This window comes from Ursus americanus, chromosome 3 (assembly GCF_024610735.1).
Source record: "Ursus americanus isolate L20-20 chromosome 3, mUrsAme1.1.p, whole genome shotgun sequence".
Taxonomy (NCBI): Eukaryota; Metazoa; Chordata; class Mammalia; order Carnivora; family Ursidae; genus Ursus; species Ursus americanus.
In genome coordinates, this window is record NC_142129.1 from 98,842,807 (window position 1) to 98,914,895 (window position 72,089).

Genomic DNA, 72,089 nt, shown 5'->3' on the forward strand with positions numbered 1-72,089 from the left:
CGACTCAGGAAGCCAAGTTCTCACCATCAGAATTGTCAAAGTTAGTAGTGGGCTGATTTTTAACCAGTTTTGGGGGGCGAAGATCTTTAAAAGTATGAAGTAAAAACAAACAAACAAACAAACAAAAAAAAACAACCAACCAACCAACCAAACAAACAAAAAACAAAAGCAAAATCAACCTGTCAAGTAGGGTCTGGCTATCAGCTGATCATGTCAGCTGTTAATTAGGAACATCAGGTCTAATGTCAAAGAGCAGACATGAAAATGCATGTCTGAGTGGGAGATTCAGGGATTTGTCTGTTTCAAAGGCAATACAGAAGAGTCTCAAGAGCCTGAGCATAATTGCTATATTAATTCAGCTTGTCAAAAGCCACTGGAAACATGGTGCTTGTTTTACTAACAATTCAAAGGACTTTGGCACTTCCGTTGGTGTTAATTTGCCTGAGCTGCCCCAGTGCATCTGGCTGTCCACAAGCTATTGTGCTGCTCTTCGAATGGATCGATTTCACCATATGGACCATTGTGTGAGCTCTACGCTGGAATCGGGAGAGACCGTGTTTCTGAAGGGATAGAATATTGAGTACCGTTGTTTGTCAAAACAGCAACAAATCCAGCTGTCTGGGGAACACTAAAGCGGAGTACCGTCTTTCAAAATAAGCAAAATCACAAAAGGAAAAACATCTTTAGACCGTCGTCATTCTACGTGGTAAGAAAAGATGACAACAAATTTAAGCTGAGATCGAGAGGTAAAATTCTAAGACATATGTTTCTTTACAAAATTGAGCACTCGGTTGGCATGAACAATGATATGAATGCAGCAGTGGTCCCTTTACAGCCTTAAAAGTGATACTGTGTTAATACAACAGCCAAAGAGATTGAGAAAGAGAATGATTGAGTGAGAACGAGAGAGGAAGACTGGAGTGCCCTAAATGTGCTAAGGGATTCCGCAAAAACAAGGAATATCAGGAGAGCCTTTCTGGATAATGGTTTTTACAATAGAAAATGTTTGGTTTATGAGCATGGATGTTGTTCTGAGAGCAGATGTTACTGTTTATCTATGTTCTACGATCACAAGCCTTTAGAATCCTCTCCTGCCAAACGGTGCTCTCTTTAAGTGGGATTTAATTGTTATCAGTAATGAGAGCTGTAACCTCACTTCTTCACAGAGCGCTTTATCAAACCATCTGCTGACGACCAAGGCATTCAGCTCTTCAGTCAGGTGTTAAGGACAGGGTCACATTGTTCATGTCAAGTCAAGTGGAGAAAGGAGGGAAGGGAGGGGAACGGTCACCCCTGTGACTTTCTTAGCGGGCACATGTACTGATGTGACATATTTTCGTAATAGCATCTCGAATGCCTACAGCATGGCATGTTGGAGTATCACAGAAAGCCTTCCCTAGGGCGCCCCTGCCTGTGTGGGTGGTGTCTCCAGTGACAGGGAGCAGGAAGGAAGTCAAGTCTGCAATGGAGTTGAAAAGCAAAGCAGTATGCTGGAAGAAGTCCTGGCAATTGTCGGAAATAGGTCCAAGTTAGCCTATGCCAATGCCGTAGATACACGAATGTATGAATTATCTTGTGGGAGGTCCATAGTTTTTAGTGGACTCTCAAAGCACTCCAAGATAGTAAAAAAGGAGTAGAAGAAATGAACAACCAGCCACTGTGCTGGGTGGACGAAAGAACTGGAGGTGGCACGGTAGTGGAAGGAGGCAAGAGCAAGGAGCAGGAGCGGCAGAGGGGCATCAGCCAGAAGGGGTATCAGAGAGTTCAAGGAGTGCTGGACACAGACGTGGAGGTGGGAGGCTGACCCTTTGAGAGGTGCAGGCCTTCGGAAAGGATCAGAACTAACGTGATTGAGGACTGACTACTTGTCGGTTATTATTCTAAAGACCTTACATCTATTAGTTCATTTCATCCTCAATAGACACTCTGATGTGGGTCTTCTGAGCATCCTTGATTCTGGATGGAATGCATCTGCTGATAGCTTTGTGCCCTTCCCCCTCTCAGCTTCTGCAGTCTCCCACTCTCCCCACAAACACAGTTTCTAACTTGGCCTGCAGTCTCTGTGTCCCAGTGGCCCTCCCTCTCCTGATTGATTATCGTTATTCTTTCTCTCCCCTCTCCCACCCTGCACTCCTTGCAGGCCCCTACTGAACCATATTTACAGCCACACAAATCTGGGTGTACCTTGTGTCTTCTCTTTGTCGATTAGGTATTGCATTCCATTCCCGTGGGCCACATTCGTGGGCTGGAATTGCAAACTTCCTAAGCAGTTTCTGAGTGTCCAGGTTTTCCACTGGACCTAGGGCCTGCTCTGTTTCTCCTGGTGACTGAGTGTGAGCTGGTGCAATATCAGCTGTGCTCACAAATGTGCCCCGAAATCCACTCCTGCTCCATGCACACACCTGTCTTGGCTCCACATCTGCATACAGAGAACATAGACTTCTTGCAGCTGCAGGATGTGGTTGAGGCTGATGCTTTCTGGAGAAATTGTGTGCCCTGCCTCCTGGCACACATATGATTCACAGCCCAGCTTCTACCAGAATGGAGGCCTCCCCGGCTCCTGAGCCACTGCACCAATCTTGTTCTCACAGTCAAGCCACTAGTGTCTAAGGAACCCCACTTTGGTAGTGGAGGAGAGCTGAGCCCTTCCCGTCTCAGGGGATGCCTGGAAAGACATGGCTGGGTGGGAGACAGGGCATTACCAGGAATGCAGCTTGGAGAACCAATATGGCAAGAAAAGCTCCATGATGCCAACTGGCAGCACTGAGAGCCAGGCCCAAGCCATAGAAGACCTCTTCTGCTATGAATAACCAAAGAGTCCAGGCAGAGAGGAAGTAGAGAAGAGTGGTGATAGGTGAAGGTATGAATAAGTAAAATAGAGTCATTTGGGATTAAAACAAGTACATGCTAGCTTATTCTGCAGCACCACTCGAAGTGGGCCCTGCCTGACATACCTCCCTGGGGGGAAACAGATTTGACAAGCCACGTTGGCCACTCGAGGTCCTGCTCTCTGAGACAGAGCATGAGTGCAATAACCAAGTGATTCAGCAGGCAGGGGACAGGCCCTCCTCAGAGCTGCAAGTGCCGCCAGAGCCACCTTGGGGGTGAGGGAGAATGAGGTGGCTGCGAGCCATAAAGGGCATCTGACCCATCACCAAGTCAAATAGCTGGGCAGGCACATTGATGGAGTCAGGCATGGTGGCTTTGGAGCATAATGGAAGGATGATATCGTTGCCCCATGCTATTGTGATCAGCCTCCTTCACCATGCAAATGCCTCAAGAGAAATGAAGTCTAGCACACTAGTTAGCAAGACCTCCTTGTCCATGGGGTGCTCCCTCTGGGACAGAATTACTACTTCAGGTGGCATATGACACCCATCTCCATCATCACTGCAACTCTTTTAGCTTCGTGTTCAGGCACATAGTAACATGGTGTGGTGGGTAAACATCCCTTCATTCCTACTACATCTCCCCAAAACCACTTAAAGACCACTGTCTCCTTCACTCAGTGTGATTTCAGGGCTCTCTCTTCCCCATTGTTGGTACAGTCACAAGTACCTGTAATCACAGCGAGCTGCCGTGACCTCATCAGAGTTGGGTGTTTTTTTCTTTTTTTCTTTTCTTTTTTCCCATTTAATCGAGTATAATGGAAAATCACGATGCTAAAATCAAGTGTTGGCCAGGGCAGAGAGAAAAAGCTTTTATTCCACCTCTTCAAGTGTATTCTTAATTGTGCTGTCTAATGCTGTATAATCATCTCCTTGGTGACAGTTAGCTAACAAAGTTGTTCCATGATCTTTAAATATGTTTTTCAAGACCTGTGAACCATAAGCAGGTAATTGTCCACCCTGCATGATCAGAACCGTAGCTGGTATAGGAGAAAAGCACAGAATCACAGGACACCAGGGTTATCTGAATGTGGATTTGCTGGGGGCTAGTGCACGGTTAGAATCTCACAAGTAAATGCTTCTTGCAAAGATCTTGTACCTCAAAAAAGCATCTCTTTTTGGTATTATAAAACTTTATTGATTATTCTTGGTCTTGAGAACTGTATATGTGAGAAAATCCTTTTAGCATATGTTATTTGATTCTTGATGCAAGTGATGAGGGGGGTAGGAACCTATTATTACTGTCATTTTCTAGATAGGACACAGATTCAGAGAGGCTAAGTGCCCACCTGCTGGGAGCTGGGTGCAGGGGACTAGAATAATATCTAAAGCGTCAGACACCTAATCTGTAGGCTTCTGTACCAGATTGGGAGAATCAAAAGAAAAAGAAAAAAACATATTCCTTTACTCTTCATTTCTATTAAGAATTTCTAAAGATTCACTTATTTATTTGAGAGAGAGAAAGAGCAAGTGAGAGAAAGCAATGAGCAGAAGGACAGAGGGAGAGAGAATCTCAATTAGACTTTGCAGTGAGTGCAGAGCCTGACACGGGGGTCAATCTCCCAACCATGAGATCGCGACCTGAGCCAAAACCAAGAGCTGGAAACTTAGCTGACTGAGGTACCCAGGCACCCCAAGAATGTCTGACTTTGCCCCTCTGTTCTCTGCTCTAGGGTTTTCCTAAGTTGCAAGAACATGAGAAAGTTTAGGTCCAAGTGGTGAGGTGATCAGCACATCAAGTGGGTCCACCAGGTCTAAACATTGTGGGGCAGCTCTCCGAGCTATGGCTTGGAAAAAAACCAGAAGGGGAAGAAGCGTGCACACTAAGACCTGAGGAAAACCCCTTCATTTATAGGTTGACTTTAACGTAAGGATTAAGTCCTGCTTCTCAAAGACTTCATGGCAGCTGTTTTTAGGAATTCTGAAATATAAGAATTAGACCAAATGAGATTAATAGCTTTGAAGAAGGATTGGCTCAGACTGTACATGGCTCTTTTGTTGACAAATGATTTTATTGCCTTTCCCTTCCCCAGAAGGGATTCCTAAGAACAATATAAAGAGTGCTTGAAATTTCTCTTATATTTTTTTGAAGATTCTCACTCTGCTCAGTTTCGGCATCAGAAACCAACATTCCTGCACTCAATTTATTTACGCACGTCCAGAAACAACTGTCCCCAGTAAATTCTGTCTTCTACTCTTAGCTTTTATTGAATGCCCTTGTAAGAAACATCTGCTTGAAGAATTGGAAACTTGTAGTAGCTGAAAATATTGCCTGTGGATTCCAAAATCCTTTATATGTGAACTGAAGGGATATAATTTTCATGAATCTATACCCAGGAAAGAGCATCTCTTAATTTAAACAATTTGTTGGCTTCTCTTTAGCAGAACATAATAAATATAAAACATGAGTAACTCAGGGATGATTCATGATTGATGATTCAGGGCTGTACTGATACCAGACATTTATACATAAGTCGTGCTGAGCCCACAATAATTTACATGTCCTCATCTGGACTTACTGTCAATATTTGCAACTCAATGTACCCAAAAGAGAACATTTGCATCCTTTTCTGAATTGCCTGCAGTATTAATCAGAGTCACTGGACATTCTAAAACGGACAGAAGCAGCAACTTAAACCACGTGATTGCCTGCAGAGCATATAGAGAAGCAGAGAACCCAAGCACTGCATGATGAGGCATCCTGGGGTGTCTGGACAGCAATGAAGGAGGATGAGGGGACAGGGTGTTGCCACAGCCCAGGTACCAGGGCTGTTGAGGAGCCAGCACTATGACATAGCTCTCCTGCAGGAGCTGAAACCATGAAGCAAAGGGTGAGCATACAGCAGAAGTTAGGGCCAGAGGAAAGTCCCCCAGAAATAAAGGGGGGGGAGGTAATATCCTGATCTCTCCCTTCCTCCTACCCTCTCATCTTCCACCAGTGGCTGCCATTGGGCAAAGCTCCTCAGAGAAACTGAGGAAAAAGACTGACACAGAGCCCAGAAGAGGAAGGTGAGAAATGGGGTCTGAAAGAAATGCATACCCCATATACCTCATGCCATTTAATTCCGACCACAGACCCACAACATAAACCACTGTCACCAATCACAAAAGAAGAAACACAGCATCAAGAAAATAAAAGTCAACAAGCAGAAGAAAAAGAACCTTACCCAAGTGAGAGCAGAATTCTCTTGTTCCAACACCATATTGTCTCTTTTCCAGTCCAGGTCTCCTCCCCTGGAACTGGTGTCTGCTCCTGGCTTTGTCACTTAGAGTAGTGGCACCATCAGTGCCCACTGGTCCAGGCCCTGCCACCTGAACGCTTGATCAAACTGTGTCTTACATCCTGTCTATTCCTTGCTACGTCTCAGATCCCAAAGGATCAAAGATACAGTCTCACTTGTCATTTAAAACATCTTCTTGAACTTTTTTTTTTCCCCTCACACTATTATCCGGTCTCTGCCTTGCATTTCATCCAAATTCTGCCTTTCTAGCTGACTCTCCTTCCCTAATCATCCAGGTACATATAAATGTATTTGCCAAAGTTCTGTGTTTAGCTTCTTATTCAAACTGTGTTTTCTTGATAATTTTAAATATTTTCATGACTACTATCAGAAACTCTTAATATTAAACAATGGAATATGAAATTAATATTAATCAAATTAATAGTAAACAGAATATTAAACTATATTATTAGGAAGAACTTTTCTTCTGAATTCTAAATGGGACTTTTTTAAATGTTTTTTTATTATATTATGTTAGTCACCATACAGTACATCCCTGGTTTCTGATGTAAAGTTCGATGATTCATTAGTTGCGTATAACAACCAGTGCACCATGCAATACATGCCCTCCTTAATAGCCATCACCAGCCTATCCCATTCCCCCACCTCCCTCCCCTCTGAAGCCCTCAGTTTGTTTCTCAGAGTCCATAGTCTCTCATGCTTCATTCCCCCTTCTGATTACCCCCCTTACTTTATCCCTTTCTTCCCCTACTGATCTTCCTAGTTCTTATGTTCTATAGATGAGAGAAATCATATGATAATTGTCTTTCTCCGCTTGACTTATTTCACTTAGCATTATATCTAAATGGGACTTTTGAGTGGTTCTATGTAAATACAGGTCAAGTATCTTGAAATCAGCATGTCTGATGCTAGGGTTTCTCAAACTCAGCACTGCTGCCATTTTGGACCAGGTAATGTGTGGAACATTGTAGGATATAGATTTGTTGTGGGTGCATTGTAGGTAGCATTCTCCTATTGCCCCCAGTAGTGACAATCAAAAACATCTCCAGACATTTCTATGTGTCCCCTTAAGGGCAAAATCTCTTCTTGTGCAGAGCAACTGCCTGACTCATCTTTGAATTTATCTTTGCTTTACATGTCTGCGAACATTTCCTTTCATTCTTGATTCATGAGTTTGTTGCTTCCTAGTATTGTTAACAGCAACACTGACCTTAACATCCCTATGATTTGAAATTATAGCATGATTTTACCTTCTCCATAGTCTTTATATTTTATTTCCATCCCCTTGCCAAGTTGTTTAATACTGTCTTCACAGTGCCTCTTGAATCTATGCTTATTTTTGCACTTGGGGACCTAGGTTATGTCCTTACATGTTCTCGTTAGGGCTATTGCAATTGCATGATAATCTCGATAATCTATGTCCAGTTTCTAACCCTAGTCATCTGTTGTTTTACGTGGTCATCCAGCTTACTCTCCAGAGCATGCATGTCTGCTGACATTCTGTGTCCTATAACTTCTGGAATGGTTTCCACATGTGTCAATATCAACAGTAACTTCGCCACTCTTATTCAATACAAATACCCATCCATTTATTTCAAATGATGTTTATTGGTCATTATGCACTGTTCTTAATTCTTTGGACCCACTCATGTACAAAATTGACAGAAAACTCTTCCTTCATGGTCCTACAGTCTAGTGTGGGAGATAACTTATAGAAAATATTAAAAGTGTACTATGTGCTATGAAAATAAATAAGGTTACAAAGTAGGGCAGGGAATGTTGGCATGGGCATATATTGTGGATTTTAAATAGAGTGGTTCATGAAAATTATCATTGAGAAAGGAACATTTGAGGAAAAACTTAGAGTGAGAAAGAGGACCATGCAAATACTCAGGGAAACAGGAGCTAAAACAGCAAAGACAAAATTCCTGCAGTATTCAAGTAACAGCAAAGAGACCTTCATGGTGAGAGCAGATCTAGTGATGGCAAGATAGGTATATGACAAGGTCAGAGAGCTAAGTGACAGGGTGCATGACTTTTAAGGCTTTTAGACAACTTTGCCTGAAAAAGACAAATGTTCTTATGCTCTGAACTGAGAAACCATGCTCTGGTTATGAGCAGAGAATGACATAAACTAGTGATTTTATTTCAGGATTACATGGGTCTCTGAATTTAGGGGAATTATTTGAGCTGGGATTTATGTTATTGATGTACAGATGATTTCTAAAGCCATGAGACTACAGAGATGTGATGGATGATAGATAAATTTAACAGGAAATGATCAATCCTAGAGCCCTGGGATACTTCAACATTACGAGGTCAAAGGGAAGAAATCCACAACCTACGGGACTTAGGTGAAATACTTTACTACCTCTAACCTCAATGACCTTATGTAAAGTGTATCTTGTTGTATCTTGTTTTGTTGTGAGGATAAATGTGATTATATGTTTATAATATATTCAGCATGGTGTGTAGCACAGAGTAAATACTTAATAGGAAGGGAACGATGATGATGGTGATGATGATGATGGTGGTGGTGATGGTGATGGCAGATGGTGATGATAAGGATAGGAATAAAGGAGGATGACCCCTAGTAGAAGAAGACAACGACGACAAAGACAAAGAAGAAGAAGGGGGAGGGGAAGGGCATAAAGAGAATGGCAAAATGAAGGAGAAGTGTTATCTGCCCAAGAGACCTTTCTAAGTGCTAAGTTCTGAGTTAGGTGCTTTTAGGAATCAACCGCATCTAAACTTCACAATAACCTTGTAGGATGCACAGTACACTCATTTGACAGATGTAGGAACTAGAGCTTATAAAAATCACTCTGTGGCTCCAGAACACACACATCTATGGAAAACAAAAAAACAAAAAACCTTGTAGAATCAAATCTAGGTCTTTCTTATCAAGAGACCACTCTCTGCACTCATCTGTAATTTCAGGTTAAGTAAGGAAATTTGGTCTTGTACTTTAAGGTAATTGCAGGAAAATGGCACATTTTATGTGGAACACTGTTCAAAGTAATATAGAAGGTTGCCTCTGTGGGTCCCAGAAAACTTGAGTCATACTAAATTTTGCCTAATTTGGGGCCTACGTCTCACTTAAGTAATTGCAAAATACTGCATTAGGCTGGCAAGATATTTTCTGGGGTTACTTCCATCTGAAAAACATTTCTCCTGTAATGAGAACAAAAGTAGCTTGAGGGAAAAGAGTTATAACTGTATTTCTTTGCTAACTTTTCTGACATCAACTTAGACTCTTCAAAATACTGATTTTAAAATTCTAATGTCACTGTATCATTGGTAACGAATGCTAGAGCAGTTGACATTATTTGGGAAATATACAGTGATTAATACCTTTATGACATTGTTTCAAGTATATTAATTATTTGGAAGGAAACAAAATGTTACATGTGGTAATAATGTCTAATGTTGACAGCCAAATATAAAATTATGGATCTATCTTGTGGGATTAACATTTTTCAAAAGATTATTTAGAGTTTTTAATTTATTGTCTGCATCTTTCTGTGCACGGCAATGTATGCAATTAGCAGAATGTGGTTGTGCGGCCAGGAATATGGAGTTTGAACTTTGTCTCCACCATGTACTAGGTGTTTACACCAGTGCTGTAGATAGGAAGTTCATAACGAAAGTGTCAGGTCTTAGATACGAGGCACCTACATATGCCTGGCACAAAGGAAGCCCGCTGTTATTAGACACAGACGCTAAAGCCTATTTCCAGGGGGGCCTGGAGATGTTAATGCTGATTTCCAGGGGTGCCTGGGTGGTCTAGTCCATTGGGCAACTGACTCTTGATTTCCGCTTAGGTTATGATCTTGGGGTCATGGGATTGAGCCCCACAACAGGCTCCATGCTCAGCATGGAGTCTCCTTGCGATTCTCACTCTCCCTCACTCCCTCTGCCCTTCCCCCAGCTTGCACATGTGTGTGCTCTCTCGCTCAAATAAATAATTAATTTAAAAAATCCCATCTCCAAAATGAACTCCTGAGTAACTTTATAAAGCAAATAATTGCATGTATGTATTGTATGTTCAGAATTATTATTTCATGGGTCTTCCTCGCTCCCTCCTGGCAGTGGTAACCTCACTTGTGATGATCAGCTCACTAGGGCTTGGAAAGGTTGGAAATAGATCACAAGATCATGTACCCTCTACTTTATGGGTTAGAGGATATTTGAGAATGATTTTGACTCTGCTCTTTTTGCTTCATTCCCTGATTTTAGAACTTAATTCTCAGTATGATATGACTCTATTGTATTTCCTTCGTGAGATAGTAACCGGGCATTAAGGAAAAGTAGCAGCAGATAGCGTAAAGAATATGATGGCCAGATACAGAGGCATTAATGCGTCTGGTAGTAACAAGTTAGAAGATGAGAATTAAATATTCAAATAATTAGAAACCAATATTATTTAGAAATATATGTAATGAGAGATGAATATTACTTGTAGAGGAAAAAAACAAGACTCATTTGGTTACACTGGTTGTTTATATACAAGGAATTTTAATACATAAAGATACATACAAAGTTAGTGAAAGCATTTAATAAAAATATCATAATAAATACAAAATTAGAGGCCTATTATCCAAAAACACAAAGTAACACAAACATATGTTTGTGTAACACAAACACAACAAATATTGGTAAGGATGTGGAGAAATTGGAACCCTCATGCTCTGCTGGTGAAGGTGTAGGATGGTGCAGCCACTCTGGAAAACAGTATGGAAGTTGTTCAAAATGTAAAAGTAGAACTATCATATGATCCATTAATCTCACTTGTGGGTGTTTAAAGCAAAGAAAGTACTATCTGAAAGAGGTATTTGCACTCCCATGTTCACTGCAACATTATTCAGAATAGCCAAGATGTGGAAATAACATAAATGTTCATTAGTGGGAGAATTTATAGTATCTATATTCTGTTTACAATAGAATATTATTTGGCATTAAAAGGAAGGAAATCCTGCCATCTGCAACATCATGGATGAACTTTGAGGAAATTATGTTAAGTGAAATAAGTCATATAGAGAAGGGCAAATACTGCATGATTCTACTTACATGAGGAATTTAAAATAGTGAAACTCATAGAAGCAGATAGTAGAGGAGTGTTTGTCAGGGGTCAGGTGATGGGGGGAAAAGGGGAGTTGCTATCCAATACGTATTCAATCATGCAAGATGATTAAGTTCTTAGAGATCTACCCTATAACATTGGGCCTATAGTTAATAATACTGTATTGTACACTTAAAAATTTGTTAGAGGGCAGATCTTATGTTAATTGTTCTTAGCAAATGATACACATGGAGAGAATGATGCAATTCAACAGAATGTATTGTATAAAATGCAATATCGAGTGAAGAATATAAACAATTCATACCCTGAAAAAGAGCAGTAGGTAAATTTTCAACAGCTCTTGGCTACCTGTAGTCTGGTCTATCTTTATAATTCAATGTCATACTTCATTTCTCTGAGTCTCAGTGTTCTCATCTGCAAAATAGGGATTATAATAGTACGTTTTATAACATTGTATGGTTAAATGAAAAATTATGGACAGATCTGACTGAGGCAATATCAATATCATCCCAACTTTTAATCCTCACAGTAATTCAACCTGAATTGCATTACTTTCTCTCTTCTGGAGAACAAAAATATACACATTGAGAAAAGAGCTAGTTAAGACTCTACACTCAAGTTCTTTTTCACGAAATAGCCTCTCTCAAAGTCTCTGATAAGAAAACAACGTAAAGTAGAATAATAATCCATGATTTTTATAATTGCATCTCTTTGTCTACAACTGACCAGAAAGCCTTACATGTATGTGGCTTTAAAGGAGGATTTCAGATCCAAGTCTACTGGCTCATCAGCACTTGATGACTTGGCTGCATTCTGGCGCTCAAACAGGGTTCCCTCCAAACTCCTACTCTCCTGGACATTGCTCCGCCTAGGTGCCACTGGCTGTGTCCTAGTCTTCTGAGGCTGCTCTTGGAGACTGTGCCCAAGCCGATGTCCACGGATCCTCAGAGGATACTTCCCTGACTTGGGAGAGGGCTATGTAACACCCCCCCCCCCCATAATAGGAAGCCACTACAGCATTTTAATAAACCTCAGCGTCCAGAGCTCAGGGAGTGTCACCGAGTGAGGAAGGAAAAAGCTTGCCAAGAGAAAGCCTCTATTTCCAGGAGAGGTCCCTCCACTCCTAGACACTCAAGCTCAAGGACAGATGTTCTTCCTCAGAGCAGTATCTCCAAGAAGAAAGTTTCAAAACACAATCCCTGGGAGTGGGGACTAAGATCTGAAGGCGATTCCCCCTTCTTCCTCCTTGCTGCTGGGAAAATTACCTCCTCTCCATGAAGTTGTTAATAGAGTTGAATGTGGAGTCCATTCCGCAGAGCCAGGCAGGTGCAGGTGAGAAGTATTTTTGAAAGAAAGGTGTAGCCACATTTACTAGTGTTGCAAATACTGTAGTGAAAAAACAAAAATAGAGTCATGATAAACTGTGGGAGAATGTATAAATTATTGTATTTATAATGTAAAACATAAGAACCCTATCAATTTGTACCCCTAAATCATTTTCCTTAGAAAATTTACCCAAAGAATATCAAAGTTGGAAAACATATAGCACACATATAGATTTGCAGCATTATTTATGTATTAGAAATTAAAAATGAAAACACATGTTGAATGATAAGGGATTAGGTAAATTATGGTACATATATGGCATAATATTATGGGGTACTTAAATATTGCAAAGCTGTAGGCACTGCAAGGACTATATGCTAACATGAAGATGTGTCTGGTATAATATCAAATAGAAAAGTATAATATGAAATGAAAAATCATAAGAAAAGCTATGTCATAACTTTTATTATGGTTAAAGTGCATGCACTCATTGAAAAACTAAAATAGCTGATATATCTAGTGGCTATATTTCCTTCCTATTATTTCCCTTATTATTACAAGAATATTATTCATGCAATCAATAAAAGTCAGAAGAGAAGCACATTGATTCAGGGTGGAGGAATATTTACTCTCTTAAAATAATATATACAAACTGACAAAATGCAGGAAAACAGCAACAGCAAATCAATTATCAAGATTTCAAATATGGAAATAAATATGGAAAAACCCAAGTGACATTTAATTTTGCTTACTTCCCTAGAAAATATTTTGAAAAAATTCTCATTTTCATACTGAAATCCAGAAATGTATGGTGCCATTTGTACTCATATTATAGAGTTGTTTTTCCTGATGATATTTCTTTTTTAATCACAATTCCACTTAAAACTAAGCAGATGGTTACATTTTAGCATTTTGAATGTTCTAGGCCAATTTATTTTATTATAAAAAAATTTTTCCCAGCTTTAATGAGATACATTTGACATATAGCATTATATAAATTGAAGGTGTACAATATGATGATTTTTTATATATGTATATATACTTTGTAATATATATAATATATGAAATTTATATAATTTATATAAACATAAAATTTGTATAATTTATATATTGTATATAAATATATAATATATACCATGTATATTTTGTATTTATTATAATTGTATATATGCCAAATATATATTTTATATAGAATATCAAATATTTTGGTACACACACACACACATATATTGCAAAACAATTAGCCCAGTAAGATCAGTGAGCACATTCATCATCACCTCACATAATTACCTTAGTGTGTGTGTGTGTATGTAAGTGTGTGTGTGTGTGTGTGTGTGTGTGTGTGTGTGTATGGTGAGAACATTTAAGGCCTCCATCTTAGCAAATTTATATATATACAGTATTGTTAACTACTGGTGCCATGCTGTATATTAAATCCCTAGAAGTTATTCTTTCTTTCTATACATTTTTTCTTTACCCATTCATCAGTCAGTAGAAACTTAGGCTGTTTCCACCTCTTGGCTATTGTGCATAATGCTGCAGTGGACATCGGAGTGTAGATCTCTCTCCTGGAAATACTCTGTTTCCTTCAGATATATTCAGAACTGGGATTGCTGGATCAAATCTTAGTTTTGTTTTTAACTTTCTGAGAAAGCTTCATGCTGCTTCCCACTGTGGCTGCACTAGTTTGCATTCCAACCAGCAGAACACAAGGGTCCCTTTTCTCCCTATCTTTGCCAACACTCCTCATCTTTTGTTGTTTTGATAATAGCCTTTCTAATGGATAGGAAGTGGTATTTCATGGTGGGTTTCTTTTGCACATTTGCGTTTCCTTGATGATGAGTGATGCTGAACAGCTTTTCACATACCTGTTGGCCATTTGTATGTCTTCTTTGGAAAAATATCTATTCAGATCCTTTGTCTATTTTAAAAATCAGATTATTTGTTATTGGCTATTGAGTATTGATGTAGTCCCACTTGTTTATTTGTGTTCCTGGTTTCATATCCGAAAAACTGTTGCCAAGGCCAATGTGAAGGAGCTTTTTCTTTATGTTTTCTGCAAGAAGTTTTATAGTTTCAGGTCTCACTTTTAGGTCTTTAATCAATTTCAACTTTACTTTTGTGAGTGGTTTAAGAGAGAGGTCCAATTTCTCTCTTTTTCATGTGAATATCCAGTTTTTCCAACACTATTTAAAAAGACTGCTCTCTCCCTGTTGAGTATTCTTTGTATGCTTTGATTCCATTTTCTTTATCTTCTGTGTATCTACTGTAGGTGTTTGCTTTATGGTTACGATGAGGTTGACATAAAATATTTGATAGCTCTAACAGTCTACTTGAAGCTGATTACAACCTAACTTTGATCACATAGAAACATTGCCCTTTCACTCATCCCCTCAAACTTTATGTTTTGATATAACAATTAACCTCTTTTTATATTGTGTATTCATTAGCTTATTATTGTAGATATAGTTATATTCAATACTTTTGTCCTTTAACCTGTATAATAGAATTAAGTGGTTAACGCACGGCCATATTACAGTATTACATATTCTGAATTTGACTGCATATTTGCCTTTACTGATGTGTTTTATATTTTCACGTTCCTAATTAGCGTCCCTTTATTTCAGCTGAAAGAACTTCCCACATTTCTCGTAAGGCAGGCCTAGTGTTGGTAAAATTCCTCAGCTCTTAAGTATCAGAGAAAGTCTTTAACCCATCTTCATTTCTGATGGACACTTTTGCCAGGTAAGGTCTCCTGGGTGCCAGCTTGTCTTTCAGCAATTGAATACATGATTTCATTATCTCCTGGCTTGTAAGGTTTCTGCTGAGAAACCACTGATCGCCTTATGCGAAGTTTCTTGTACATGGGGGTATTTTTTCTCCTGCTTCTTTTAAAATTATTCATTTGTCTTTGATTTTGGACAGTTTTATTATAATGTGTCTGGGAAAAGATTGCATTGGGTCAAAAATTTGGGGGAACCCATAAGCTTCATGAACTTGGATGTTCAAACGTCTCCTCATATTTGTGGGGCTCTGAGCAGTGATTTCTTTAGATAAGCTTTTTGCCCCCTTTTCTGCCTCTTCTCCTTCTGGGACTCCAGTAATTTGCAGGTTGCTTCTCTTGATGGTTTCCTGCAGGGCAAGTAGGCTTTTTTTTTTTTTTGGTAACTTTTTTCATTCTTGTTTCTTTGTTTTCCTCTGACTAGATAATTTCAAATGATCTGTCTTCCCCTTCACAGATTCCTTCTGTTGATCAAACCCGTTCTTAATACTGTCTACTGCATTTAAGAAAAAAAATTCCTTCTACTGTATTCTTCAGCTCCAGAATTAAAAAAAAAAAAATTCTCTCTAACTTCTCATTTTGTTTGTGTATTGTTTTCCTCCTTTTTGAATTGCCTTTTTAATAGTTGTTGCTATTTTCATATAGCTCACTGTTTTGAATTCTTTATTGGGCAAATCACAGAACTCCATTCTGGGGGGTCAATTATTGGACAGTGATTGTGTTTCTTTGGTTGTGTCATGTTTCCTTGATTCTTTATGTTCCTTAAGGTATTATGCTGCTGTCTTTGCATTTGAAGGAGCAGTCACCACCTCTAGTCTTTATGGAGTGGGTTCAGGAGAGAAATACCTTCCAGCAGCCCTGTTAGGGATTCTGAGACTTTCTCAGAACTTTCCTTTCTTTCTTTCTTTCTTTCTTTCTTTCTTTCAGATTTTTATAATTAATTAATTAATTAATTAATTAATTAGAGAGCAACAGCAGGGAGAGGGGCAAAGGGAGAGAGAGAGATCTCCAGCAGACTCCTCACTCAGTGTGGAGCCCCAGGTGGAGGTCCATCTCACAACCCTGAGATCATGACCTGAGCTGAAATCAAGAGTTGGACGTTTAACCAACTGAGGCACCCAGATGCCCCTCTAAGAACTTTTTGATGTGCATGCCTGCCCTATTCATTGTGTTATCTTTTGGGGGTGATTTTTTGCTATTGTATGCCTTCACTCAATCCAGGTGCTGCCAGCTTTCTGCCTGCTTTCCCTAGGGTCATTCTAAATTCTCAGGTTTGGATCCTTTCTCCCAGTCCTGCAGTCCAGGCCTGCTTTTTACACATGCTCACTAGCTATCTGCAAAGGCTCACTCTCACTACCCCCCCACCCCTGCCCTGGAGCCTATACAGGGAACTGGCCACTCTGCACAAAGTGTGTGTATCAGTGAGGCATGTGGACTGTTGAGGCTGCCTGTGGGCCAGTTGTGGGGAGAGAGATATACAGGGAGGGAATTCCTATGGCTCATGAGCAAGCTTCCTGATGTAGTCCACTAAGAAGTTATTATGATCCCTGTCCCTTTTATGCCCTGTGAGAGACTTGGCTGGTGTTCTCCCAGCTGCTCCTCACCCTTCAGTCATGCAGGTCACCTCAGATTTCTGGACAGGGTGAAAGTGAAGTGAGCCTTTTCCACTGCATCCGTATACCTGGGAAAGCTGTGTGCTTACCCACCTCCTCTTGCTTTATGGAAGGAATCCTAATTCAAGAAGGTCTCTTTTTGGCACTGAGCTGTGTTGTCTTGGAAGAAGAGGTGATGCAGATAAAGTGAAATTGCTCCTCTTACTCATGTCAGTGGATTTAATCCAAATGTGGATGGTTTTTCTCCAGCAGTGTGCTGGAATTTCTTCACTGAGGCTCTTAACTCCCACAAATGGACTCTTGTCAAAATTCGCGTCTTGGGGACAAAGAAAACAGAAAATTCCTAATTCACCATTTTGATGACACCACTCTCAATTCAATTTGAGATAATTTCTCTATTTAAGCCCTTGCAGTGTGCAGTATCTATCTATCTATCTATCATCTATCTATCTATCTATAGATAGATAGTAGCAGTATCTATATCTATATCTATCTATCTATCTATACATATATATAGCAGTATCTATATCTATATATATAGTAGCTTTGAAAAATTTGAACTTGAATTCAAAGCTGAACAAGGAAAGTTTCTCAAGACATTTACATTTCACAGAGCAAAAAGGAGTGACAAAATGTGCCCCACCAAAATACATAAGTAGAGCAAGTTGCCTAAGGTTCTAAGACTTAAACAAATAGCATCAACACGTTCCACATGCATTTGTGGTGGTGATGGTGGTGATGATGATGGTGATGAAGGTGGTGGTGATGATGCTGTTTTTATTAATATAAAAGCAAACATCCTCTATGATAAATGCAGAACAAGAAAAATATAGATCAGGTAAAGACCTATGATTAGATCGGTTCCTTTACTCCAGTCTATCTTCCAACTGCATTTGAAGAAAGACTGTTTTCCCAGAAAAGGAAAGCTGTGGATGGAGACTGGAAGGAAGGGGCGTTAAGGAGTTAGATGGCCACTCTTGGTTTGGAAATGTGGGTGCCCTGAATAATGGATTTGGTAATGAGTCTTTATTATTGCACAACTTATACCACATCTATCTATGTCTGGCTCAACAACCACCATCCTGTTTATAAGTAAGGAAAGTTCATATTGAATAATAGCCTCTTGGGACCCCTGATATCCACATTTCTTTAATTTTAATTTTAATTTTATTATTTATTATTTATTTATTTATTTTAAAGTTTTTTTTTATTTAAATTCAACTAGCTCAGGTATAGTACAGCATTAGTTTTTGTTATAATGTTCAATGATTCATTAGTTGAGTATATCACCCAGTGCTCATCATATCAAGTGCCCTGTTTAATGCCCATCAGCCAGTTACCCCATCCCTCCACCTACCTTCCTTTCTGTAACCCTTGTTTTTTTCTGAGTCAAGAGTCTCATATGCTTTGTCTCCCTTTCTGACTTCTTCTCACTCAGTTCCCCCCCACCCCTATTGTCCTCTGCACTATTCCTTATGTTTCACATATAAGTGAAACCATATGATGATTGTGTATCTCTGATTGACTTATGGCTACTTTTTTAATGGCAAATAAGTAAACACCATTCTTATTTCTGTAGTCTGGGTCTTGATATTGGTTACTGTTAGTCTGTCCCATTTGGGGAAGCTGAGGTTGTTGGCTAGCAGGAGTTGAAGCACAGTTCCTAATTCCAACTGTTTCCAGTATTGGCACCAAGAGGGTTCAATGAATATATATTGAATGAATAGACTGAGATAATGTCAGAATGGGGGATTTGGCTTCAGTTGCTAGTTAACACCTGTAAGTGGAATCTTTATTTTATCATGTTAACTGTAAGACAAACTGATGAAGGATAACAGAAGATACTGTGAGGTTCTGCTCTTGATGTTGAAAATAAAGAAGACAGCAGGTTAGCTTAGAACTTTTCTGATGAGGGCATGCCCTAGTGGAAGTAGTTAGGGAATAGACAAAATGCTGACAGTTCAAGGCTCTAGTTAGGTATTGAACACTTGTAAGGCCAGAGGGACATACTGAGAATAGAAGCTTGAGAAGACAGTTACACCATGTTGCATGGGAGAGTGCTCCTGAATAGTATTAGCTAAGCTGTGTGGTCCTTGCATTGGTGCATTGAAGGGCAGATATTCCTGGCAGACAATAGAATGTTGCAAGTGATTGTTAAAACATAAACACACCGAGCACTGCCTACAAGACTGAATGATGTCTTTTATACATATGGATTTACATTTTCGTAATGTCCAAAAATGTATTTAATGTGCATATATAAGCCATTTTGAATTAAAACTTTGTGATGCATGTCTAAATTCATATTAGGATTTTTTCATCATTTATTTTCTCAATAAATGAATATGAAAAGCACATCTTCCACCATCTAGGCCTCCTCAGAATATTTTGTTGTTCAAACGGGTCATTATACATAAAAGGATTGGGTGCTATAATTCTGAAGTATACAAGGAGAGATGAACAGGAATTTATACCTCTGCTGTTTCTTGACTATTTGTTGCTTGTCCAATTCTTTTTTTATCTCACTAAATAAACTATTCTCACTCACTCATGCTCTCACTATTACTTTCTCACTTTTGTGTGTATGTCATCACATAAGTATATGCATCAGTCAGAACAGGATAGATTATGCTGTGGTAACAACAACTCCAAATAGCAGTGGCTCAAAACAACTAAGAATTCTTCTTCTTTTTCTTCTTCTTCTTTTTCTTCTTCTGCTTCTTCTTCATTTTCAGAATTTTTTTCTTTTTTCTTTTAGTGAGAGAGAGAGTGTGTGTGTGTGTGCACACAAGTGGGGGAGGGACAATGGGAAAGGAGAGAGAAAGAGAGAATCCCAAGCAGGCTCCATGTTCAGCCAGGAGCCTGATGGGGATTTGATCTCATGACCCTGAGTTCATGTCCTGAGCCGAAATCAAGAGTCAGACACTTAACTCACCGAACCACCCAGGTGCTGCAAAACAACTAAGAATTCTCTTCTCTTCATAGTCCATTTCTCTTCTCTTGACAGCCAAAGGGATTCTGTTCATTGGGCCACTTTGATCTTCTGATTGATGGATCAGGCATCATCTTGAACATGACCAGTCACCATACTCTAGGGAAAGAGCCCTCATGCCAGAAGCTTACTCAGAAATTATTGACTAGAACTTGGGACAGGAACCTTCAGGATCCTCCAGGGGTTTCTGAAGTGCATTCCCAGCATAAACCCAGGAGGTAGAGAACTAGGAACTCCCGGTGACCTGATGCATCAATGCCTAAGTCAACATTTTGTATCATTGCTTTCATTCATGTGAAACCCTAGGAAAACTTTTCTGTGGTCAAGGTCATTAGAGTAAAATGGTCATTATGTTAGGACAAGGGACAAAATCCATGGAAAGCGAGTGAGGTCACAGCATGGCTAGATGACCCTGATCATGTACTGCAGTGGCCTTAGTAGGCAGATCTTTTTATTCACTAAGATAATGATCTAATCAGAATTTGAGCAGGGACATCAGTGATATCTAATCAATTCCTCCAGGATGTGGAAGAGCAGCCACTGATTTTAAGGGAAAAAAGTAATCAGCTATTGAACTCATATCCACCCTTGAAAGATCTCTGACTGAGCAAGTGTTAAGTCAGGTATTTTCAAGACCTTAAACTTTTGCAGTGTGTGATTAGTGGAGACTCTGGCAGAGAGGCAATGCAAGGGAGGTGAGAGCAGCTCTGGGGTCATGGGTTTTAGAACTACACCCAGTGTGGTTACGGTTTTGTTATCATGGTTCTTGTATTCTCTGTTTCACTACAGTTTCAAACAAACTGTATGCCTTTAAAATAAATATAAAATAAAATATAAAATAAAATAAAATAAAATAAAATAAAATAAAATAAAATCCCAGATCACTTTCTGAACTGAATTCAGTGTATATCAACAGAGACTCAATTTCACAGAGAAAGAAATGAATCTGGGGCACCTGGGTGGCACAGCGGTTAAGCGTCTGCCCTCGGCTCAGGGCGTGATCCTGGCGTTCTGGGATCGAGCCCCACATCAGGCTCCTCCGCTATGAGCCTGCTTCTTCCTCTCCCACTCCCCCTGCTTGTGTTCCCTCTCTCGCTGGCTGTCTCTCTCTGTCAAATAAATAAATAAAATCTTAAAAAAAAAAAAAGAAATGAATTTAAGACTCCTTTATCAGATCATGTTAATTTCTAGTTTTTGAAATGTTTTTAGTGTGTTTATAACATGCAGTGAACTATGCAGCTGAGAGCAGAAGAGGGGGGACCACGAATACCAAGTTGGGGTGTTTATCCCCTCTTCTGTATGAAAAATATTTTTTGGTTGGTTTTCAATATCTGTGATAAAATTGAAAACAAGGGAGGACATTAAAAATTATCACCTTAATGCCTGTCAACAAAATTTTTGCTGACTATCCCAACAAGAATGAGTCTCTCCTTTCTCCTAAGGCCTGAATGCTCAGACCACCGAACTCTCCTGAAAACAGCAAAATGCCAAATACCCTGAGATACTCACCCAGTAATTATTTAAAGAAGGTAATTGAGGGAAAAAAATGGGGCGCCTATGTGGCTCAGCCAATTAAATGTCTGACTCTTAATTTTGTCTCAGGTCATGATTTCAGGGTCCTGGGATGGAGCCCTACCTGGGGCTCCACAGTCAGTGGGGAGTTGGCTTGAGGATTCTCTCTCTCCCTCTCCCTCTGCCCCTTCCCCCATTCACATGCATATGCACTCTCTCCCTAAAAATAAATAAATAAAACTTTACAAAAATTTTTAAGATTAAAAAAAATAAAGAAGGTAATAGAGGAAGATCATGGTGATGTTCTGATTAAAAAGGAATTTTTTGAGATGCAAAGTGAAAACATTTAGATGAATAACAACATACAAGAATTGATTGTAGATGCAATGTGAGTGGTATTATTAGTTTTCTATTGCTATTATAACAAATTGCTATATATTTAGTGGCTTTAAACAACACAGATTTACTATCTTACAGTTCCAGAGGTCAGAAGTCTGAAATGGTCCTGACTGGGCTAAACTCAAGGTGTCTGCTGAGCTGCATTCCTCTGGAGTCTCAAAGGGAATTTCCCATTTCAAGACTCTTAATTTAATCACCTTTTGCCATGTAAGGTAACATTCACGGGTTCCAGGGATATGTACAGCTGTCCAGGGACACCTTTGGGGTAGGGCTTCTGTTCAACGTACTACATTGATGGAGAAAAAAAAAAAATAAGAGTAAGCAAATAATGGACGAGTGTAGGCTTGGATGTAGTCACTCCCCACATCTCATTTGTGTCTTATTCTCCTGCCATTTTAGACAGTTTGCTTAATTTATTTGGAACTTTGTCATTTCTTCTTGTTTGTTCAGTGCTAAACTCAGAAAACAAATGCAAAATGGACCCAACCTTCTTGAGTGGCTAGAGAAAAACATTATGCTAACCTAAGATGAAATTTGACAAGTGATACATGGCCTAGAAAGCCGCTGGGCACTGAAATTGCATATTTTGCAAATATATTCAATTCCTGACCATTCTCAAGGAAGGTTTTTTTTTTTTTTAAGATTTTTTATTTATTTATTCGACAGAGACAGCCAGCGAGAGAGGGAACACAAGCAGGGGGAGTGGGAGAGGAAGAAGCAGGCTCATAGAGGAGGAGCCTGATGTGGGGCTCGATCCCATAACGCCGGGATCACGCCCTGAGCCGAAGGCAGACGCTTAACCGCTGTGCCACCCAGGCGCCCCGTGTCAAGGAAGTTTTTACAGGTAATTATGGAAGGCTACAACAGTGGCCTTTCTACTAGGGTTTAATGTTTCCAGTGGATGCTCATGAATAGTGATATTTTACCTAGGAATAAAATCACTCACTTCCACTTAAAACACTCATTAGCAAACTTTTTAAATGGTTGCATTGTCTGAAGCCTGATTAGTCCTGTTAGACTTTGATTAATGTTGCTCATTACTGAGATTAAACGTTAGCTTTGTGCAGTCTACTCCATTGACTAATAATGTGAAACATTTTACATTGGAAGAGAGTCATGTAGACAAATGATAGTATTTTAATCAGTTGACTTAGTGGTGCTATCACAACCCTCATGAAAGGTCTAGGCACATTGGAAAATGTCACATCTTTAATAGTTTATAATTAGTACTGGACAATGAATGGCTTTCACATCAGCTTGAGAAGACCTTCCCGCAGGACTCTTCCTGCATGAGATGCACTGATAAGAATTATAGTATGCATATCTTGCTGCTTGAAAACATTACATTTAACATTATTTACAGTGGAACTGTAGGTTTAAATCTTAGTTCCCCCAATAATCGTAATACCATGAATCTAACCAGAAATATTGTCTACTTGTTTGCCAGGGGAGGTAAATCAGGTGGAACCACAGCATGCTGTGCACTCTTAATTGGACTATTAATATGATGGATGGAGACTCTCATTTAAAATTTTATGGGGTAGAACAACATGGCACACCAGTCCCCCTCTGTGTTGTGTAAGCAAATGAATGAAGACAACTAAAACCCTATAAAATCTCATACATAAGACTGTAATTGATGAAAAATCTCATTATGGTTTTCTGAGGGGAGGGGTCAAAACTTACTAATTTATTCATGAAAACAATAAGCAGTCTGGTTAGCAATCTAGGGTATAGAAATAAAGATAGAAGGCATATATATTTAAAAAAGTAGAAGACTTAAGAAAAATTGGGGTTTAAAGTTTGTAAGTTTTTCTCAATTTTTCCCTATGTTTGGTTTATTATGTAAACCATTTTGATCTAAAAACAAAAATCTGTGAATGATACAGTCTCGGACCAATTTTGTTATCCTGTATTGGTTGGTTAAATTTTCAACATTTATGTATATTATTTGTGAAAATTTCGAACTTCAAACTGTGTTCAGTCTTCAAACAAAGATAAAATTCTTTAGTTTGGAGGTTGAAAAGAAATACCTGCTTTTCTTTTCTTCTTTGTCTGAAAATATGACTCGCTATAATCTCCAGTGATAGTCAGCACTGAGACCTCATGTTCATTTAAGAATCAGAAATTTATTTTTCTGTAAAACAGATACTATATAGTTTGTCACATAGCGGCTGTTAAGCAAACATTAGAGTCCTTAGACTGCCAGGGAAATCCATAAGTGCATTATTAAAAAAAAAAACCAAAGTAGTACCCAAGAAATGTCTATTTAAACAAAACAATTTTGTTCATGAAGAAAATAGAGAGGTATACATATGAAAGAAGACCACAAATGTACCACTGGGTTGAATACTCTTATTCCATTTCACTTAGACTTCAAGCCATCTTAAGAAGTTCAGAGTTGTGTCAAAAAATGTTTTCCCATGATTTGATTAAATTATTGCTGAGGTAGTTAAAGCAGTAGAATAGTATGAGCTGGTTGGGTTTGGGCTGGATCTGCGAGGAAAGAAATGCGTGACTGGACACGTGCTAGACCAGAAAGGACAGCATACAGGGGGTGGGCCAGATGGCTCAGATGTTGCCAGGACCTGCAAGGTTCTATCTTTCTGGGGTCAAGTCTCCTTGGAGCAGAAGGAGAGAGAGGATACTCAGAAGCCATTGCACTTAAATTCTGGATCTCTACAATCTGAGATGCGAGGTGAATCTGAGTGGAATTGGCTCTGGGTTATTTCATTTTGAGCAGAAGACAAGCTGGTGAGAAATGCCTGTCAATGATCTGTTGGTGGCAAATGTAAAGAATACAAAGCAAAGTAGAAAAGACTGGAATCTAGGAGAACAGCTAAGAGTACGCTCAAAGATCTGGGTTTCTAGAAAGAAAAAGAATAGACCATGAGAGAGATTTTGAGGCAAGAATTCATGCATTAAAAGATTTACTGAATACGGATGATTTGGGAATAGTATGATTTAAATATGAGTGCCAGACTTCAATGTTCCATGGACAAATCTCCAGCAGTATTTGTCTCATTGACTAAGGAGCACATATCAGACATGAATGGAAGGTAAGATGGTTGGTTTGACAAATGTTAAATGTGAGTGTAAGTTGGTGGTAGATTTTTCAAGAGGAAAATTGGTTGTGTTTATTAGAGATATAAAATGATACTTATTCAAAAGGACAACTATTTATTTTCGTATTTCACTATTGTTAATAATATGTTGTTAAATGCATCCCAGAAAACATATAATCAAACTAGTGCAATAAATCTACTGATAGTTCAGTCTAAAAATGAAGTGTTCAGGTGAACAAGAATTTTCATGTATCACTCTTTTTTCTATGATTGACTTATATTTTCTATGAAAATGCAACTTGGAATTGCCCAAAACACCTAAGATTTTGAGAATACATTTGAAGGCAAAATTATTCAAAAACAGCAACTGGTTGTCCATTCTCCAGGACTATACACTCACTTTTCCAATGTCACATTGATCTATATGACAACAACTTGGAACATTTTAAATTGACAAGATTTACATGCAATGCTGATTATGTTTTGAGATTCTAGAATAAGAGAACTTACGTTTTATCTGACTTGCACAATATTTTAAATGATCCCATTTCTCATGTTGTATACTTTTGGTGCCCCATAACTTCTTGAACTACATGCCAAATAAAATACAAACCAAGACCCATATTAATTCCATCATAAATTCATAGAGCTGAACCACCTAAGTGGGAGCAAAATTAATGCGGTATGGAATTCAGTAATTTCTTTTGTGTTCTGAAGAACACAAAAGCTTTCTGTATACTTGACATCTAAACTACTGATGTTTTAAAAACTGATTTTACACATTCATCAAAAATGTATTAATCTGTAGAATTCTCAGAAATTGAACACAGCATTTCTGCTCTGTTATATAACCAAATGCACAAATCCACTATTACTGAAGCTTTCCTTATTATGTGTCAAAGCCTCTGGTTATTGCTTTACTTGCATTATATCTCATTTAATCCACAATATCATTTATTTAGGTAGGTATATTATTGAAAACACTTATAGCCAAGAGAACTGAAGTTTAGAGATTTAAGTGCTTTGCCCAAGTTATACAGTCCTTCTATGTAAGGGTTATGCTTCAAGCATAATATTCAGACAACAATGTTTAATCAGTTATATACCTCTGTGATATACAGAATTTGGTGTTTTTTCCATAATTAAAAGTACCCACTTAAGAACTTTTGATCAAGAAAGAAAATGTGATGTTTACTGAGATTGAAAATTCAAAATATAACCCAGCTCTTATTCATTTTTAAATATTGTAGGCACATTATCCCTTTCTCAATAAGTGATGATTAATTTGTTACTGGATCTTTTCCCTTGATGTTTGTCATTTCTATCAAAACTATCTAACGGTCCCCTCTGGAATATCTTTCTTCTTATCCTAAGTGTAAATAAATGATGAATATGTGACTGGGAATTTATTTGACAAACTTTGTTTGCAAAGTTATTAAGAGCCTATTATATGCCTAACTGGGTAGAAAGAAATGGAATATTTTCAAAGGTAAAGAGAGTGCTTGCCACATCTGAAGTTCTCAATGTATCACATAGACATACACAATAGTAAATGACTAGAAAGGTTGTTTGTTTACAAGCAACAAAAACTATCTTGAATTAGATTAGTAAAACAGCAATTATAGTACCGTAAACTCACAGATTTCAATTACAGCTGAAAAATTGGTCAGAAACCCAGACAAATTTAGGAGTTTCCTTCACTGCGATGAATCAGGTCAAACTTTGTCTTTTTTCCTGCAAGATATTGCTCTGTTTGAGATTAAAAGCCCCTTGGGAGAGGAATCCAATTGGTATGATTTGGTTCAGTTTCCCACATCTTGGCTTGCGTGGGGCAGGCCAACTTGATTGATGATTCTATCAACACTGCATATGGTGGGAAGAAATACAAAAGAGGAATTGAGGTGCTGTGGCTAGAAAAATATTCTAATAGATGCTAAGTAGCAAGAAAGTCTTCCGATGTCCACTACAATTCTGTTATATCTATCTATCTCTATCTTTGTCTCTAGGTATATATCTCTATATTCTAAAGGACCACAGTAAGGGGAAAGCCTAGTAGAGTGGTATCTACTTTTTCTAATTTGTAGTTTTTTTAAGTCACTTATTAATTCTTCCATTTAAAAACATATTTAGTAAGCCAAAAACTCTTCTGTGGTGGAGCAATCACAGATAACCAAAATGAACATGAGTCCAAGTCCTGCCATGGTAGCGCTTACATTCTTGTGGGAGAGACAAACACCAACGAATAAAATATGGTGGTAATCAGAAATAAAGATAAAGGAAATGTTTAGGGAAGAAGGATTGGAAGAAGATGCTATCCCAATAGAGTGGTCAAGAGTGGTCCAGGAAGGCTTATCAGAAGAGGAGGTATTTCAAGCGAGACTAATGCAGTGAAGGAGTATATGATGGAAACAAAGCAGTGAAAAACATTTTAAAGGGGCTAGCAGTGAAGGGGTTTTGTGTTGGTGAAAGTGCATTTCTGAAAAATGTGGTTGGAGAGGCAGCCAGGGACATTTAAGGGCTCTGTAGTCTATGATAAAAATTTGGGATTGTCATTATAAGGAGGGAAAACTTTGGATTTATAGAGGAAAATGTTATTTGTGTCATGAATAAAAGGCTTACTATGAGTTTCTCTGTGGGTAAGGGCAAACGGCATTCCAGAGAAAGGAAATGTTGTGGAGGGTTATGTAAACATCAATGGAGTATTTGAACATTGATCTCTATGGCCAAACAATACAGTGTCCAGTGGGATATGGTAGAAATCTGAGAAAGTTGTGTCAAATTGTTGATGTCTACTAAATGGAATGGGCATTTTTCTGTGGGCAATGAGGAATTGGCGGATATTTTTTGTAAGGGAGATGACTGGTGGACAGATGTGAGGAAAAGGTGGGGCAGACACAGCATTTAGGACAGAGTTATTAAGGAATCCTGGGGAAACTTAGCTCCACTCCTAACTCACTGAAAAAGAAACTCAATAAAATAAGTTTGGAAAGCATATTTTTGAACACCTCTTGGAAGTCAAAACAAACATTAAAAAATCACTCAGTTAACACCCAGTGCTCCAAGCAATACGTGCCCTCCTTAATACCCATCGCAGGGCTAACCCAAACCCCCACCCCCTCTCCTTTAAAACGCTCAGTTTGTTTCCCGGAGTCCATAGTCTCTCATGGTTCATCTCTCCCCCTCTGTATCCCCCCCTTCATTTTTCCCTTCCTTCTCCTAATTTCCTCCCTGCTATTCCTTATGTTCCACAAATAAGTGAAACCATATGATAATTGTCTTTCTCTGTTCGACTTATTTCACTTAACATAATATCCTCTAGTTCTGTCCATGTTGATGCAAATGTTGGGTGATCATTCCTTCTGATGGCTCAGTAATATTCCATTGTATACATGGACCACATCTTCCTTATTCACTCATGTGTTGAAAGGCATCTCAGTTCCTTCCACAGTTTGACTATTGTAGACAATGCTGCTATGGACATTGGGTGCATATGGCCCTTCTTTTCGTTACATCTGAAACTATGAATCATGGAACACTACATCAAAAACTAATCATCTACTGTATGGTGACTAACATAACATAATAAAAAAATTACTCAGTTAATTGAGCTTAACTTCCAACTTTCCAACTTTATCTCAGCAAAGAACATTTATTCCCTTCTTTCAGTAAGGAACATTTTTCTGCACAAGAGAGTTATTGCAATACTGCCAATGAGCATTAATAGATCCTGCACTTGAAATTTGATTGGCAAAGAAAATTAAGGGAGTGTGATAAAACAAAGGTATGAAATGACTCCCTGCTTGATCAATGCTGAGCAAGACCCATAAAAAATGAGAACAGTATTAATCAAGCAGATTAATTAACAGATATTAACCAGATATTCATTTTCTCTTTTGATGGGTGAATACTGATTTGAATGAGGTAACAATAGAGAAAATCCAAAGAAGAATGATAATCTTGGATAGTTAGGGTGTGCAAGTAATTCATTGCCAGCAGACCCTCAACAATGCGACAAAAAGGATAATTTGTGCCAACTGCCAAATAATATGCACAATGCACGGGATGTTAATTTAATATCCATCCTAAAAGACTAGTTGTCTATCAAACTGCTTTTAGTTGCAGGATGACCTTCCAGAATTTAAGGATGACTGAAACGAGCAGCCAGAGTAATGAAAGGTGTGCGCTACAGGAGAATAACACATTTCTGAGTATTTTAGTGTATGTGAAATATATTATATGAAATTAAGTACAAGATGATATTATGAAATCTTAAGATGAGAAAAGATTAGTTTTATTTACATGTGTATTTGATATTCAACTTTAAGAAAGTGAATTCCCAGCCTCGATCGTCACATTTATTCGTTCCAACCATATTTCATCAAGATATCTAGTCCCTGTTCTCCATCACCAGTTGTTATTCACTAAATCACTCTCCTCTGCAGTTTCTTCCTCTTCTGACAGCTTCCGGTGGGCCACATTTTGACTCATTCTTCAGTCAATACCTGAACCCCTGGCTTCTTGTCCTTGTTTCACCGTATCCTGTAAGGTTCAGCCTGGACCAGGGCAGTGCTCTGCTCTCCCAAGGAAAGTCCTCCCAAGCAGCCAATGCTGACCTGCATACTACTACCTGGAGCCATTTCTAAGCCTGTGTCCAGTTACCACACTCTGGCTCTGACCCTCTGATCCTTTCAGTTGTTGCCTTTACTTTCAGATGAATTCTACACACATGAATACAAGGTCCTTTGTAAGCTGAACTTTGTTTCTCGATGTGTGCACTCACACTGCTCTTTTATCTTTCTGAACTATTTGCAGGTCACCGAGTGTGCCACACTTGTATGCATATAGGCCCTCACCCATGAATTTCTTAGCCTAGAATAGCTCTCTTCCTCCTTACTATGGCTAAATGCTCTTCATTCATCAAGACTTTTTTTCACGACTCCCCCCTTCAGGAAGGCTTCCGAGGGTTTGTTCCCCCAAGGAAATATTAGAGGTTTCTCTTCCCTACTCTTTTAGCACCCTATATACCCTTCTGCTATTGCCGCCTTTATCCTGGTGCTGTGATTACCCTGATTGCCCCATTTTTTCTTCCCTGGGATTATGAGCTCCTAGAGGGCTCAGGCTGGCTTGAATTCATCACTGTATTCCAGCTACCAGTACAATGCATAGCACATGGTGGATGAATTAGACACCTCTGTATTTTATGTGTACAGGTATTTCAAATGCTCCATAGTAAACCGGCCACACACTTGGGAAAGAATACATATATTGAGGTGGGGGAAGCTTTAATGTGAGACGTTGACTCATGGGATAAAGGAGGCTGAGAAGTCCCACAATCTGAGTCTGCAGATTGGACACCCAAGAAAGTGGTTGTTGTAATTCCTATTTGAATCTGAAGGCCTGAGAACCAGGATATCTGACGGTATAAATACCAGTCCAAGAGCAGGACGAGCTGAGGCCAGGTAGGAAGGACAATTGCTTCCTTCCTCTGCTATTGTTCTAGCAGGCCCTCCATTGGATGATGCCCACCTGCATCAGGGGGTGGCAATCTTCTTTACTGAGTCCTCAGATTCAAATGCCAACGTCTTCCAGAAATGCCCTCTCAGACTCACTCGGAAATGATACCTAATCCGTGCACTCCAATGGCCCACTCAAACTGACACAAAAAACTAGCCATCCCAGAAGTTAAAATGATTTCATGCCGGTTCAGTCCATGGACCCACACAGACTCTTAAAAGATGCTCTTTATTTTCCCCATAAATAGGGCCACAAGATTTCACCAGTGAGAAGACACTTGGTACTTGGCTTTTAATCCTGCTCTTCAGTAGATTTGAATTCTCAACACAACAAACTGACAAATTTGGGTAAATCTGTCATGCCTTCTTGAATCTTTGACTTTATCTGCAGAATAATGTCTCTGTGAGAGTTGTGGAAGTGAAAGTGCCTCCTCACCTGTTATCTGTGCATGTGGAGAACTGGCGTAGAGATCCTTTTGGGGCACCATATTTCTGTAGTTGAGATGCCATCTTCAGTCCCCAAAAGCCTCGTTTAAATTCATTACAGAGAGTAACAGGGGCTGAGCAGTTGTTCAAACTACACAGGATAGGAGTACACAGGGTAAAAAAACGGTTAACTAAGGTTAGCTATAACATATTTCCATTGATGTGTGGCAGGGACAGTGTGGCTTACCATTCAGTCTTTCAGAGAACTTACTTTTTCCAATTTCCTAGTATAATTCCAAGAATCAGTAAGGAGATGGAACACAATTTAGAAGTCCAGTCACATATACATGGCTGCAAGTCCCAGGTTGCTGAATCCTGAGAATCGAGTCCCTGGTCACTAAAATGGAGGTAATCAGGGTGCATGGTTGGCTCAGGGAGTTAAGTGTCTGACATGATTTCAGCTCAGGTCATGATCTCGGAGTCCTGAGATTTAGTCCTGCGTTGGGCTCTACACTCAGGGCAAAGCCTGCTTGAGATTCTCCCTCTCCCTTTGCCCCTCCCACTGCGCTCTCTCTCTTTCTCTCTAAAATAAAATAAATAGGGGTTCCTGGATGGCTCATTTGGTTAAGTATCTGCCTTAGGCTCAGGTCATGATCCTGGGGTCCTGGGATCGAGCCCTGCATCAGGCTCCCCACTCAAAAGAGAGCCTGCTTCTCCCTCTGCCTGCTACTCCCCCTGCTTATGCTCTCTCTCTCTCTGTGTCAAATAAATAAATAAAATCTTAAATAAATAAATAAGTAGATAAATAAATAAATAAAATCTTTTAAAAAGAAATAAAATAAAATGGAGGTAATACCTACCTGAAAAATATATAAGGACTAAGTGAGACTATGCTACAGAGCATAGCATGTGGAAAGCATTTATTAATGATGAAAATATAAGGGATTATAAATGGTATTTCACATAACGGAAAACAGAAATTCCTCAGGATGACACCCAGAAACACGATTCAAAAGAAATAGCACAAGTTAACTCAGAGCTAAAAAAAAAAAAAAAAAAAAAAATCAACAATAGCAGGTTAAAGTTGTTCTGGAAATAATTGGTAGCCATATAACCAGGTATGATAAATATTCAAGTTACCAAATCAAAACTTACCTTCAAAAGAAAAATAAAATCTTACCAGATGTTCTCATGAGCTCATTTTTGACAGTTGTTCATTAGTACCTACATGTGTGGCATGGAGCTTGGGGTAGTAGAAATATGGTGGTCAAGACTTTCCGTGGTACCTTCCCTCAGTGAGCGAGAACAATACGCAGACAACAAAGCATCATACATTTACAACTCAGATCACTACTTCGAATAATAAATTCAAAGTGCCATGCTATGATGTGGGGAGAGGAGAGAAGTACTATCTAGCCCGAGGGGCAGGAGGCTTCCTCAGGGGGAGTGCCATTTACTATCAGTTCCGATGAGAGTAATAGCAACTTGGAATATTAACAGAATTGCATGTTTATAGAAATTGTGGGACTCTCACTCTCAGAAAATTCAGGTTCTTGAGGAAATCTACTAGACTTACATCTGTGCTATGTATTAATGGCCTTTGGCAAACCTTTATGGTTTACTTAGAATTCCTATGTATTTCAGAGCTCCTTGTTGCTAGCAGTAGGACAGATCCCAGGTAACTCTGTTTTTTGTTTCTTCTGTTGTCTCACAAAGTGCATGGGGTAATTGAGAATTACACCATAAAAGATGGAAAAAGAGTGATTTGGAATGCAGTTGCAATAAATAAATAGGTATTTTGCAAAAAAGAAATTTAGTGGAAAATTGGATTTACTATTCTTGATTTATACTAAAATATATTTTGGCTGCATCATACCCCAGAATGACCACTGATGGTAGAAAATACCAGAAGACTAAGTTTATCATTATTCATACATGCATGATTTTTGCTATGGAGATCTTCGATCTGGTTTAGCCTGAGACTTGTAATCTAATGTCCTGAAGTATTAAAAAGCCCTAAAAAGTCATGCTTGGGCTTGCCAGAGAAATTTTCTGAAGCGTGTTTGAAGGACTGAATGGATTCTCTAAGTCTGGTTTTCTGTATGTGTCACCATCATTCCCTGTATTTAATTCTTTAGGTTTGCTGAAATGTAAGAGCTGAAATAAAAATTTATTGCTTTGTCTATTTAATAAGGCAATTTGAATAATATCAGAAGAAAATGGAAGCACAATTATATGCTCTTTTCTAAATTCAGAACTAGTCCAATGTGCTATTTTTATATGTATTGTTAGCTCAGAGCTCAGATAAAATTTAGTATTCAAATATAATCTTCTCAACACAAAAAGCAGCCATCAGAACGTGAGAATTCCGTATCTATGGCTCACAAAAAGGATTTGGATTAGAATAACAGAGAAAGGTGGAGAATGGAAATTATTTTTTAAGGCAACTTCCATTAAATTTTATCCTAGAAATAAAAGTTCAATATGTGAACAATAATGAGAGCTACGAACAAGTACTTAACAGGAAGGTAATTCTTCTATCAGCCTTAACATAAATAATCACTTTCTTTTTCTCAATCCTTTTATCCTCATTGTTCAGAAACATTTTTGTGTCATAATCACCTCCTAAAATGTAGAAAATGAAAATCAATCACCATTTCTTCTTACATTCTTAAAAAATATCACAGCATAGCTGAGATCTTTTTTAAAAAAATTTTTTGACAATAACCATAAAAAAAAAGAATATATCCATTAGAGTTCATTATTTTCTATCTCAAATCAAATTATGAAACCAAACCAGCCAAACAGTATTCTCTGAAAATAAAACTTACATTTTAGATTTGGGTATCAAATGAGAAAACAAGAAGCCACTCATAGCATTCCATAAAAGGCAAATTTTTAATACCTTTTTTTTTTCAGTACAGGAAAATATGATGTAATTGCTCAATGTCCAGGCAGATCAAAAAATACATATTTTTGTAATAACATAGTTGGCAAAACACTTGGATATGTGTTATGCATTTCTCTATGCAGGGACAATAGAATTATTGATACCTTGTTTTACTTTGTGAATTTATAAGAAAAAATTAATTACTTGTTCAAGTTCTCCTAGTTAGTGCCCTGGGTGGGAATTCTCATGAGTCCAAATTCCAACAATGGTTTTGTTTGCTTTTCAAAAAAATGTCAGTGGTTCCATTTGAACATCAACTTAAAATCTCAACATACAGTATATATTTTTTATTATTTTCAATATATTTTTTAAATGACCATGGGTTTTGGTGAATGATAAACAGTGTTTCACTTTGTATTAATTTAAATAGAAAAATAGTTTTCACAACCTCATGTAATCACTTTACCCATCTTCAAAATCCACAGGATTCCTGATGTTCACTTAAAGGCAATTGGTGAAAAATATTCCTTTGAGCAGGAAGAAATGCCTCACTAACAGGTTATTATGTATAGTCATTGTCTATTGAAAAATCGTTAACACTTACACAGGAATAATAAATATGCAAAAGTATGGAGTGCCAATTATAGAAGACAGATGATGCTTTTTATCTAATTTACCCTGATATAGTTGAGATGATGAGTCATGAAATTAACATTCCAAGAGTGCTCCCAAATAATGGACTTAAACCACAGCCCATCCCGTTAATCAAATTTGAAAAAAGCCTACTTCAAACAGTTTCCTACTTTCCTACTTTCCTACTATGAAACCAGCGTCGCATAAATTCTTTTGCTAAGAAACAGAGGACAAATGTGATTTTTAGTTCTAACAGCAATCTTTTCAAGTAAGTATTATTATGCTGTCTTCCAGATGAGGGGGCTAGGACTGATGACTGAAAAACATGTACCCTAAACCACATGACTAGACATGGCACAGCTCAAATTCAAACTCCAGATTCTCTCACCCCCAAAACCATGCTCTTTTTGTTGGGTTGACGACCAATCAGTTAATGGAATTACATATGAGCAGTTCTATATGGTCCAATCCTTCATGTGGATCATGGAGAATTTTTAATACTGGCCTTTTTAAAGATTAAAAATGGCAAACAAACCAAAAAAATTTACATTTGTTTTGATCTTTAAAGTACAGCGCCAAACTAGCTTAGATGCCTATCGACAGATGACTAGATAAAGAAGATGTGCTGTATATATACAATGGAATGTTACTCAGCGACAAAAAAGAATGAAATCATGCCATTTGCTATAATGTGGGTGGAGCTAGAGAGTATTATGCTAAGTGAAATAAGTCAGTCAGAGAAAGACAAATACCATATGATTTCACTCCTATGTGGAATTTAAGAAATAAAACAAATGATCATGGGGGAAAAAGAGAGAAGCAAACCAAGAAAGATTCTCTTAACTCCAGAGAACAAACTGATGGTCACCAGAGGAGAGGTGGGTGGGGGATGGGGAAAACAGGTGATGGGGATGAAGGAGGGCACTTCCGATGAGCACAGGGTAATGTACAGAAATGCTAAATCACTATACTGTACACCTGAAACTAATATCCCACTGTATTTTAACTAACTGGAATTTAAACAAAAACTTAAAAAAAAGTGAAGTGTGTATATGTATGTATGCCATATACTTAGAAAATACTGTCATTATCTAAAGAATAAATATTTTAAACTCCAAGCTGTTTAAAGATTTAAAAATTTAGAGAGGTGCTCTTCTGTGTATTAAGAGACCATGTTTAGAAACAAGAAAACTCCATTCAGAGGGGTTTTCTTCTATAGAAACTCCATCTGTGATTCAGTGTGTAAAATAAGAAAAAATTAATGGAATTTGAGTTTTAATTATAACTTCATCCCTTATTAACCAAGTGAACAGCATGGGTAAATCTCTCCCAGCATTGCTGTACCTGTTTCCTCATCTGTAAAATAAGGAAGTAAGAGAAAGCCTACTTCAGAGTCTGCAGTAGAATTAGTGAGATCGTGTATCTCCGTGTTCTTCCACCATTATTTCTCAATGTTTGCAAGTTTTCTTTTTTTTTAAAGATTTTATTTATGTTTTTGAGAGAGAGAGAGAGAGAACACATGTGCACAGCTGGGGGAGGGACCGAGGAAGAGGGATTAGCAGATCCCATGCTGAGCAGGGAGCCCAACACAGGGCTCAGATCCCAGGACCCTGAGATCATGACCTCAACTGAAGCCATGAGTTGGATGCTTAACTGACTGAGCCACCTAGGCACACCTGTTTGCACGTTTTCTTATCTCTCAAAGACTTTTCCTGTATTTTAGGGAAAACAGTTCTGTTATGAGGGATATGATTTAATAAATATTGAAAATATCATGTCAATCATATTTTGTTTATATTAGTAAAGATAGATTTTACTGTGCTTCAGCGACAAGCCCAAATCTATCCTCTATCTATCCCAAATCTATCTATCTATGTATCTATGTATCTATGTATCTATCTATCTATCTATCTATCTATCTATCTATCTATCATCTATCTATCTATCTATCTATCTATCTATCTATCTATCTATCATCTATCTATCATCTATCTATCTATCTATCATCTATCTATCTATCTATCATCTATCTATCTATCTATCTATCTATCTATCTATCTATCTATCTATCATCTATCTACCATCATCTATCTATCTATATCTATCATCTATCTATCATCTTTTGTGACAGATAGTCATTGAATGTTGACACAAAGGAGGCTGTATTCCACAAAATCATTTAGGAACACAGGCTATGAGAGGCACCTCTACCATGTGCCTGCACATTTGGGAACATGCTGTCTGCCGGGACATGGAAGCAAGAGAATGGATAGAACAGCAGGGTCTTACAAGATGTGTGCCTTAGTCTAGAAGTGACATATCATTTCCACTCACAGGTATTGGCTGGAATTAGTCAGTATCCACAGGAAGGTGGGAAGTGTAGTTTCTCATACCGTCCAAAGGGGAGAGGAACCCATACTGGTGACCTTCAAAGATATGTTATGCAGGTACTAGGGTCTTTGTGGTGGTTTCTGCTAACCCAGCCTTCAAATCTCCTTTGCTTTGAGAACTAGAGTCACCACTCTGGAAGATAGTAATATACGCAGAATTTGCTAACTCACTAATATTCCTCATTTTTCATTTTCGCTTTTAATATGCATCTGGGATGCTGCAATCCTTGGTAACAAGGATTTCGTACCTCACAAAGAAAGATATGCTCTGATAAAATAGATTTGATATGGTGTGGACATTTTTCTTTAGTTGCAAAATCAATCTTGAATATTTTTAGGTATCTTGTAAAGGAGGAAAAGAAAGTAAACAAAAACAAAATGAAAAACCTCTCCTTACACCTCTTTGCCGGCATGAGTGTCGATGTAGAAACGTCTCCTCTGTGGATACAGTTCCATAATAGCTACATTGATTACCTTTTCATAGTTATTTACAATCATAGGGGATTGTAACCTTTTGGACTTACTAGGTCCTGGAGAACAGTTACTATTGGGTCCCCAAGACTTTGTTGACACCATTTCCCCAGGTCCCAGTACTGTCCCCACCATGGAGCAGATGTGGAAAGGTCTCCTTAAGACCACTCGGACTTCAGTTTCAGAACAATTCTGTCCCTTGCACTATCTACGCCTTCTTCCCCTGGAATCCTTAGTGTGGAAAACCTCCTATTTAAACCTGAACTGAAATGCAGGGGCTGCAAATAGCAGATTCCCAATCAGAAAAGTCCATTGGGAACAAAGACTGTGCAGGATCAAATTTCATTTGTTCAAAGGGCCAATAACAATACCCTTCAAATCTGTTGTGCTCATGTTTAACTGAACTGGTAGATTATATCATAAAAACAGAAATATTTTTAAGAATATTTCCTCATATTGGAAAAAAAAATCTGCCCAAGTATTTTTGCACTTCCTATGCATCAGAATTCATTCACTTAATTTTTAAATTTTCTCCTTATTTGTCTTTCTATAGATTTTGTGAAACAATGTACATCTGTGGCCATGAGATTGTGTTCTATAACTAAATTTAATCTCAATAGAAGCTTAATATTGAAGACAATCATTTTACCTTGTATTCTATAAATAGGGAAATTGATTCATGACTAATTTTGGCTAAGATATGTCTTACTTAATATGGTGTGCATTTTTTTTTTAAAGATTTTATTTATTTATTTGACAGAGATAGAGACAGCCAGCGAGAGAGGGAACACAAGCAGGGGGAGTGGGAGAGGAAGAAGCAGGCTCATAGCGGAGGAGCCTGATGTGGGGCTCGATCCCATAACACCGGGATCACGCCCTGAGCCGAAGGCAGGCGCTTAACCGCTGTGCCACCCAGGCGCCCCTATGGTGTGCATTTTTGTTTTAAGATACTAGCTATTTCTAAGTTGTTATAAAGAAGTATATTTCCAAGCATTAAATTATTGAAGATGCATGTACACTAGTATCAGGAAGTCACTTTTCAGGTTGTTAATACATTCCGTTATGGTTTTTCTCAGTTAATGCCACACATTTGAGGATAATTAGTTTAACTGATTGTAATTGTGCAAAACAGCGAGATGACCTGCCCTGGTCAAGTTTGCTTCATGAAACCCATGACAAACTCCTTGAAGTTGCAGCCCTATGGCGGCACCCTGGCACATAGATCCTTAAGTATGAATGTATGCTGAATTTCTAAGTTATTTTCTTTAAATTTTTCTTTTTAAAAAGATTGTTTTCTTCTGGGTGCCAGGGTGGCTCAATTGGTTAAGGGTCTGACTCTTAATTTCGGCTCAGGTCATGATCTCAGGGTCCTGGGATCAAGCCCTGTGTCAGGCTCTGCACGGAGTCCGCTTGAGGATTCTCTCTCTCCCTCTGTCTGTTCCCCTCCCCCTGCTCGTGCTCTCTCTCTCTCAAAAATAAATAAAATCTTTAAAAAAAATTATGTGTGGGGTACCTGGGTGGCTCAGTCGTTAAGCGTCTGCCTTCGGCTCAGGGTGTGATCCCCGCGATCTGGGATCGAGCCCCGCATCAGGCTCCTCCGCTGGGAGCCTGCTTCTTCCTCTCCTACTCCCCCTGCTTATGTTCCCTCTCTCTCTGGCGGTTTCTCTCTCTGTCAAATAAATAAATAAAATCTTAAAAAAAAAAGAGATCATTTTCTTCTAATCAGTCTTTAAATGGATAATATTAAACTTCAAGTATATGCATGTGTGCTTTATGGGATTGTTCAAAGACATAAAAATTACCTCTATGGAGTCTTGCAGTGGAGCTCTCTCCACTGTTATATTTTGTGATTTCATTAGCCTCATAAAATACACTAGGAAGTATTTCCTGTTTTTCTGTTTTCTGGAGGAGGTTTTGTACTGTGGCATTAATCTTACTTAAAGATTTAGTACAATTTTCCAGTAGAACCATTTGGGCTTGGAGAATTCTTTCATGAGATTTTTAAATTTTGAATTCAAATACTTTAATGGTTATAGGGTTATTTGTTTGATTGTCTGTTTTGAATTTTGGTCGTTTGTGGTTTTTGAGAAATGGGTCCATTTCTTAAGTTCTCCGATTTATGACCATACTGTCGTTTACAGCGCCCCCTTCCCATCCTTGTTAATGGCTTCAGGATCTGCAGTCATATCCTGCTTCACTCCTGATGCTGCAGATTTCTGTCCTGTTTCATCTCTGCTGATCTTGTTCATTGATTTTGTTTTATTTATTTATTGTTTTGTGTTTCATTGGGTTCCTCTATTGTTTCCCTGTTTTTGATTTTATTTACTTCTGCTTTTATCTTTATAATATTCCTCCTTGTGCTTGCTTTGTTTCTATTTTGTGCTTCTTTTTCTACTTGCTTGAAGAAAGTAATTAGATTATTGACCCGCAAACATTTTGTGGGGCAGGTCTCCCTTTCTGCCCTGCTGCAGCCACGGTTTGCATGTTTTGATAAGTTGCATTTCGTTCCATTCAGTTCTGGGTGATTTTTATTTCCTCTGAGATTTCCTTTTTGACTCAGGGTTATTGGGAAATGCATTGTTCAATTGCCAAGTATTTGGGGACTTTTGTTGTGTTTCTGTTGCTGAGTTCTAGTTTAATTCTAATACGGTATGATTTTAATTATTTCATTTATTTTGTTAAGTTTAAAAACTTCATCAAAGTACCTTGGTGAATGTTGCATGGACTAGATCTTTTGTAATGGACTCCTAACAGGGCTTGGCATTTGCCCTGAGGGGAGATGTTACCTTTTTATACTGGGCTATACACAAACCTGCCCTCTGAAGGAAGACGCTTTATCTTCCAAGGTGGTTTCTTTCATCCTTGAACAATCTGGAACAAACCCTGTTAAATTCTTCTGGTCCCAAGATGCACAGAAACTGAGAGACCCATGGAACCATTTAGGGAAACCTTAGCCCCAAATCTATTTTGAATTCAGATCCAATCCCAACGAATTAAAATTGGTTTACTGATAACTGTCATCTTTATAATATTGAGCTCTGTTCCTATTCATTCAAGTTTTCCTCCATGCTTCTAGCGGAAATTGGGTAATTTCACTAATAAAATCCCTGCAGATTTCTTGTTAAATACTTACGTATTAAGTAATTCTTGTTGCTGGTGTTATGTGATTTTTCCTACATCAATACTTTCAATTGGTTACTGCTGATACACATCAAATTAAATAGTTTGATTATTTATTATGCTGTTAAATACTAGCTATTGTTCTGAATTCTTATTCTCCCTGGACTGTTGTTCTAATAATTGTCAATTCATTATCGAAGATTTCTGGGTTGCTTTCATAATAATCACATGGGTATAATGTTGTATCTTTATTGCCAAGATATAAATTATTTGTATTTGTATTATATAACATTTAGATAAACATCAATTAATGCCATGGGGGGGGGATCTGAGTCTACTCGGGTTTTGGTGGGAACAGATTTTGTGTTTAGGGGCAAGTGTGATTTTTAGCTGTGGAGTTAGATGAATTACCTCCCTGGGAAATACAGGAGGTCCCATGGGATGGAATGAATGAAAGTGTGAGTCATTTTGCCTCAGTCACCCTCACCAAGATTTCGTCCTGAAAGCAGGTTCTCCATTACCTTCCGGTCGCTTTAAGCTGGACACCTGTCTTGCAGGGAGCAATTAGGGTGAGGAAAGGGCTCCCTCTACTGCTGGGCCCCTGACTTCTGCCCATTGGGGGTTCCCACCCTGCTAAGCAACTCCGGTTCTTCTGAGCAAGGGGAACTTGTTTGGCTGGGAGCCAAGTCAGTGACCTGGATAAAGGGGAAAATGAGGTATCACAGCCACAAAGAAAAGTCTCCTGTCGGGTGCAGAGAAAGAAAGTATTCCCAATGCTGCCAGCCCCTGTAAGGAACTTAATGTCTGTAGAACTCAAATCCACGGTTCATTTGGGATTCAGTGGAACCAACAACCTGGTTTGGAATTGGGGATCTTTGATTTGTACTTGGTGGCAGCTATTCCCAGCCCTGCAGTGAGTGACTGATGTCAGCAGGGCTTGTCTCACTGGCTTCCTCCAATTCCAATATCCCAAAGGGTGAGCAGACTCAGGAGGGGCAGGTCTGCAGTTTAGAAGGGATCATGTTCTCCAGCACATTTGTGGTAACAAATCTCAGACAGGAGGTAGAGTCAAGAGGCATATTGGGCACTTTGTACCTCACACAGACTTGCCAATTACTATGCTCTCAATGATTGCCACAGATAGACGTTGATTTATGGCATCGGTGATAATGGGTGTGGACGTGCATTCATTGGCTTCATGTTGCTTTGCTGGTAATCCCTGTGCCAGATGCTGTGCTGTGCTGGGAGGATGCTCAGAGATCTACTGGGAAACATGGAGCTCCTGCAGCCCCCTTCAAGTTGACCCTTGTCTAGTAAAGGCACAGGGATGAGTTTGGCGATGGGCTGTGCTATTTTACCCTGTAAAATATGTGGCAATTTCAGGGAGACTCCTCCTCACTGGTGGAGGAATGGCAGGGAAAGACTATATGAGAACTTGAATCCCGTCTTCACACTGAACCTTTTATTAATCTACTTAGCAATAAATGAAAGAATATAAATCTGTGAGAAATTTAGGGTGGTGTCCTCTAGAGAATTTTTTTCTTTTTAAAAGTTACTTTGAGTAGTAATGAATCCTTTCTTGTTGATTGAATTTGCAAAAATATATTGCTTAGAAAGTAGTGAGAAGAAAACTTATCAGGTAAGGCAGATGATGGATGTTTCCCAGTCAAAAAATATATTTAAAAAGAGAAGACATAGAGACATTTTTGAAATAGTTCTGAATGGTGAAATGTTAGCTGAGGAACAAATCAAGAAGTTATGTGACCCAAACTCTGTCAGCATAATGACTGTGAACAGTCACAGAGAAAAATCGAATGTATTAATGATGCCCACACATGCGAAGGCTTGGCTGTACAAAAGAATCTATATCAGTTAAAGTAGGGAAGTTGCAATAATAGATTCACCACCAAAAAAGTAGTATCTTAAGTCACAAGAAATTTTACTCTTTTCCTTCCATACCAGCCAGGTGAATGGTCTGCTGAGTGATGGTATTGTCTTCCACGTGGGTGGCCAGAGGCCTGGGTCCTTTCATGCTGTAAGCCATCATTCCCCGGGATGCACCCATGAGATGGAAAGGAAAGAGCATGGGATATTTTCATGAGCCAGATCTAGAAGTAGCATGTGTTCCTTGTGTCCACATTCTATTGGAAAGAACTTTGCCATAAGACCATCTTTATTTGTAGGGAGGGTAGGAAATGTGCATTAGCCACGTGTCCAAAACAGTAAAAACAACAACAATGACGACAACAGCCAGAATTGGGTTTCCGCAATGTAAATTGAGCCAGGAAGAGAAAATAAATGAGGCGAAAATGAACAGAAAACACAGGTGGGACAGAATATACACAAGTGAAGATTTAAGACCTGGAAGGAGAAATCCAGAAAACAGAGGGATCCTCTAAAATCCAGATTAATATTCCTTCCTGGGAAGCCCAGGATCACCCTTTCATTCTTGAGATAAAGAAAGACCTCTTGCTGGTTAACACGGAACGCATCGCGTTAGTTAAAAGGCAGTGATGCTTCATAGCGTTACCCAAGAGATCGGGATTCCAAATCCTTCACAAAGAGAACATCAGTGACAGCGTATCTCCTCTGGGTCACCCATGGAATATGTCAGAGTCCTCAACCACCCCTTGATGATTTGTCAACATAAGATGTCTTTCTCTTATTATAGAAGAAATCTGTCTTGTGAAGGGTTTTCATGATGCCCAGGGGTCATAGGAAGCCTTCTCAGTACAAGATCGGTCTCCATTCTGGGCCCTGATGCACCTACACTGATAAATGTGGAAAATGTTTTCTCCAGTGCAAGGTGACCTGGGCCAGACCTCCAGCCTTCTCCATGAAGCATCAGGGTGAGCTCACCAATAGGAAAGCCTGCCTGCCCTCTAAATCTGCTAAAACCACCTTCTTCTCTTTCCCTTCACCTCTAATTCCTCATGTGTCTTCTGCTGAACAGAACTTACTGTGCTTTTGCCTGGAATGAGGATTATGCTTTCTGGCTTAAACAAAATAGTCATTACCAATAATGCAGGTCACCTCAAGCTATCACTTCCTACAGAATTACCTATTTGTTTTAATTTATTTCTTTAAGCTCATATAATGGTAAATAATTAAAACCAATAAAAGGATGCTATTTATTTCTTCCATATTTCTATCCATAATTTTATTCTGTCATATTATTTTAAATGTCTTGTTGTATTTTTTGAATGTTTTCTTTTCCCTGTATTGGTCTTAGAGAACAGAATGGGCAGTCCCCTCAAACAATGAAGTAAGAATAACCAACCTGTCAGGATTCATTCTGGAATAAAATCACATTTTTTACATGTGAAAATGACTATTTCTCTCCACAGTTTGGTTCTAACAACTTCTGTCAAATCTGTGAGAACAGGGAATCCGTACCACAAAATACATTTGAATTACTACGAATGTGTGTGTATATTTTTCCTTTGTGAGTCATACAGGATAGTTTCTAGTGTACCAGATGCAGGCTAGTTTTGAAGCCGAGGGTAAGGTTAAATGATTGCTTTAAGGATCCTCACTCTTAGCTAAGACAGTGGATCTGATCATTGTCCGATAAACACCAAAAGCAAATTGCTGTCAGCTGTGAGGGAGGTCCGCGGTCACACTCTGCAAGACCTTGTCTTACAGAAAGATTTTATCTCTGCCACAGTCAAAACCAGTGGAGTGTGGGCAGAGCAAATGCAGCAAATGGCCGGACCAGAGAGACAGGAAGTCCTCTAGTGAACAGTGGGACCGGATGAATCCAACTTTCACACAGTTCAGATGACTTTCATTTTAAGAATGTCTTCCAAATCAGGGACTCTTTGAAGCAAAATTTATGAAGATGCAACTTTTATTTCCATGTAAGTAAAGTGATTCTCACCCTCCTTTCACATAATTTTCTCCCCACTGAATATGTTTGTTATGCACACAGATTGGTCTCATTGTCTAATTCATTGATGTATGGATCATTGCACATTTTAAAATCAATATGCTCGGAAGTTCAAGTTCTTAGCTTACTGATGCACGCAAGCGTTTTAATACAAAAACATCTTTAGTCTTCTCATCATCGTGATTCCAAATGATAAACTAAAAGCCTATCATTTCTAACCATCTGCAGCACTGCGTAAATATCACTTTCCTAACATGTTCTACAGCCATTAGAGAGCCTTTGTGTAAAACCATTCAGTGGACTTTTCTTGTTTCTACCAAAAAAAAAAAAGTGTAAAATAATATCTCCTTCAATTAACTCTATCACCAAAAGCTGATTGTTGGAAGATACGAAGAAAAGTTTATTATTTATTATTTTGGCAGCATTCCATCTATCAGTTGCTAAATAAAGGCTAACAAATTAATAAATCGGGTTGAGTACTTCGAGATTTAATTTAAGCATGGTTTTTGAGATAGCTGTAAGAAGAGGAGAATTTCCCTTTGCAGCCTTCCAAGGCCATTTACATGGAAACTCATCCACTCTAATGCTTCCCTGAGTGTTAGAGGAGGGGGGATTCTTAGCCTCTATCTGGAGAGCCAGATCACATGAACATGGTCAGCTCTTCAACCTCTAGATGCCTCAACTCCTTACCCCTCTGGAAACCCAATAAACTGGAGTATAATAGTAATGAACTTTGTGAAAAGGGTCAGTCATCTCTGGTTTCAGTAGGCTTTTAGTAGTAGCCTAATTCTTTGGAAAAAGAATGCTTACCCTTTCTGGGGCTCATTTTCTGAATTTATCAAATGAGCTTATTTGGCCCACAGAATTCTCAGTTGCTCTTTAGAGTTTACACTCTGTAGCTCCAAATGCAATAAAATCAAAATAAAAGTAAACACAACTTTGATTTTCACTGGGATAAAAAAACCCTGACATATCAGGAATGCGATAAGGTCACTGTGGTTTACGAATTTTAATGAACCCTATTATCGTAGAATGTCAAGAAAGTCAGGAGCTGCTGGGTCATCACGCAGGAGCTCTGGGAAAGAGAGAGACAAAATGATGAATCAGAGGTAAAGAAATGTCCACAAGGGAAAGGGGTGAGTGGGCTATCCTAGAAGTGGCAGAGAGCTAAAGTGTTGGCAGAGACTAAAAGCACTAATAAAGCTAATTGCAAAAAATGATAAGAAAGGAAAGAGGTATGCAGTAAAGCAGCAAATGTGTTGGCACATTCATAGGAGTGGGACCTATAAACATTTTCTGGATTGCAGCGTGAGTGCCCCACTGGTCTTCCTCCATGGTCTGTCCTCTGCTACCCAGCTCTACATGCACCATTTATTTTTCTGAAATCCATGGCCATGTGATCAATCATGACTTTACCATTCTTCTCCTTCGGTAATAAAAACCTTTGACATGCTCCCATTAGTGCAGTGAGCACAGTTCTCCCGACACAGCCTATGCTGCGCCTGCAACCTCTGTGTCCGCCATATGCTTTCCAGCGACCGCGATGGAAGCTGCTGGCCCATCGGTGGTTTGCTGTGTTGGGTCCCTGTGCAACCACAGGATGTTCTCTCTGGTGGGAACAGGGTTCCTCCTCTTTCATATTAAGCAACATTTATTCTTCAAGATCTCCTTCCAATGTCACATCCTCCGTGGAATGCTTAGTGCCTATCCTGGTTTATTTTATGACTTCGTCCTCTCTGTTCCCAGGTTACTTCTTACATTCCACCGTTCAGCATGTACCATACGGTAACCATCTGTGGGCTAGACCATGAACAATGCCTTGTGGTATCTCTTGCATTGTTATATCTCGTTTTATTATATTTTGAGATATAACACTTTGCTTTTTAAAAAGTTTTTATTTAAATTCCAGTCAGTTAACATACAGTGTAATATTAATTTCAGGTGTATGATATAGTGATTCAACACTTCCTACATCACCCAGTGCTCATTGTGACAAGTGCATTCCTTCATCCCCATCACCTGTTTCACCCATGCCCCTACCCACCTCCCAAGATACAACACTTTGAAAAATGGGAAGAGAAAGATACTTATTTTATTTTAATTTGCATCACTATTTTATTTTATTTTATTTTATTTTATTTATTTTATTTTATTTTTATTTTTTTAAAGAAGGGGAGGGGCAGAGAGAGAAGCAGACTCCCCACTGAGCAGGGAGCCCAACTTGGGGCTTGATCCCAGGACCCTGAGATCATGACCTGAGCCCAGGGTAGAGGCTTTAACTGACCTAGCCATCCAGGTGCTCCTAATTTGTGTGATTTAAATGTTTCCTGGCTTTGCTTGATTTTTTTTTTTTTCTAATTTCTGTTACCTTGAGTTTTGGGGAACATATTATATAAAAACAGATTTTTAAAGTATTTTTTGATGGACAATTAACATGCAATATCCTATTAGTTCCAGGTGCATATCATAATGATTCAATATTTTTACACATTACACAATGCTCACCATGATAAGTCTAGTCACCATCTGTTACCATACAAAGTGATTACAATGTGATTGACTGTATTCTCTACGCTGTACAGTACATCCCTGTGACTTACTCATTTTATAATAAGCAGATATTATATCCTTATAACAAGAGGTGTGTGATTTAAAGGTTGTCATGGACACAATCCAAGTATGTGTGTATATGTGTATATGCGTGAGTAGGTGTGCAGGTACACGTATTTATAAATACAAATTTCTTGAAGGCTATCACCGGATGGTGCAGAAAAGTCTAATCTGTGTTGTGTTCTGTTTACTCTGTTAAACATTTATGTAAAATATTTGTGTATCCCGTGGACATTAGTGCTATTTAGGAAAGATAGTCTAATGAATTTTAAGTCTCCTTTCTACGCTGTATTCTGAATTTTTTCCGTTGAGTTGAGCCATTGGAAAGCCATAATTTTGGACCACATACGTTTAACCTCCCATAGAAGAGCCTTTCTGAGCTATACTTCAATGGAATGTCTTTGGTCTCATCTAGAATTGCTCAAACAGCAGTCCAGTCAAATTGGCGTCAGTGTGCTTTATAAGATATCATTAAGGATGTTACCTTGGTGCCTCCTGTGTGGATCTGCATGTGAGACAATTCTAGTATTGAGCGGTGGGGAGATTTCTGTGCTTTTGATGAGCTACTGTGTTGCTTCTTTGCTGAAATAAGAACTATACTAATTGTCAGGTTTTCCATTTTACTTTGAAAGAAAAGTAAAAGAGAATTGTGGTGATCCATGATAATTCCATTAACTCTTCTAAATGCAATATTTTCTTCTTTTTCTTCTCTGTCGCAAATCGGCATAGATCTCATATTTAGGACCTGTTGCATAACTCTTCAAAATAAAACTGTGAAATATTTATTTATAATTATTTTTATGGAAAAGTCAGATGTTTCACTACCAAAAGCGTTATACTTTAGGGATATGCATTCCGCATTAGCGATGCTTAATTAAACTGCCCTAACCACTTCTTAATCATAGAGATTTTACATGCAAGGTATTTCATCAGAAACTTAGCATGGCTAAAAAACACTCTCTTATGAGCTGGAGACAGACACGGAAATCCAGAAGGAGGCAGGACAGGTGTCGGCTTTGGGAGTTGACTCCTGTGCAGTGATGTGAGGAAGAGGAACAAGGATAATTGAGGCTAAGTAGCTCTTTGGGCACAGTCTTTGCAGGAGTCCTTGAGGGAGATCAGAGGAATGGGGAGGTGAGGAGAGGATGCTGTCATTGCAAACCTTGCTGGGGTCACATTCATGTCTGCTTGGAGAGCTCAGGGAAGTGTGCAGCAGTCTTTATTTTAAGTAGACATGGAATCCAGGCTTGAAGATGGAAACCAAACACCATGTGACTCTTGCAAAGTGCTGCATGGGGCAAAGTGGATTCACAGCTTGGCAGGAAAAACTGTGACTTTATCTCTGCAGACACCTGGATGTCTCCATTTCACACTGAGCATGATAAGGACAGTGGGATTCATGATGTGTGATTTGGAGTCCAATGCTTGCCTGGCAGCCCCCCAGCCGGAGTTTCTGCCTGTTTTCACCTGTGCAATAGGTGGGCCAGCCTAGCTTGACTAGGGGAACAGATAGGCACAAACGCCCCTCGGCCTTCTGCCCTGCACTTTGCAAAAGCCAACATAACTCGAACAGCTTCTTGGTGGCTTAGCCAGAGACAGAGCCAATGCTTTGAGCAAGCGCCCAGGGTGTCTGTTGGAAGCCGAATGCTTGTCTGCACTCTCTTTGTGTGCTCCGAGGAGGCTGGTGAACCCTTCAAACATCTGGATTTGTGATGCTCAGAGGTCCAAGAGCTTTTGGTGGGAGGCATCCAGGAGGCCAGCTGCGAGGAGTCAGGGAAAATAGTTAAAATGAGAGGCAATGGAGTTTTCTGAGTCACAGAAACGCTCATGCATATTCATACAATCATGCCATTGAGATGCTTTTCCAAAGAAAGGACTTGAGAGAGGAAAGCAAGTATCAGTGTGCTACAGGGTGTTAACAATGGAGTTTTGTCTTCTAAATGACTGATGCCGGAAAAGCTAAGAGCCGGGAGTGGCGGCAAGTACTCGCCTGTTTCCAGAGTCCGTGCTCCACCTCCCGTGCAGGACTTGTCAGAGGCAGAAGTGTGACTCTCAGTTCAAAAGTTGCCTTGAAGATTGTCAGGAGTGAGGAGAGGATTTCTCAGGAGAAGGGCTGTTGGTGCCGGCCTCTCCCAGAAAATGGGGGATTACGTAGGCATTTCCCCTTCCCTGCAGCTCAGTGCCAGGACTTCTAGTCCCTGGGGTGCCGGCTGAGTGTGTTTGTCATGTGGCAAACACAGACAGGTGTCCCCAGCCTCCAGGGAGAGAGATGGCAGCAGCCCGTGGCAGCTGATACAGCCTGAATGTGGGGAGAAACGGTGCTCCTCGCCACAATGTCCCCAGGAGGACGGAGGGACTACAGTTGCCAGACAAAATACAGGGAGTCCAGCTGACTTTGGATTTCCTACATTCAATGCAAAATTTGGGACATTTTTATGCTAAAATTAATTCATTTATCTGGAATTCAAATTCAACTGGATATCCTCTATTTTTATTAGCTCAGTCTCAAAAATGGTAGGGATAGGCAATGGTCAGTTCAGCAGGGAGGGCTGAAGAGGGATTTCTATAAAGACCTTGGAGAAGGCAGAGCCCAGAGGTCAAAGGTCAGCTACAGGCCTGGAGGACAAAATCCTGGGTAGTGTGCTGATGGAGAGGTTTGTCTGACACTAAGGAGCGGCCACCAGGGGGGTGTGTTAGGGAATCTAGGAAGATGCTAGAAAGCATCTATGGGATAAAGGGCTTTAAACACCCTCCGGGGCTGAGCAAGTCCAGAGCAAATGACAACTTACCCCGATAAGTAAGACCTACATTGGCCCTTCTTCTCCCTCCCTACCAGGGTAGGTAGGTGGGGAAGGAGACTTAGAATGAAAGGGGAGGGAGTAGAGGAAAAAGCCAATGATGTTCCTCCCCCGCCCCCCGCCATGTTCAGTCTGAGCCTGACCCAAGGAGGAGAGATGGGGAGTTCTTATAGCAAGGGGGATTTGTTCAAGTGCAAAAAGGAAGCTACCCACAGACTGCAAAAATTCATCCTCTGGAAGATAATCCCACAACAGAGAAAACACGGTTACAGTGTGGAATCAGTAGATGTGCAGAAACATCCCTGAATGTCAGGAGGTCATGAAAAGTTCGTGCATTTATTCATTCACTGGGTTTTTATTGAGCTCCCCTTCTTGGGCGTCCAGGTGGGGCGCTGGTGCTGGGGATGAAGTGATGAACATAAACAGAGATGGTTATAAAGCAAACAGATAACGGCCATAAGGTTTATATGGACTCTGGGCTCTGAGGTTAAGGGAGTATCGTGCCGCAGGGCAGTGACGGCCGAGACCCTGGCGCTGCCTCTGACACGTGATACACTAGGTAGAAGATGCAGACATCCTATAGAAGAAAAGGAAAAGAAAATTCTCATTATTTTAAATATCTTTTTGTTATTTTCCACTTATTTCATTTATTTTTTCTGGGTTATAATTGGGAGTATCTGTGAATATGTGTACATGTGCATGTATACGTATTAAACACCATTATAATTCGTACAATGGGGATATCCACAAGCATGATAGTGAGAATGCTCCTTCTCTGTCCAGAAGCAAACGTGAAGGACTGAATGATTTTGATGGTAAAGACTGACAGAACTGTTGTTATCAAACGGCATGGCTATGTCTTTGCACCCCTCCAGAATAAAGGCTATTGATTTCCAGGGCCACCTGGGTGGTCAGTCAGTTGGGCATCTGACTCTCAGTTTTCAGCTCAGGTCATGATCTCAGGGTCATGAGATCGAGCCCCACATTGGGCTCCCCATCCAGCAGGGAGTCTGCTTCCCTCTCTCTCTACCTCTGCCCCTCCCCCTGCTTGTATGTGCAGTCTCTCTCGCTCTAGCTCTAAAATAAACAAATAAATCCTTAAAAAAAAAAAAGCTATAATTTCTGGTGCACCTGGGTGGCTCAGTCAGTTAAGCATCTGACTCTTGATCTTAGCTCCTGTCTTGATCTCAGGGTTGTGGGTTCAGGCCCTGTGTTGGGGTCCATGATGGGTGTGGAACCTACTTTAAAAAATAGCTATAATTTCTGAATGATTCCGGACTAAATAGACTGAAAGGCTGAATTTTCTAGACCCTGGTTTTGGGGTTACTGTATTGTCAAAACCGAATCAAACCCTTACATTAAACATTTAATGACCCCTGCCTGTGTTTTTATGATTCAGTTGCATTTTTACAAAAAACTAAAACTTAGAGAAAATATACAGGTATCTCAAGTGGACTCCTAAAATGCCACAGGTGTCAGGGGCTTAAGAACTGGAGTACAAGATAAAATGGGAGATGAGGGGAAGCCCAAGTGGCCACCAGCAGGAGGCCAGTCATTAGAGTGTGATCTTGGGATGGGATGGCGAGTAGGGTTTTCAGGACTCCGAAGTGCAAGGAAGTGCCCAGCTGACCAGCCCAGCAACACCTGCTAACATTCCACTTCTTGCAGGTAATTCTCTATAGTGTAATCTCTTCTCAATGTGCTTTATAAACAGTCAAGGGAGTTTTTAGTTCTAGCTTTTTCTTCGGGGGAAATGAAAAACCAAAGAGGCAGCCTTCTTTCCCCTCCCACCCCTCCTTCCCTCTCTCCGTCCCTCCTTTCCTTCCTTCTTTCCTGCCTTCCTTCCTTTTTCAACTGAACCCTATATGAATTCAAGTTTGAATACTGGTGTCTTACATACCAAAAAGACACTTTGGTTGGCAACATCAATTCTTTAAGCAAGTATAATTAAATAAGTCCTTTATCTTCATACAAACATGGGTGGGGACAGATTAATGATTACCTCAACATCTGTTATAAAATTTCCAGCACAAGACAAATAAAAACTTAGGTAATATGCCACAGCTTATTTGGAATTTATATTTGGAAATATTTGGAAATATGCATTCTGTAATAAAGAAAACCATTTCCAAATGCGATTTGGAAACTCAGAATAGTAACTAACTGCAAAGCTTATGGACAAGTGAAGCCAAGGGGGTAGATCTCATGAAGTGACCTGAAGATTGACAGAGGTTGAAGATACAAAACACCCTGGAAATTTCATTTATTGAACAATAAAAGTTAGTGAAATAATTGAGGAGACATTTATTTTGCATACTGCTAATGGTCAAAGTAATAAAGGTCAAAGCTTGCAAAATCATTGATTTTGTGCCTCTTTCAAATAACACAGCAGGTTATAGAGTTACGGGTGTCACCAAAAATGAAAAACAACAATTTTTATTACAAATATAGCAAAGTCAATATGCCCTAATTTAAAAAAAATGATAAATTGAAGGATGAAGTGAATGCATTTAATCTTTTGTTTTTTAAAACAACTAACCAAGAAATAAAAGAACATAAAACAGTTCATGAAGACATTTAGTAACAAACAAATCATGGAACTGAAGAAAAGAATTCTAAATTTACTGACTTCATGGCAAAAATAAAGTGGGAGTGAGGTAGGAGGTTGCAAAGAGATGTTACCAAAGCTGCAGTTGCCCAAATGGGTTGATTTCTTCCACATGCTTAAGCTGTCCCGCCTAGGATAAAACTCAGTGAATTATATTGACACATTATAGATCTTTGCTAATCTAGGAGCATCTATTAATAACATTTGCATTTTATCAAGACTAATTAATTAATTATTACAAATTAATTAATAATATTTGTATTTGATAACTTTAAAAAAATCACCAGGGAGAACTTCTTGATTGACCCTTTGTGTCACTTTCTAAAAAGAACCTGTATATTAACAATGTAACTGTAGAAAAAGAAGTTAGGGAATCGATTCCACTTACAATAGCACACACACAAAAATAAAGAAACTCAGTGTCTATAAACAAGCAGCTCATGCTTTCTTCACAGAAAGATTCTCACTCAATACTAGCTGCAGGTGAACTTCAAGTTTGCCCTAGGAGTTGGCTTTTGCAAATCGAGAGTTTCTAGCGTATCTTGTGAGAATGTTTGCTCATTGGAGCAACCTGTTTATCCAACATTAGGCATAAGGCAACATTTCATGAATACAATAATTCTAGTAATTACAAAATCAATGCTAGGAGGATAAAAAAAATGGGTGGCAATGAATTTGATTCTCTCCATTGCAAACTGCTAATCAGTTTCTGAACTAATATATTTTGAACTTTATTAAGAGGCCATCGCAATACTTGATATAAATATCATAAGCACTTTTTCTGAATAAATAAAGCAAAACTAAATATAAAAACTTCTTCCTTCCGTTATTTTGCAGACTTCACCAACTGATTTGACCCTGCACACTGATTAAAGAGAGTTCTTTAGTTGACTCATTGACACTAAACTCTATGGAGAATCATGTATGCAAATTCAATTAGGATTTTTTTTCCTCTTCTGCCAGAAAATCTAGGTACATGCTTCTTATTTTGCAGAAACATGTACTCAAAATATGGAATTTCCACTTCTCTTTGATATCAAAATATCCTCCCAAGGTTGATCTTTCTTCTTGAATCTCTTTCTTCTTGAATTTTCTAGTTGAGGAACTTATTTTTAGACATGCATTTTCTTTATTCATTTTAATAATTATAACTACTGTTTTGCTGTTTATAATATATTTAGTTTAATTAATACCATTTTTTTTAAAGATTTTATTTATTTATGTGACAGAGAGACAGCCAGTGAGAGAGGGAACACAGCAGGGGGAGTGGGAGAGGAAGTAGCAGGCTCCCAGCGGAGGAGCCCAATGTGGGACTCGATCCCGGTACGCCGGGATCACGCCCTGAGCCGAAGGCAGATGCTTTAACGACTGCGCTACCCAGGCGCCCCTAATTAATACCATTTTTATCAATACCTTTGTCAGGTTTTCACTGTATTTATCTCCAGTTACATTTTTTGGCAAGCTATTTTAATGTTGCATGTTGGTGCTCTCTAATTTAGTTCATAAATTTAACACAATTCCAATACAAATACTAGTAAGTATTGTATGGAAATTATACAAATGAGAAAAGAATATCAAATGCTAAAAATCTTTGGAAAAAAGTTAATCTTACTAGATATTTGAAGTTAATATAAAATGCTTTGGTTAAGACAGTACAGCACTGACATGCTAATAGATAGACATGTGGCAGAATAGAAAATCCAGAGGTAGACCCACATACATATGGAAATTTAGTACATAATAAAAATGACACCTTGAATCATTAGCACAAATATGGACTTTTAAAAAAATCATGTTGGTACAAGTAGAGGTCCCTTTGGGTAAAATAAATAAATAAATAAATAAATAAATAAATAAATAAATAAATTTAGATCCAAAACATGTACAAGAATATAAGAATATACTCTACATCAGTATTTCTCAACAAGGATAATTTAGGTCCATTTGTCATTGTCTGGAGACATTTTTGGTCGTGATAACTGGGAGATGGTACCTACTGGATAAAGGCCAGGGATACTGATAAAATCCTACAACACACAAAAGACCCCTAAAACAATAATTATTCTACCAAAAATTATTCTGCCAAAGCTGAGAAATTCTGCTCTAGATGGATTAGAGATCCATTAAAAAATTATACAATAACAATGCAGTAAGAAATCATGAAGTTGTACTCATCAATAACCTGGATGAAGAGGAAATTTTTTTTTTTAGATTTTATTTATTTATTCGACAGAGAGAGACAGCCAGCGAGAGAGGGAACACAAGCAGGGGGAGTGGGAGAGGAAGAAACAGGCTCATAGCAGAGGAGCCTGATGTGGGGCTCCATCCCAGAATGCCGGGATCACGCCCTGAGCCGAAGGCAGATGCTTAACCGCTGTGCCACCCAGGCACCCCAAGAGGAAATATTTTTAATTTGAATAAATTGTGGTATATTCGTTAATGAAATGCTATGCAGATATAACAAGGATTGAGGAATATCTCTGTGAACTCAAATGGAGCCAATCTGTATAATTGGGTGTGAAGTGGCAAAATCAAACTCTATATATGAGAGAAAGAGGCAGAGACAGAGACAGAGGGAGAGAGAGAGAATGTATGCTAACATTTTTATAACAAAGAAGGGAAAAAGTAAAATTTAAAAAGTATGCTTCTCTTTACAAATAGAAACCAAAAATCGAGCCAAAAGTAGAATCCAAAAGTAGAAAAAATAGAACCAAAGTAGAATCCAAACCAAAGCAGAATCCAAAGTAGAACCAAAGTAGAATGGACCTAAGTGTATTTCACTTGAAAAACAACCTTGCCCAGGCAAAGAAAGAACTAGCCTGAGTAATTTTGGAACACCTTAGATTCTCCCTGGCTAATGAAAAAACAACTGTTCTCCTGTTTCGAACTGTTAGGTGTAGTTTGCTTTTCAGAGCAGGTTTGTTTTTCAAAGTGGTATGGATCAGCAATTTTGAAACTACTCTTAGGTGATATAGGATGGAGCAAATGATGGAATTATTGAGAATCTTTGACTGTCAGAAATATATGGGAAGGGGAAAGATTAGAACGAATTGTGTGATGTTGAATTGGGATTGGCTGGGCCGTGTGGAATTGACATTGCACCGGGGGTGACTGGCGGGTAAGTTTCTGAGTACATAGATACACAAGTGCACGTGCATATGTAAGTGAGTGTGTGTGTTTTCACCTGCTCCGTATCCTAAAAAGCCCTGGAAACAAGTCTAAGAGCCCAAGATGCCTCAGAACATCAGGATGGGTGTCTGTAAGGCCTTGGGGTTAAGGGCCCCATTGCTGAGATCTTTCGCAGAGATCTGCAGACCTGAGCTCTACCTAAGGAATAAGGCTGCCTGTGGAGCTGCCCAATTTGTTGGGTCACCTGCACCAGGATAAGAAGCAAATGTCAGGGGCCATCATGCCAGGAGGACAGGATCCCCCTTTCTTTTCCAGACTGAATGAGTTCTCAAGTATAACCCACTGAAGAGGAGGAAGGCACCCAAGTTGATTAGTCTCGATTTTCTTTAACTTAAGGGAAACTGAAGCCAGGTTTAATTCGATTTAGGGAAGGCATGAAACAAGGCAGCCCAGTAACAATAACTAGAGCCACATTTTGGTTCGTAGAAAATATGTCTCAATAAAAGAAACTTAGGTCCCCTGGAGAAACAATTTCATTGTTGGATATCCTGTCACCAGAAAGTAAGGATATACACGAAACATGACGAAGTCATGTTAAGGTGAAGAATAATTCACAATGATGGTGTTTACCCCAGATTAGGAAAATTTGAACATCAAAGTAACTAATGAAAGTATTGAATTACAGCCCATTGAAGAGACGGAGAAAAGATGATTACAAAGTAAACGGACAAAATGCTAACGCGGTGAATTGTAAATGGCATTTGGGAGTTCTGGGTACTACTTTTGAAATTTTCCTTAAGTTCACAAATATTGCAAAAGTGTCCCACAAGCCAAAATGGAAGGCCAAAAAAGTATGCACAAGCTGTGAAATCATTTTAACAGCCCAGAGCATTAGATTCCCTTCTGGAGGGCTTACTTCCAACACTGATAACGGCATGATGCCCACAGACAACCTGTGATGGAGGGCTTCGTGGAGGAGTCCTCTTGCTGCTCAGTGCAGGCACAGAGCTTAATGTTTGCAGTAGGAGAAAAAAAATACTGGCATGCTCCAGTTCTGGGTGGGATAAAGTAAGCATGCTTCACACTTCCTCTTCCACTGAACACAACTACGATTTCTGGAAAGAATGCCCAAGAAACTATCTAAAGACTGAAAAGCAAACACCAGCAGGCAGACTGGGAAAGAACATCAGACTTTGAAGTCACCAAATTGGAGACGAATTTACCATTTCTTTTTTTCCTCTCTGGCATCCTCCACCTGAGCTCCACACAGCTAGAAACTCAGAAGTGAGCAGTACAACACAGAAAAAGTTGCAGAAGAACTCCAGCTCCGGCTCAGGACTGAGAAACCTAACAGTCAAAGGAAGAGCAGAAAATCAACAAAATCAAAGCTGGTTCTTGGAACCAATCAATAAAATTGATTTTTCAGCAAGGCAGACAAATTAAAATAAAAGTGAAGACACAAATTGCTAATATCAAGAATGAAAGAGGGGACTACCACTATATACATAAATGGGCATTAAAAAGATCATAAGGGGAGCCTGGGTAGTGCAGTCGTTAAGCATCTGCCTTTGGCTCAGGGCGTGATCCCGGCGTTCTGGGATGGAGCCCCGCATCAGGCTTCTGTGCTCGGAGCCTGCTTCTTCCTCTCCCACTCCGCCCGCTTGTATTCCCTCTCTCACTGGCTGTCTCTCTCTGTCAAATAAATAAATAAAATCTTAAAAAGAAAGATCATAAGGGAATACTATGAATACCTTTATATGTATGTATCTGACAACTTTGATGAAATGAACCCATTCCTCAAAATCCACAAACTGCTAAATTCATTTGCATCACCTGAGATGAAGCAGTTACCTTGAACTGTCCTGTAACTACTAAATAAATTGGGTTTGTAATTAAAAACTTTCTGAAAAATAATTCACCAGGATCACACAGTTTTCTTGGTAGATTCTACCAAAAGAAGAAATAATACCAGTTCTACACAATCTCTTCTGGAAAGAAAAGCACACACCTGACCCATTTTATGAGGCCCGTATCAGTATTTATAAAAACAAATGTCCACAAAGAAATAACAAAAAAAGAAAATACAGCCCCATATCCCTCATGAACAATCATGCAATAATCCTCAACAAAATATTAGCTAACTGTATTGAGTATTATATAAAAAAGAATAATATACCATTACCAGGTGATGTCTATCCTAAGTCAATATGTAGAAAACAGTCAATGAAATCCACAATACTAACAATCTAATAGAGAAAAATGACATAGTCATGCCAATAGACAAAAAAGTATTTGACAAAATTACAACATCCATTCATGACAAAAATGTTCAACAAAGTAGGAGTAGGAGGTCATTCATGTAAGTTTGACCAAGGGCATCTACAAAAATCCTATAGCTGGGGCGCCTGGTTGGCTCAGGTGGTAGAACATGTGACTCTTGATCTCAGAGTCATGAGTTCAAGCCCCTTGTGTGGCATAGTTTACTTAAAATTAAAAAAAAAAAAAAAGCCTACAGGGGCACTTGGATAGCTAAGTCCATTAAGCATCTGACTCTTGATATCATCTCAGGTCATGATCTCAGGGTTCTGAGATCGTGCTCCATGCTCAGTGCAGAGATTGCTTCAGATTCTTCGTTTTTCCCTCTACCCCTCCCCCTGCCTGTGCGTGCTCTCTCTCTCCTCCTCCTCCTCTCTCTAAAATAAATAAATAAATAGTCTTAAAAAAAAAAGCTTACAGCTGACATAGGGAATGAGGGAGGACCATATGTGTCTCCCAACATGGGGAAATGGGCAAGAATGTTCCTTTTCATCACTCCATTTGACATAGATTTCTCAGCAAGAGCAGCAAGAAAACAAACATATTGATATAGACTGGAAAAAAAAGAAAAATTTGTCTCTATTTGTAAATGACATGATAATCTACAGAGACAGTGAGGTCATAGGAGAGAAGTTCAGCAAGTAAAAACCAAATGTACTTTCACATACCAGCCATGTACAAACGGAAACAAAATAAAAGAAAGAATATTGCTTTAATATTTATGAATTCTTGGGTGTAAAAAGATATGTACACGATTTATATGATGAAGACTGCAAAAAATTAAGGAAGGAAGTCAATGAAAACTAAATAAATGGAGATACTCACCGCGAACTTAGATTGAAAATCTCAATATAATTTCAGATGCCAATTGTCTCCAAATTGACCCCTAGATTTAATGCAATATCATTCAAAATTCATCTAAACGAAGGGAAGCTCCTCATGTACCTTTTCTTTCTTTGAATTCTTGGTGACTATGTGGACTTCATCCTCCTTCAAAGGCATGTGGGACTCTGCAGAAGTACATTCAGGTTTAACATGCATTTTTTAAGATGTATCATCTTGGGTGAAATGAATCAAAGCTAGTAAGGAATGAAACCACGAGAAGCTCCTGATGATCAATCCAGAATCAATTTCTGACAGTCTTTAGAAGGGAGATATGAGAGAACAAGTTTTTTCTTCTTAAAATGTGACACGTAGCCTAATCATTCCAAATTCCTCTTAGTTCTTCATTTTTATGAATCTTCTTCAAATCTCTAGAAATTTGTCATGAGCTTTTTTTTTTCTCTTGCTATTGTGTTAAATATAATAAATGACTAACAGAAGACCACCAGTATTTTCACGGTATTTCTATGCCTATTATCTGAAGACTCTTGGGGAAAATGGGAAAGATAGCTTTGCTTATAATGATGAAAACTGTGCTTGGCAAAGCAGAGTCCCTCCGACTCCAGCAGGAGAAAAAAGTCAAAGTGGATGTGAGCGAACAGGTGGACGGATGTTCCAAATGACAAGGTAGAGTGTGAGAAGATAAATGACCTAAGGATACAGCCATAGCAATGTTTAAAACCATCTAAAAATCTGCTTTCAGAGAAAAATCACCAGTCTTTGTGTTGGCAAGGACATTTCAGGGTTTCTGCCAACCTACCGTATTTCAATGTTGAGATGCCCTTTTTCTAATGCATGAGCTGACGTAAGGTAAATGTTACTGTTTTACAGAAGACAAATGATAGAGAAAAAACCCACATCCACAAGAAAGACATCTGCTCCTTAGTTCTAATTCCTCTTGACATCTAAAATTTTAATTTATTTGATGGGGTCTTGCTCCATAATATATGAACAATAGGAAAAAAGTTTTTTATTCATTTATCTCGATTTATGGTGAGAAGTTCTTGGTCCTTCTGTTCTAATTTAATTTTCAGTGTGCTCTGTTCACTCTAAAAAAATGCCTTGTTTTGGACAATCAATTATGTCATCTCCCTAATTATGAACACAACCTGGTCTAATCTTACAGGGATTTTAACCGAGATCCTTTAACTTTGCTGCCTCCAGACTTCAAGAGCCCAGACGATCTATCCCAGCTCCATCGACAGCATGGTATCTGGAGACGGCAACTGCTCCTGACTCAGTGGGTCAATCTCATCAACTCAGTAATCAAACATGGTCTTTTAAGGGGATTTCAGGGTTTAAGACCCTGCATTGTTATTCATCTGCAGTATAACCTTGGGCAAATTATTAATATGTATATATCTCATTTCCTTGATCTGTAAAAGGGAAGGATAACAGTACCTGCCTTACGGGCTCACTGTGAGGATTAAATGAGTGAACACATTCGAATCACTTAAAAATGATCAGTGCATATCGAGCAGAATATTTAAGTGATATTACCTTAAATTAAATCCCTTTACCCAGATTCATCTTCCTGACACAGACCCTTAAGCCTTTCCCTTCACTTCACCAGGAATGAGGAATTCCTGACTTGTAGGATTTTCATTGAAACCTACCTATCTCCTATTACTCTTCTCCTTGCTCAATTGGTGAACACCTTCCCTTCTCTTAGTCAGAGTAGCATTTTCTTTTATTTGCTTATTTTTCTATGCATTTTTTATATCTAATGTACTTCTGTGTTTTTCTACGGTTTCCAAAAGTAATTGAATATCTTCTGAATGTATCTCTTCAAGGTCAAATCCTTTGTGTCTTAAAAGAACATAATAAAATGTGACGAAAGTCATGGAAAAAAAACACCCTCACATCCTACTTTTATTAAGTGGTTTTATATATGAATAATACCATATTTAAATGTTTCAAAATTGTTTTATTTTCACAAAGAAACAGAAGTCTAATATGGGAGTATACACATACAAATTGAAGCCAGATAAAAGGAAGATATTTTGAAGAGTCTGACATTTCAAAGATGTACTGATCTTGTAGTAACAGTTTTCCCAGCATGAGATATATTCAAATATATGATGGGTGAGCATGATCTTTTGGGGGGGGGTGTGTGTGGAGAGGAGGTGGGGGCCCAGTCGTGGGTTGGGTAATTGAACCATTCATAATTTTTCAGTCTCTTTTTCTATGAGATTTGAAAATCTCAAACACACAAATGCATTTTGGAAGGTTTACTTACTAAGGTAAATTTGTGGCTAAGCATTTTGCAGGGTGAAAAAGCATTAGCTCAATTGAAACAGTTACCTACTTTTAAAAATCAATTCTTTAAAGTCAGCCTTTGGCTTTTGGCTTCCTGAGGTTGGAGTTTGAACTGTTCCCATCCCTTTTAAGTGTCACATTCAGCTGAGACCTGTCCCTCCTCTGCTCTCCCAAGGAGGAATGTGTCATCAGAATCGCACTGAAGGGCACAGTGTTGCTCTAATTTGTATGCAATCATTATCTTTTCTATGTACATAATTGAAAGATATTACTAATTATTGATGAACTTAAGAATAGACTATGATTATTTTGAATTGCAATGGTCCAAAGACCGAGTGGAAGGCAGACATAATTAATTCACATCCCTGAGTGAGTCACACGGAGTAACCTGCTAGTCTGGAAGACACTGGGTGTCAGACCTGCCCGCACCTGTGTGGGAAGCTGCACCATGACAGTCTGAGTCAAACCTGTCATTCCTGGGAGAACTTCTCAAGTCAGCTGCTCTCTTCCGTGGTAGTAATTGGGTCCAAATAAAGTAAAACTAAAGTCTGGATTCATGGTAATAGGCTGAGCTACTGCAGGCATTGCCAAGACTTCTGTGTGTCTCCTTGAGTCTCTTACCCTCTGTGTGCCCCATGCATGGTCAGGGATGGAAAGTAGAATCAAGTGTGATAAGCTTAAAAGGTGGGATCTCCTTAAAGAAGCCTTTTCATTATTAGTCTCAAATTTTGAGAGATGCCAGGAGACTTTTCTAAAAGGACAGGTAAAGGTTAAGATACGCTGTGGATTTGTTGCTGAGCAAGGGGGGCTTCCTTACTGGGCCAGGGAAGCAGGAAGAAAGAGTCACTGGACAGTAACAGGCAGCTGGGTTTCCCAGACTGACCCCTCTGAGAGAAGGGATTTGGGGGGAAGACAGAGAGGCAGCTATCATGGGCCTCAGGATGAGAAGCCTGACCGCTGCAGGTGTGTGATGGGGTAGAGGGGTGCTCACATGCCCTCCAGGATATGCGGAGTAAGTTGTGCTAAATTGTCATAAAAAGCTAAGTATAATCAATCATCGTTCTCAAAAACAATCCAGCAATTATGGTCACAAAGTAGTCATCCTTATATGCCCTGCTTGGATCTCTTTTCTGAAGCATAGTCCCATGTTTCAAACTTTAATTCCAAACCTCTTCCTCGATGCCCCAGAAGCACCTCAATTTTCCCACGGCCAAGTCTATCCTCAACTTTCTTCTTCCCACCCTGTGCTCTCCACCCCAAAACTTCTCTCTCTCTCTCTCTCTTTCTCTCAATCATTGCTGAAACCGTCCAAACCCCTCACCCAAGCAGGAATCCTGGGCATCGTGTTCTGGTCCTTCTTTGTGAAGGTTTCTCAATGACTCTGTTTACCCAGAGGGACAGCCAACTCTCTACTTCTCCCACCTTACCTCCTAGAGCCTCACCATGCGTGTTCTGGGGCTTCTGCATGGGAGCCAGGGGGGTGTCTCTAAACATGCCATGTTCTTTCAGCCTCTGTGCTTTGATGGAATGTCCTTTCATCTTTATTGTGTTCTTCTCATCCTTTTGCCTGTTCCCTAATTTTATAGCTTAAAGCAATCTCTCTCTTCACATGGCCCTTCCGGATTGCAACCACACCTTTATACGGCATCGTGCATTTGTCTCTGTATCTATTTGTCTGGAAGCTTTTTGGAGAGAGGGACTACATCTTATTCATATATTAAGTCCTAGCTCCTGGCACAGAACATCAAATGTAATAGAGCTTCCATAAATGACTAGGCAATTCAATCGACAAATCAATTATTATCATTTAAGCGGCTTTCAGTAAAGATTATATGTCGCTGGCTTTGTTGTTGAATGTAGAGTAGAATTTGTAACGGCACTGAGAGTCAACTCGCTGGCATGTGCTGTGAGTGGGAAAGAGGAAGGGGTGTACCCTGTCGGCCAGTGAGAATGTAGTGAGGGCCCCTGAGCGGCAGAGGCTGCACGGCTTTGCTTTTGCAGTTCAGGGGAGAGGAGAGGAGCAAAGTCGTTGCTGTTTCTAATTTATCCAGAGGGTAAACGTCAAGGTGCTTGTATCAGAAAAACTCACAGTTCTTATGTGTCTTCCTCCTGTGTGTCTCCTTTACTCTGATCCAGCACACCTCACTCTACACTTCTGGTCACCAAATGTGTGGAGGTTTTCCCCACAACGAGCAATTCTCTAGGACAACAGCTGGGTGTCCTGCAATTTAACTCAATTCTGATACTATCTACCCAGAGTTAGTGTCATATCCTAGAGGTTAAGTCTCAGTCCCATAACCGCCCTCCAACACTAGTTCAGATGTCAATCGTACGTAGTGGGTCCCAGGGGTCCATCCAGGTTCTGTCTGATTTAGCTACAAACCAAAGGTTGCCACAACCCACTCTTCTGTTCCATTTTTTTTTTTTTTTGTCAGAGTGACTCACAGAACTCAGGGAGACACTTCTGTTTGCCAGTTTATTACAGAATATAATAAGGGATACAGATGAACAACCAAGAGATACAAGGTTGAGATCTGGGCCGGTCCTGAGCTCAGGAGCTTCTGTTCCCAGGGATTTGGAGTCCTTCACCCTCCTGGTATGAATGTATCCATCAATACAAAAGCTCTCTGAACTCTGTCCTTTCAGTTTTATGGAATCCTCATTACACAGCCATGATTGATTAAATGATTGGCTATTGGTGATTGAACTCAATCTCTAGCCACTCTCCCCTTCCTAGAAGTAGAGGTAGGGAGGTGGGGGGTTAGGAGTAGGGAGGTAGAGAGTAGAGACAGGAAGAGGGGAGAGGGTGGGACTGAGAGTTCCAGCCCTTTAATCACCTGGTTGGTTCCACTGCCAATCAGCCCCCATCCTTAGGGGCTTTCCAAAGTTACCTCATTAACATAATATGAACACTTTGTTGCTCTCCCCAATTAGAAAATTTCAAGGTTTTTAGGAGCTCTGTGGCAGGAACTGGCTCAAAGACCAAATATGTTTCTTTTTACAAATCACAACATCACAGCTCCCAGAATGTCTTAATCCATAGAATGGTGAGCATGTTGCTTTTAGACATGTTCTCTGCAGGATTATTAGTTGGGAAATAGATGCCAGTTCCCAGGCTACCTAAAATCAGATGACCTGGCCTGGACAAATTTTCAGCCTATAAGGAGACTCTCAGATGAAGATAAGACATTGTCAGAGCATTTCATTTCCCAGGGTCAGCAAGCAAGAAAGAGATGTTTCCATTACAGTGTGGATTCTTAGCATTTCTGTGCTAAAGTGACTTATTATTTAAATAAGACTACCAGAGAGAGTTGTCTCAAAAGATACTGAATATATATGATGAGGGATAGAAGCAAAAAACTATTCACCTTTCGTTCAGAAGGCTGAACTATACTACAGCCACATAGTTTCCATAAAGATCAAATACATCTGGTTGTTACATTCTTAAAGGGTCTTACGACTGCCTGTAAATCTCACCGACAGTTAATATCGGCACCAGAGAAATCTTGTGGAAGTAATTTTACAAATAGAAATTTGGAAAAGACTTTTATGATCTAATAGTCCCTGCACATCCCCTTCCTCTTGAACACTAGGCATATAACCACTGGCTTCATACAGCAAAAGTGCAGCTCTTTCTGCCCACTGGTCCTGTCCCAGTGCTATTTAAATAAACTTACTAAGTTGCACTGTAAAATGTCTCAAGAATTCTTTCTTGAAAAAAAAAAAGAAAAAAAAAAGAATTCTTTCTTGAATTTCATGTTCAATGATCCTGCAACATATATATATATATATACACACATATATATATACACACACACAAGCATATATATATACACACAATGTGTATATATATATGTATATACATATATACATATGCATATATATGTATATACATATATATACACATATGTATATATGTATGTATATGTATTTGTATATATGTATATGTACGTATATATGATAAAATTATAATCTTTTTTTAAAAACATAAGGGCCTTCTATAATTTTAAGCTGACCAAAGCATTTGTAAAAATACAGAAATTAGATACCTGATCTCAACTTTCAATATGATATCACCAAACATCAGAATTAAGCATGCATCATCCATTCATGTTATCTTCACTTGTGCAATGGCGTAAACACGAGAAAGAACATTGGCATCCCTTTTTTTCGATCTCTGACATTTACTTTAATCATACAACAGTTATTTAACTTCTTAGAGTGTATTTCCTCATCAGGGTAGTTTGAGGATTAAACTGATGAGTGCATATGTAAATAGTATAATCCAGTCCCTGGAATGAGGTCAATAAATGGGATTTCTTGTTCTATTATTTTCATTTTTCTTCTATTCATTTAATAAATTATTGGGTGACTTTCTAAGAGCCACAGGCTGGGATAGTTAGGCCGTTAAAGACAACTCAGCTTTCCACCACCCTACAAGAGCTGACAGTCTGATGGTGACAAGCAGACATTCTAACAGAACATGGTGCAAAAGGTGGAGATGTGGTGATGGAAACTCCAGGGTAGACTGAAGGGGTAATGGGGATGTGATGGGTGGTACTCATACCAATTTTCATTTCAAAGGAAAATGTATTTAATCTATGGAGAAGAAGGGAAGTGTACTATAATCTCTGGCACAGGTCTGAATAACGGCTCAGTCAGAGCATTTGAAGACTACAAGCAGCTCCGTAGAAAGGAGTCTTAAAACCCAAACAAGGACAAGGAGAGAAAGATAGATACAGGTGGTTGTGAGGGCTGCACAAAAAGCCAAGGAGAGTGGACCCCAGAACTTGGAAATTTTATTTGAGGATCTATTTTGGTAAAAGTCTTTCTCTTCCATCTTTTGTTTACTTAACAATTCAGTTTAAAATTTCTATATCTTTGTTAGTGATTATTTTCATTTAAAGTTATGCATGTATGCAATGGTGATTTACAATGACATTTTTAAAATAATAGTGGAATTAATCATATTTCAATATACTCTTAAATCTATCATAGTTACTAATTGTACAAAATCCTTTTTTCTTTCAATAGCGTTATTATTATTATATCTCAGTACGGCATGATCGAATATACTTCATTATATTTTAGTGTCTGTCTTTAACATTTTGTGAGGCAGCAAATTGAAGGTTTGGTTCCAAGTTTGCTTTATCCCATTGATTAAAATTAGTGGCTGTCATATTTGAAGAAGAAACCGTACAACGATATGCAGCTATAAATGGAAGTCATGCATGGTTGAGTCTGCGCACTATCGAATTTATACTTTAAGGTGAACAGTATTATTTATGTTTGCATTTTAACATCTCTAACTGTTACGTATCTTTCTCCTTACTGTTTCTTAATTAAATAAGATGCGGTACTTTGAAGACATTTTTGTTGTCATTCACCAACTGTGCAAACTTTTAAGGAAATGTAGCTAGAAAATTATTATTATTCTGATGTTATTCATTGTAAACTAATCAAAGTGATTTTTAAAAATATTTAACAAAGATGTTAATTGTCAATAACTGTTGCTTTTTACTAGGAGAATTTACAGACGTTGGAAAAACTTGTTTCTAAGTTACTCAGTGTGTAGGAGAATTTACACACGTTGGAAAAACTTGTTTCTAAGTTACTCAGTGTGAAAATCATGGTGTGAAAATCATGGGATTTTTGTAGTTTTCATGGCATTTTTGGCAACCGGATTGCATACAATCAAAACATTTCCAAATAACTGTTTTCAAAATGCAATTTAGTTCTCACATTTTACATAATTTGTAGATACAGGCTAAAACGAAGTTTTTAATTTAAAAATATCCACTTGGTATCATTTGGTTGGATATATATCACAGCAGAACAAGTGGGCTAATTAGGAGAAACGAGGGTTTTATTTATTATTTATTTAAAAGATTTTATTTATTTATTTATTTGTTTGTTTGTTTATTTATTTATTTATTTTAGACGGAGGGGCAAGAGGGAGAGAGAAAACAGGCATGAGCAGGGGGAGGGGCGGAGGGGGAGGGAGAGAATCTCAAGCTGACTCTGCACAGAACCCGGCCATGTGGGGCTGGATCTCATGACCACGAGATCATGACCTTAGCTAAAACCAAGAATTGGTCACTTAACCAATTAAGCCACCCAAATGCTCCTGGAAAAACCAGTTTTATGAAAGAAAAATTATTAACTCATCTTACGTTCAATAACTTTTCCAAGTACTTTGTCATGAAGAAACTTTTGAACTTTGCATGTTTAAAATAAATATTTACATGAACTTCCCCTCATATTACAATATAAAATAAAAATGGTAATATATTCGAATACTTGATTTTATTAAATTAATATTTTTTACTATATTGTGCTCTCTTGTTGGCTTCAATCTTCTTCACATAAATACTTTGCCTGGTGTGAAATAGTCTCACCTGCTGTTCACTAAAATGTGTGCTGTTCTATTATCGTGAAGTTTGAGATTAACTATTCAAGCAGCTACACCAGTTTGTTAATTGCATTTATGTGACTATGTTGTAGTCAATTAATCTGCTCAGACATGACCCGCCCCACTTCCAGATCTGGCCTACAAAAATCTCTTAATCTCAATATTCTTGTTTCTTCTATGTCAACCATAGCAAAGCTGGGAACGATGTGTTGAAAATGGGGGACCCAAAAGTGATGGAGACCTGGCATCCTGAGTCACCAAGTGGACAAGTGAGTTAGAAATTTATTTTGTGTTTCACCATTCACCATTTGTGATAGGCAGAATAATGTGCCCCTCCCACTTCAAATTATGTCCACAATTTAATCCTTGGAACCTTCATAGGATATGCTAGGTTAGTGACAATGAAGAATACAGATTGCAGATGGAATTAAGATTGCTATTAGCTGACCCTGAGATGTGGCAATTATTCTGGATTGTCCAGTTGGACCCAGTGTAATCACAAGAATTCTTATAGTGGAAAGGGGAAACAGAAGTCAATGTGTCAGAGTGAGTTACTGTGAGATTCAATTGGCCATTGCCAGCTTGAAGATGGAGAAAGGCTAAAAGCCAAAATGTAGGTGGTATCTAGAACCTAGAGAAACAAAAAACAAATAAAACAAAACAAAACAAACAAACAAAAAAACACAAGAAAACAGAATTGTTTTCCTTTGGAGCCTTAAGAAGGAAAAGGCCTGCTGACACCTTGATTCTAGCTTACTGAGACCCATTTTGGACTTCTGAATTCCAGAACTGTAAGCTAAGAAATTTGTTTTGTCTTAAACTATAAAGTGTATGATAACAGTGGTAATAGGATCTAATAGAACCACTCACATTGCATCTACTCTCAAAGCCTGTAGACAATTCCTGTATTCAATGCATTGAATTTTGAGGTTCATTCATTACCTTAACTAAATTAGAAAATGAAACTTCGTGGTGTGTTTGTAACACTGTCTTAGCAAATGGGCACTGGGAATTGAGCTCAAAATTATCTAGGTTGGAACCCCAAAGAGCCATGTTACACACTCGAGGCATATGTGGCTCAGCTATTGCCTAAAATAACATGGCAGATAGACCATATGCCTGATAGGCCTGCATCTTCAAGTATGGTGTTTGGAAAGATCCACACTGTCAGTGTGTTTTGGCTATTACTGAATGTCCTCAGCAAGGACTTACAGGAAAGAAATAAGTTTAGATTCAAACAGGAGCCATGTCAAGCAGAGATCAAAGGAAATAGAGTCTGAAGATGTGGGAACTAAGTTGGAAAGGCTGTGTGCTTCTGCAATCCTGTTAGTAAGATTTAGACCAAGGGAGTTTTGAGGGACAAAAATGAAAACTGATTGAAAAAAACAACTCAAACTGTGGCAAAGTCTAGAGTCGGTGTGTGCTATTTCATGTCCATTTTCAGATGGAATTGAGGTGGATGCCATGAAGGAGAGAGAGAGAGAGAGATTGATTTCCTGAGTGGGGTCTCTACTCCTGCAATGAATGAGCTTTCTCTGAGAAGGGAAGGGAAGTGGAAAAATAAAGAAGAGGGGCCAGAAGGGAAACTTCAGTTCAACAATAGAAAGATAAAACCCCCTATTTAAAAATGGAAAAAGAACTTGAATAGACATTTCTCCAAAGAAGACATACAAATGGTCACTGAGTACATGAAACAATGCTCAACATCGTGGTCAATGCAAACAAAACCACGGTGAGGTATCATAGCACCATCACTAGCTTGTCTGCTTAAAACAAAACAAAAGCAAAAATGAGAAAACAGAAAACAACTTGTGTTGGTAAGAATAAGGAGAAATTAGAATCCATGTATGTTGCTGGTGGGAATACAAAGTAGTTCAGCCACTGTGGAATACAGTTTGGTACTCCCTCAAAAGTTAAACATAGAACAATCATGTAACGGAGTGATTCTGCACCTAGATATAAAAACAAAAGATTTGAAAACAGGTATTCAACAGATACTTGTACATGAATGTTTATAGCAATACTCTTCACAATAGCTAAAATATAGAAATAATCCAAATGTCATGAAGGGATTAATGGATATACAAATTGTAGTATGTCCATAAAATGGAATATTATTCAGCTGTAACAAGTACTGATAGATGCCATAATATGAATAACCTTGGAAATGTTGCTGTGTGAAAGAAAACTGACAAAAAGTCACATTTTGTATGATTTCATTTATATGAAATATATAGTATAAGTAAATCCAAACAAATGGAAAGCAGATTGAAGGTTTCCAGGGGCTGGGGAGAGAGAGGAATGGGGAATAACTGCTTAATGGATACAGGATTTTATTTTGGGATGATGAAAATGCTTGGAATTAAATAGATGTGGTGGTTGAGTAACACTGTGAATGTATTTGGTGCCACTAAGTTGTGAACATGTGAATCCCCCCCCTATAAAAAAATCAAGTTTTATATGTGGTCTGTGTATACTCTTTGTGTATTTGTTATAATTTTTAAGAGTTAAAATATCTCTTATTCTTGGGAATAGATAAAAATAATCAATGCGCTAGCAAAAATAATTTCAATAAGTAGAAATTGTTATTAACCAAATAATTGCAAAAGTCAAATTAATGAGAAACAAATATCAAAGCAAAGACATTTAAAACACTCATGTATTTGTTTTACAAAATTACACAAAGAAATTAGCAAACCCAGAAGACATAACAGATTCTCCTAAAAGGCTTGTAGGAAAATGTGGAGTTTTAGATGTCCTCACAGGTAAGAAAATATGATTAATCTGAACCCAGTCTAGATAGAAAGCATAAACATCAAGAGCAATAAGATCAAAAACTGAAGAGATAATTGTGAGCAAAATATTAAATCAGTTATGGAAAGAGAAATGCAAAAAGTCACTAGAGAAAAATCTTAAATGGTGGGATCTGATTCTGTTGCTTTGGCCTCTATGCTCTTTTCCTTTATTTTCATGTATCTTTCATTGAAATCTTAAGATTTGATTTACTTTCTGTTAGTGCATATTCTTTTGTGGGAGAGACCATGAAAATAATTATGAGTTGTTGAATGTATGTTGATGGGAAGGGGATGAAATACGAAGGAAATTTGAAAAAGTTTGCAATGAACATTTTGGAGGGAATAGCATCATGGTATCAGAACAGTTTCCTAATTGTTGCTTAAAGCAAACAGTTCTACTGGTTCTACCTTAGATCCCAATGTGCTCCAGGACTGGGGATTCAGTCCTTGATGGAGCTGACACTGCCCATATTTCCAACACAGATCTTCCATGTTAATGGTGAAGACTGTTAATTCCAAACAACTAAAAACCAACTGGTGAAGAATACAAGGAAAGATGAATCGTTAGTCAAATCTTTCCAGTAAAGGTAGTGAGAAAGCATCGAGTGTATTGGTGGAGGTAGTCCAGAAGGAAGGACAGCTTCTGTAATTGCAAGACCCAGTTCAAGGTGAAACTGGAGGGACCCTTGTGCAAAAAGTACCCGGAATTTCAAGAGCATTGAACAACAACATTGACAGAGCATTGAACCTAATGCAGCCCTTCTGAGGGCAGAGTCCTACATGACTGAAAGGTCCCGTTCCAAGAGTCAGATTTTGAGTTAGATTTTTCTTTATTTGATCATTCATCTATTCACTTATTTGTCTAGAGTGAGTATGCTAGTGAAGGAAATGGCTAAGGTTGTGCCCTCACAGAACTTACATATAAAATCAGATTGATAAAATGTATGTCATATGTCAGGTGGTGTCAAAAGCTGTGAAGAAAATCAAGCTGTGTGAGGGGATAGAGAGGGACGACATGGTTATTTTGGAAATTGTGTTTAAGAGTGTTCTCTCTGAGAGGTGAGATTTGGGTAGCAACATCAATGAAATGAGGGATGAAGCCACATGGCTGTCTGTGGGAAGAGGGATCCAGGTGGAAGCAAAAGGAGGTTTATCACTTCTGTAATGTGAACTTTTTTGAGTGTCCAGCAATGGCAGGAGACAGGGGCAAAGAGGCCATGTGGAATTTTACATTCCTTTTTTAGTTTTCTTAATACAAATTGTATATATTTAAGGTGTACATCATAATGTTTTCATAGACATATACAAGGTAAAATCATTGTTCTGTCCAAGCGATTAACATGTCCATCCCTCCCCATAGCTACCTCCTCTTGGTTTTTTTTTGGAGATGAGAGCGCCTGAGACTGCTTTTAGCAAATTTCCAGTATAAAACACAGTATTATTAACCAAAGTTGCATACTGTACATCAGGCCTCCAGAACACATTCATCCCACATAACTGGAGCTTTTTTGACCCATATTTCTCCATTTTCCCCACCCACCATCCCTGGTGACCAAAGTTCTATCACTGCTTCTGTGAACTTGACATTTCTGGCTTCCACATGTAAGTGAGGTCATGAAGTATTTTTCTTTCTGTCTGATTTATTTCACTTAGCATCATGTCCTCTAGGCTCATCCATGTTGTTGCAAATGTCAGGATCTCCTTTTTAAAGGCTAATAACACCATTATGTGCACGCTACATTTACTTTGTCCATGCATCTGTCAGTGGACACTGTGGTTGTTTACATGTCTTGGCTATTGGGAATAACACTGCAGTGAAACTTAACAGGATTGGCTGATTGTTTGGACATGGGGTATAAAACTTAGTCAGGCAGTCTGAGGTGTTAGGTAGCACTGGCAACTGTTCGAATGGAATTGTCTTTTATAGAAATGGTCTTAGTGGTCTTCCAAAGAGTAGGTCATAAAAAAATCATGAATCTTGTCTTGGATAAGTTGGTTTTGAGATATCTCTTAAACCTGCAAATGGCAACGATATGGGTAGACTTA